Raw genomic sequence first — 72,089 nt, 5'->3', positions numbered from 1 at the left:
TCGTGAGGTCAATTCAAACCGATGTGATAAGAAATCCACCTTTCTTTTATAATTTTTTGTAGATTTTTTTTAAAATTTGAGGTTGGTTTTGGCAAGAATCATAGCACAAAAATATGCAATATATTCAATATCAAGTACTCAATACTCACGATTTCTAGAAGTTTTCCAATAGTTTGGTAATTTCGAATGCCGATATTTTTTTTTTATCAAGGGCTTATTTTAACTATAAAAGTAACAAAATCGTCAATATTCATAATCATGTAAAATTCTTCAATTATTTTTACCTGGTGAAATTTGAAGCGCATTTAAAATTATTAACTTATGGTTCAGTGTAAATTAATATAGGTATTCTGAAGTTTCTTCTATAAAGTTTGAGTTTCATTTTGAGTAGAAAAGATAAATTCTAATATATCTAAATTTTAAACGTAAAAGTATTTATTTGAAGCAATGTTTATTTTTAAAAACAATTATCTCGTGTAATTATGATAAAATGAAATTTATTAATACATTCTTACAGCACATTAAAAAAGTTATGATTGCTATTTATCATAATTAAAATTTATTGATGTTTATCATTATAAGTGCAGTATTAATTATAATTCAACAATTATAAATAATACTGCTGAAAATATTAAGATTTAATACAGCCAAGAAGACGTTTGTCTTTTGAAAGTGTTGTCCAGTTTGCTCATGAAGTGATAATTACGAAAGTTTTCATTAAAATTTTTTATAAAGTTAAAAGATTTATTATAAAATTTTCACTGATTAAAATTATTAATTCTATGAAAATTTCCAGTTTTGATATAAATAATAGTTAATAATCTTTTTTTATTAAATACTTTCTATCGAAATAAAATATTTTTTTATATTGTTTAAATGGTAATTATGTAATGAAATTATATTTTTCTCTTAAAATTATTTGCTCCTTTATTATGTATTGCACCAAATAGTTATTATTGTTTTAATCCATTAGTTGACAAATCCCCATTTGGGGATTTTGAAAATAAACACAGCTCAGTGTCAAAAATATATTTAGTACATTTGACGTCTTAATTTTATTCTATGTATACAGTATATGTCTGCATTGTATCTAGCAGAAAGAGTATGTTTTGTTTCGTTTTTTATTGCTTCTATGTTTATATGAAAATTAACAAAATTTAAGGAAAAATATTTTTTTAATTTCCTTTTTTGTATTTTTCCTTAATTTCTTTTTTTGTATTTTTTTAATGTTTCATGTTCCTTAAGTTTATGGAATTTTATGTTCGTTAATTAACATATTGACTACCGTGTTGAATTTCTTACAATGTAATTTATATTGGACCACTGGTCACCAGTGAACCCCATGGCAGTTAAAGTGTTAAATAATTTAATAATGTGTGTTGTTAGAATGACTGAGACTCCAAAAATAACGTTTGGAAAGGAAATTAAACTTTATTTTTTGCACCAATGTATTTAGTATTTCTGTGAAGTTTCTGAAGTATTATTTTGTTAAAATAGAAACAATTATCAAAACTTAAACTGTTAAATGAGCTTTATAAAGCATCAATTAGTTTAAGCTTTTGTTATAAAATGTGATAAATTGTTTATTTTTATCTTGTTTTGCAGAAAAACTTTATATTCGTGTTGTCAAATTTTCTCTCCATTGGAAATTGGGGGAAAAAAAAAAAAAAAAAGCTTTCATAATTTTAATCAATATTCAGATTTTTTTAATGAACTTTTGTGATCAAATTTATGTTCAATGAAATAATTAAATGTGATTCATGTTTGTTCCTGAAGCCTATTCCTATTCATGTGCAGATGATAGAAGACATTCGAACATTTTCTTTTAGTAAAATTAAACAGTATTCAGATAATAATTTACTAAAATAATATTCTATATCAAATACTGTTAATTTAGCATAACTTTCAGAAAAAATTTTAAAGATATATAATTTAGAGCAGATATTTAGGGATAAATATTTTTTTAAAGAATCAAACAGCATATCTTTCAATGCATTTTTCCAAATTTTAATTTCCTGTATTTGATATATAAAGTACTCCTTAAAATTTGCAACATCATAATTGTTTCTGTTTCTCAAATGTTTCATTGAAATGGAAATATTAAGTTTTGTTCTGTAATAATTTATAACCTGTAATTTCTGAGCAGTCATACAGTCGTTATAAGAAAACTCCCAGTACTGCAAAATACTGCTGTGGCTGCACGAGTGTACCTTTCAAGGACGAGAAGAAATAAAAAAAAAAAAATTCTCTTGCGAAAAACAAAAAAAAAAAAAAAAAAAGAAAAAAAAAAAACCCCTCTCTTGCGAGAAGAAATAAAAAAATAAACTCTCTTGCGAGAAGAAATAAAAAAATAAACTCTCTTGCGAGAAGAAATAAAAAAATAAACTCTCTTGCGAGAAGAAATAAAAAAATAAACTCTCTTGCGAGAAGAAATAAAAAAATAAACTCTCTTGCGAGAAGAAATAAAAAAATAAACTCTCTTGCGAGAAGAAATAAAAAAATAAACTCTCTTGCGAGAAGAAATAAAAAAATAACTCTCTTGCGAGAAGAAATAAAAATAACTCTCTTGCGAGAAGAAATAAAAAAAAAAAACTCTCTTGCGAGAAGAAATAAAAAAAAACCTCTCTTGCGAGAAGAAATAAAAAAAAACCTCTCTTGCGAGAAGAAATAAAAAAAAAACCTCTCTTGCGAGAAGAAATAAAAAAAAAACTCTCTTGCGAGAAGAAATAAAAAAAAATCTCTCTTGCGAGAAGAAATAAAAAAAAAAAAAAAACTCTCTTGCGAGAAGAAATAAAAAAAAAAACCCTCTTGCGAGAAGAAATAAAAAAAAAAAAACCCTCTTGCGAGAAGAAATAAAAAAAAAACTCTCTTGCGAGAAGAAATAAAAAAATAAACTCTCTTGCGAGAAGAAATAAAAAAATAAACTCTCTTGCGAGAAGAAATAAAAAAATAAACTCTCTTGCGAGAAGAAATAAAAAAATAAACTCTCTTGCGAGAAGAAATAAAAAAATAAACTCTCTTGCGAGAAGAAATAAAAAAATAAACTCTCTTGCGAGAAGAAATAAAAAAATAAACTCTCTTGCGAGAAGAAATAAAAAAATAAACTCTCTTGCGAGAAGAAATAAAAAAATAAACTCTCTTGCGAGAAGAAATAAAAAAATAAACTCTCTTGCGAGAAGAAATAAAAATAACTCTCTTGCGAGAAGAAATAAAAATAACTCTCTTGCGAGAAGAAATAAAAATAACTCTCTTGCGAGAAGAAATAAAAAAAAAAAACTCTCTTGCGAGAAGAAATAAAAAAAAAAACTCTCTTGCGAGAAGAAATAAAAAAAAACCTCTCTTGTGAGAAGAAATAAAAAAAAACCTCTCTTGCGAGAAGAAATAAAAAAAAAACTCTCTTGCGAGAAGAAATAAAAAAAAAACCTCTCTTGCGAGAAGAAATAAAAAAAAAAAACTCTCTTGCGAGAAGAAATAAAAAAAAAAAAAAACCCTCTTGCGAGAAGAAATAAAAAAAAAAAAACCCTCTTGCGAGAAGAAATAAAAAAAAAAAAACCCTCTTGCGAGAAGAAATAAAAAAAAAACCTCTTGCGAGAAGAAATAAAAAAAAAAAAAACCTCTTGCAAGAAGAAATTTTAAAAAAAAAAAAAAAAAAAAAACTCTTGCGAGAAAGGGGGGAAAAAAACCCTCTTGCGAGAAGAAATTAAAAAAAAAAAAAAAAAAAAAACCTCTTGCGAGAAGAAATTTAAAAAAAAAATCTCTTGCGAGAAGGATAAAAAAAAAAAACCCTCCTGCAAGAAGAAATATAAAAGGAGAAAAACTCAAAGCCAAGTTACTTTACATCAACTTCTTGCCATTTACAGGAGATAGCTTCTGTTCGAAGCGGGCTCTCCTTAACCACCACCACCTCCATTTAGGAGATGTGGGGGAAAAATAGAAAAAAAAAGGGGAAAACCTCTTGCAACAGAAATAAAAAAAATAACTTGTTGTAGCAGAAGTGGAAGAAAAAGAAGGCAGGAGAAGAAATAAATAGTTGTACGAAATGGGAAGCCTGGAAGAAGGAATAAGCTCTAACTTTTAAGGAACTAATTTTTACAGAGTTGATTTTAACTTTGAGTTAAATGAAAAAGAATATACCGAAAATAATCTGAGAAAAAGTCGTTACTATAATTATCTTTTGAAAGAAAAGAGAAGTGTTGTACCCAACTGTCTTACGAATATAGCCTCTTCGACCATACGTTGAGCAGTGTACTGTGACAGGCACCACTGTACTCTTATGGACTCTGAACTGACTTTAAAACATCAAATGTTCTGTATTCAGTATGTTTCTTGAGCTGTTTGCCGATAAACTGAAAGGAAACATTAGTCTCATTTTTATATTCCTTCCATTCGGCGCACAAGCAGCCTTGTAATAAAGCAATTATTCCTTTTGAATTTTTCCACTGAATGTGACTGTTTTCTGCTAATGATGTTGCAATTTTCAAAATATGTGTTTTTGAAAAATCAACGTTGCATCATTTTTCATTTTTTGTGATCGAATTTCTGATTTATGCGTAAAATGAATTTCATGTTAATCATACCATATGTTCGGGATGTTGAAATTTTAATTTGATGTTAATTATACCATATGTTCATGATGTTGCAATTTTAAGTGTAGTACTACGTTTGCAGAAGTTTATTGTAAATTATTAAATTATTATTATTGTAATGGATTATTTTATGTAATAATTCTAAAAAATTGTAAATATCTCATGCACCTTTTGTTTAAATTCATTTTACAGTTCAACTATTACTACTTGATTTACTTTTTGGTATTTATTTAATATATAGTTCATTATTTAATATTCAGCTTTTTTCCAAAGTCTGTGTCATGTCTGAGAAATTGAGTATGAATTTAAAAACAAAAAAGACAATGTTTGTTAAATACCTAATTTGAAAGAAGAAATGCATTGGTGCAAAGAGTGTTTTTGCTTAAATGATAGCTTCGATAGGAGCACATCAACTTTATATAGTAAAACTTCTCCAGACTTTGCTTCTCAAGTTGATAAAAAGAGTGTGTTATTTTAACAAACTTTTTCTATTATTTTAACAAAGATTTTTCTTTGTTTTTAATAAATAATTTTAGAAAAAATGATTTGCGAATATTGTATCCATTGACTTAATAATAAGTATTTTTTGATGAAATTCACAAACTCCAAATCTTGCTTATCAAGATTGATTAAAAATTACGAAATTTGATTTTAATCATTTGAGGAAAGAATAAGTTGTAAGCAGTCGGAATTATCAATATGTTAAAATATGTATAGAAATACAGTTATTTCCTTTTTTGGCGTCTCAGTCGGCAAGCAAACATTTTAATTTCAATCATTGTGAAAGTGTCATAAATGTCTTTGAAGTTATCATGCAATTACAATTTGGGATTTGCCAAATTTGGGACTTGCCAAATTGTAAAATTCATTACTTTTCTATAAGGTTTGGCAGAATTAATCAAATCAGAAAATATCATTTTTCGGCTTTGATTATAATATTTTATCTTAAATTTAATTTTATATTGTGTGTTTCATGCATATGCTAGGTTAGCTCCAGTTAAAACCAAAGCCCATGCAGGGCAAATTATCTAAAAGAATTCATGATCTCTAGAAATTAGATTGAGATTATTTTCCTTTTAATAGTAAATGATAATAGTTTATGTGGAAGCAAATTAATGCAATATTGGCTAATATCAAAAATTTGATATTAACACTATATTGCGCAATAATTCTTAAATTTTATTTTCATTTAAATTATGAATATAATGATAAAATAATTTAATACATTTTTTATTTTATAATAGGATAATTTGGTTTATAGTTCCATTATAAACCAAATTTAGAAAAAAAAGTAATGATTTAGAGTTCGTAATGATTTATTAAAGTTTAGCTTTTAAAAATTAAGCTGGAAAATTAATATTCTATTTCTCTACTTCTATTACATCGATTTACAGAAATGTGGTTGAAAAAAAAGGCGCCATGTAGGGTTAAATTGTATTAACTTTTTGTATTAATCTAGTGATAATGTATGAAATATGCCGTATGTTATTCTGTATAGCTTATCTGTATTAATATTGTTAAAGGGGAAAATGCAAATAAGTATAAAAAGAAAAGAAATGAAAAGAAAAAATTATAATATAAAATAAGAAAAAAAATTGAAAAAAGAAAAAAAAATAAAGGAAAAAAAATAAAAAAAAATAAAAAAAAAATTGAAAAAAGAAAAAAATAATAATAATAAAAGGAAAAAAAATGAAAAAAAAGAAGGGAAAAAAAAGAAAAAAATTAAGGAAAAAAAAATGAAAAGAAAAAAAAAAACAAATAAAAAGGAAATTAAAAAATAAAAAATGAAAAGAAGAAAAAAAAAAAAAAAAAAAAAAAAGTGATGAAAATGAAAGTAATAATTTCCAATTCTAAAAATGCTTTTACTTGTAATCTGTGTATATTTTGATATTTTATGTTACCAATTTCTGATGCAGAACTTTTGTGTATAATGCATATATATTACGTTGATGTTCTTTTTTTGGAAATTATGGGTTTATGAGACTTGTAGCACATTGACTGTCTCAAAATTGTAATTGAATGTAATATTAAAAAGTATTGTCTTAATTTAGCAATTTATTAAATCTGATTGGTGCAATTTAAATTATCTAAATGGAGCTTGAGAAAAAAAATATATGCAATTGCAATTTTTTAATGTCTTGTTCTATTAATGAATTATGATTCTTACACTTAATATTATATGTCTTTTTAAATAAATTTTTATATAAGTAAATCTTAAGATGAGTAAATAAAAATTTAAATATTTATTCTTTGATTTTTCTTAAATTAAAATTATTTTATTAATTTAAATTTTACGTTTATTAATATCAATTTTGGAATGCTAGTCAATTTTACTTAACACATTTTATTTTTATTTCGTAATCGTTAAGTAAGGAAATATTAAGACTTTTTGAGCAAACTGGAATTTTTGTAAATTAGCAATACTTATTAAATAATTATAAGTAAATCAAATCTATTCAGCATTGTGTTGTAAGTTATGACGAAACATTCCCTTCGATCTAATCTGCCAGAGAAAAACAAGCGCCATTTAATTGTATTATATAATTTTCTTATAGCATATTTGCATTATATAGTTCTATCTTATCTTTAAAGTCAAGTAGACGGAGTGCCCTAAATTATTGGAAATTTATCAGTTATAATTTAAAAAATATCTCGCCAAGATAAGAATAAAATTCTTCGAAGCCCTTTCATGAATCTACTTGCCAACAAAAAAGTTTAAAAGTTTTTAAGCATCAAATAATTTATTATAATGATTAATTCCTCAGGGATTTTATGTGTTCCATTGGTTAGAAATTCAGTTCACCGCAAAATGTTATTTTGGGTCTTAATTTTCTGAAACTATTAATGATCATAATTGAAATGTGTTTTTTTTAAATTCAATTATACGAAAATTTGACATAAAAATAACTTGATCCTTGTAGAATTGAAGGTTGTAGAATCATTTATAAATAGTTACTTCCTAGTATTTTTGAGTACTTCATGTATGTCCTTAAAAAGATCTTTCCTTATGAATACGGAAAATTATACAAAAGCGTCCATTTATTTTTTTGATAAAATAAATCAATCTAATGCAGTGAATTATAAATTTCATCAATACTGTATTTTAAATGTCAGTGGTTATCAGGATTTTAAAAAACAGCGAGAAGATTGATTCAAATACATTTTTAAATATTAAATTCTTTCATGCAGTTATTTTTACAATCAATTAGTGATATGAATTTCGTAATCGAATTTGACAAAGGATCTTTTTATCATATGTGAATAGTCAAAGCTCAGTCGTTAGATTATCAAAATAGTGTTGTCTAATTTAGGCTTATGTCATAGCTTTCCTGAGTAACTTATGGATTAATTTCAAAACTGGATATTCGTTTAGGGATTTAATCCAATTTTTATTGCACATCATATTTATGACTGAAAGTACTTTTTCTGATATAAAAAGAAATCAATTAAATTTGTCCTTTTTGTACTATTATTGTATCTTTTATATTGCAAAGCGGATATCAAATTTAAGATTTTTGTTCTGATTTGAATAATGTTATTGAGATATATCGAAACAAAAAATATTTGAAAAAAAATCTGCTAAGTTGTCGTTAATTTTTAAAATTAGAATCATAAATTGAATTGCTATTAAAGGTTTAATAATTCATTGGCAAACGATTTTGTTTCAGTTGGACATCATTGTACTAAATGAATGACAGATTCGCACTTAATTTTGAGAAAGATGACTTAAACGTTATTTAGTTAATAACGTTAGTAATAACAATATTTCTCCATAAAAAAAAATTGTAGCTGCTTAAATCATTTCCTTATCATTTGAGACTCAATTATTATATGAATTTGTTAAATTAGATTGGAAAACGCTTAAATCATGCAATTGCTACCTAATTTTATGGTACAAAAATAAAGCTGTGGAAAAAAAATATATTTAAAATTCAGTAAAATCAATGAGTAGCATATATTTTAGGATATTCTAGCGAAGAAATAATTAATATCTAGCTTTGTATTTTTACTTATATGAAGAAGAGAAAGTATTGTAATCACAAAATATTTGAACTTGAAATTTTGCGGAATCTCCATGTTTTAGACCTCTCAGATTTTAAAAACAGATTTTCGGCGTTATGCTTATTTCTGACAAAGAAACCTCAAACACTTTAAGCTAGACGGATGAAATTTAGTATACGTTCTTCATGCCATATTTCTAGATTTCAATCAAATTTTAAGGAAAACAATTCAATCGCAGTTTGTCAGTTCACTGGATGATTATAAATTATCGTGATAATTACAAAACGAAAAGATCTAGATAGATTTAATATATGTCAATTTTGAGTTTGACCCAACAAGGGATTGACTGTCTGTCGATTTATATAATCTTAAACGAATCAAATTTGTTATGTTTTTTTTTGGTATATGCAGTTTTATGTTAAATTTTTCTTTCAATCCATTGGGAAAAAACACGTCGAAAACCTAAATTCGATTTTCATATACTTACTATTAACCTTATGCTAGGGATCAATTTTTAAAACCTCTCCAAGGATCCCACAATAGATTCGACCAAAAATGCTGAAATTCCACGCCAAAGGTTAATATCTTTATACCAATGCCACAGAGGGCGTTCTCTGGAATAACACCTTTATTAATGAGTATGGGAGAAACTTTTAAGGAGACCATTTCTGCTGATTTGTTTTCTAAATATAATTAAATATACCCAGTTTTGTTGGAAATTTCGAAGACAGCGTTTCATTTTGGAAAGAGGTGCTCAATGTATTTATTTTATTGCTTCTTTGCGATAATTAATGACTGCTTATATTATCTTTTTACCTGAAAATCAATGCTCAACAATTCAAAATTTAATAATAGGTAAATTTAACAAAATGATTCATGTAAATTTTTTAACCAAGATTTTTGTGTTCTTTGAATAGTGAATATTTTAGATTCAAAATGTATTCGAAATTGCAAACCGGTTCCTCTTTCTAAAAACGTTGTGAATTTCACAGTTTTTAAATATAGAGTAAAACCTTTTCAAATATTTGCTATAATCACATATATTAATAAAATTGATAATATAACAATTTATATCCCATGCATTACTTATGAAATAGCTTTGTACTGATGAAATCACGTATTCGTTTATGCAACAAAATTGCAATGATAAGCAACTGCGATAAGGAGTATCGTTTGAAGGTGCGAATGTCAATTTTCAATCAAACTAGGTTGTCTCTAAGTTTTCTGTCATTAACGCAATTGAACTGCAGCATTCCCGCTGTATATTACTTCAATTATTAATTTATTTATCTTCATAATATTTAAATGTGGCAATACTCTTACATTTTTGAGCTAAACAAAAAGCATTTTTCCTTTCATATAAAGAAAAAAAATAGTTCGAAAAATTTCATTTTGCTCTATCTCCAGTTTTCATATATTTTGCGTGTTAACAATACGTGGAATCCTCACCCCCCCCCCCCTACATTGCTTGAAATTGTTTCAGAAAATTCATTTCCATATATTTTATAAATGGGTCGTGTAACGTTTTTTTCCACTTCAGAGTCAGCTATATTATATCAAAAATTTGAAAATAAGGATTAAGTAAATTCCTTGTTACTAAATATTAAAATAATTTTCCAAAATATGAGTTTTAACTTCACGCATTGTTACTTTATTTTCAAGACCCAATTCTGCAGATGCAAATGAACAAAAGCAAGGAGTGGAGTTCATTAAGGCAAGGAGTTCATTAAGATGCATTTCCAGTAGTTAAAAACAATTTTTATTTAATATGAGGTTTAATATTTATATAAAGCAGAATCCGATTAACATGAATAAAACGATTATTCCGTTATTAACGTTCTCCAATTACAATTATTTTTAGAAAATTAATGACTGAGTGTTTTCATACTTTAATTCTTTTATTAACTTAAGAAGGTTTCCTTTTTTGATAAATACCAGTAAAATGTTATAAATGAAAATTAACGATTCAACTTGTGACATTATAAAATGTCATTGCAAAGATAGCCAACGCTGAAAGCCGAGAAATAATTGCAATATTTAAGAAATCGTTTCCCTTTCATATTCTGTGAGTAATTATTTAATTTTAACATGTATAGGGAATTTTCACTTGTTAGTTAATTATTAAAACACACTAATAAGATCAGAAGAGATTTAAAATTTTCTGAAGACTGCCATCTATTGACAGTATGATTAACATTTTGTCAAAAACAACACAATCAGATTCTACAATTTTTTATATGTCTGGTCGGATTCTGAAATTTCATCATATATGAATTTTCGAAATCAACGTTTATTCATCCGTTTGTTTTAAATAATCTCGAGAAAATCCTTTCTAAATATCCTTTTAAAACGCGATTTTTTTTTTCCAAAAACAGTGAAATGCTTCGCCGTTTTTTGAAAGATGATTATGGTCGAGAGATTTTAAATTTAATATTTCCTATCCTCGTCTTTCTCAGGGTGTGCAACAAGAATGGAAAATAATTTTTTTGATAAATTCAACAGAAGCAACAACATCGCAATTAAAGAAATTAAACCATATGACCTCATACTTCTGAAAAACGCCAAGCGACCTCGGCATCTCATATGTGTTTGATAAAAATTTTTGTTTTATCACGCCGAAAAATACCTTACTCTGGATAGGGGACTGTTTTTGCCGAAAAATACCTTAGATAAAATTATCTTTCCTTATTATATGAATATATAAATATATTTTCTTTTCTCTCTTTCGAAATATTATCAATAATTATCTAACTTCTCCATCTGGCGACCCTTCAAAATGTGCAACCACTTCATAAGTAATCTCAATGTCTTATCAATATTCATATCATCTGTTATGTCCCGAGTTAGGAACTTCGGTTTTAAGAACCTCGTGGGCCATCCTTCAAATAGGCAAAACAAAGGAATAGTATCCGCATACAATCTGCTGGTAAAAGTTAACTTGTTTGCAATCGATATAGACTCAACTCTACTTAAAATTTCTAAGGGATCGTTCAATGCACACTACTTTCTATTTCTAGAAACTATTTTGTAATTTTACAGTAATAGTTCGGTTTTAGCTTTTTGAATAATTGACTATCATTTGTCTGATGATATTAAACATTGATTTTATTTGTTTAACAAGTATTCAACTGTATGTGCATATCGGCAATTGAAAATGTCTTTTAATTCTTGTTTTTATTATTCTCGAGTGCGGCATATCTTAAGAAAAGTAAACGAGGTTTCCTTCTTGTCTCTATTAATGTGAATGAAAACTCTTGACTTTTTTTTCTAAAGCTTTTTTCCACAAGCATGTATAGGCAGATAAATAATCGTAAAATAAAAGTATCGTTTGATTTGTAGTGGACTCGTATATATCGACGAGAAACACGCCTTCCATCAAGCAAAATATTTATAAATGGGTATACCATTTCATTCAAAGCCGCTGCGTTTTGGTTCGTAACAAAGCTGCACTCGAAGAAACATTGGAAGGTTTTAGCTATAAGATGTAATAAACCTAAGTTAGATGCAGTTAAGCTAGTTTTATGCTATTAAAATGACTATCCCTTGTAACGTAGTTGCAAAGTTAATCATGATTCGTAACTGAGAATTTTAAAAGAGCTTGGACAAAAATTTGTCTTTCTGAATATTTATTTGCAGCTAACCATATTTAAATACAAAAACGCATTGTAAAAATAATTAGAAGTCTTGAATATTTGACTTATTTAAAAATGTTAAGCTAAGGAGGTATCGCCAGAGAAGATAAAATATTTGCAGGTTTCAAAAATTTATGCTTCACAGAACGGAATGAAGACTTTCAAAACTTTACCAAAATTCCTTTTACTTACCTACATCGGTGAATATTTCTTGTAGATCAATGGTCACTGACTGATCTTTCTCTGGTGAAAGAGAGAAACGCAATTTTCAAAAACCATTGATTGGTCTTGCTTCCCTGGCGGTAATCAAACTGTAAATACGTCTCCATTCTTACTCAAAAGAATATATTTGAACAAGCCACTGACTAGCTTTGGTGTGAATCAATAACATAGATTAAACCAATTTACTCCACTGAAGCTGGAACGACGAATGAGTGTTTCAAAAACATATCCGTTTCTTCTGGCGTACCTTAAAAGAAAAAAAAAAGAAAGAAAGAAAAAAAAAAGACAGGAAGAATAATAATTCCGAATGAGACCAAACAGCATTCCTTTCTTATCTTTTTTATTTCGCAGAATTCTATTTTGCTGCCAAAACTTGGGAAAAAAAAAATTGTTTCACCAATGTGAATGAGTCTAAACAATCGAACATCGAGCGGCGAGAAGTTAATAGCTGACTACACCTAGTCTTTTTGAGAGAAATAAAAGGGATTCTTCCGTCTTTGAAAGGGAGGCCGTTGGTTTCGTAAAATAATTGCGGTTTGAATTTTTTTTTTTTTAAGTTTGTTATTCTAGTTTTAAGGCAACAGGTTCATCACACCCTATTTACACCTTGTAACACATTTCTTCCTCGTCCCATTTTAAATACTGAAATCTTGTATTACAATCACTGGCATAGTCTGATAGTTTCAATACTGGACGAAGCGTAAGCGAGTTCCCTGCAACAATTTCAAATGAATAAACATATTATTTTGGTACAAAGCTAAAGCAGCTTCTGTTGGAACTAAATTACGGTGCCATATGACATTCCATATCATGTAATATTTTCCTTGAATTCAAAGCAGAGAACTTATTCAAGCACTAAAACAAGTTATAGTTATCTATTAAATAATTTCAAACGTATATTTTTCTGTAATAGTTTATGGCGTAGAGGAGGGTAAATGGCGCCTTGGACATAATCATTTATTTGTCCTCGTCTGCCTTGTCTCATTAGATTTCCGAGTCACGATGACTTGCCTACAGGTAAGATATCGACTTCGAGGTCGAAGAGTTCTTATCACGAAATCGTTTACACCATTAACGCCCTCCCCTCCCCTCCCTTGAAAAAAAGGAAAAAAAAAAAAAAAAAGAAATTGTAACGTTAGGTTTGTACTCTAGTTGTTGCAAATCTTGGCGACATTTTTTTGGCTCAGGTCTAAATTATTTGGTGACTTTTCGCTCGCAGCCGCCAAAAAGCTCCAAATATGCTGTTGTGGTAATTTTCTACCGGAGCAATATATTCCATGTGTATTTTATGGAAAATAGGAGATTTAGAGGTTAGGAGGCTATTATATTAAATAGATAATGTGAACTATTTTATTATTTAAGCAAAAGAAAAAAGTATACATGAAATTAATATAAGTTAATTTATAAAATAATTAACAGAGAATGAAAAAATGCCGTGTGCAGCGCTGCCCGGTGATATGTCAGTTGCTTGCTTAGTGAACCTCTTTGTGGAATAAGGCTAGCAGCATATTTTGAAATGTGACTCAGGTGGTTTAAGAAAGTAAATAAAGCATATTATAAGTCAGTGATAATTCAAGTTCATAGTGCTGTGATGACACATTATTGCCTTACTCAGTACGCTGCCTTAAATGGGTTTGTGTATAATCGTTATCTTAGTTTGACGAAAAAGAAATCTATGTATATTTCTTTTAGGAAGTTAAATGTTTTCAAAAATCGCTGAAATAAACACAATCCGTAAATTTAGAGAAGATATCTGTATCCCATATAAGCCTCCATTGTCGATTTCGAAACTTCCGTTATCGCTATTAACTCTGTCACTTCCATCTTAAAAAAGAAAGGGAAGTGAGCACGATGATTTCTTAAAAAAACATCGATTTTGGAATTAAAGTTCCAGTTCAGGGTTTGAAGCCATCAAAGATCCATTGTGCATGCGATCCTGATGTTCAGCATGTACGATCCACTGGCGTGAAGAGGAAGTTTAAAAAATAATTCTAGTAAAGTTGATATCCTTGTTATCTAATCATGATTCAGAATTGCAAAGTCCATTTCAAGATAGGCACTGTGATTCTTCAAAATTATGATCTTCATGCAGGTAATTGTTATTAAACAATATAAAAAATGCCACCGCTCAATCTCGTTGATTTACAAAATAAAGAAACAGAATGTGCCAAATGAATAAACTGCCGTATTAGCGGAAGTACATAAAAACGATTTCTTCCATTAGCAAAACCTAAGTTCATTGAGTGGAAGTGGAATGGAATTTGAAACCATGCAATATCATTCAGAAAGATATTCTGTTTGTAATAAGTATAAGTCATGAGTGGTAGCTTATTGTTGATCTCGTCTAAACGTCACTGACGCTGGCATGGAAAATTGTCTGATACTTGCACGATTAACGCATGAGACAAATGTCCATATAAGAGTATTGCTAGTTTCACACTACTAACGTGAAAAACATTGTTTGAATTTGGGATCATTTACAACTTTTACTCTTCAGTTCTTATCACCGACTATATTTTACCATCAAGGAGCTTTACAGTCTGACAATGGGGATGGATGTAGTCGTTAACCCTCCTCTCTATGCCACTGACTATTACTATAGAATATATCACTCAAATCCAATTTATTGTACACAATAAATATATTCATCACATTTCTTTGACAAGCGAAGATGTAAGAGCAGAAGCTGTGGTCTGCCGAACACTGCGAGATTCGTTTCCTGTCACAGGAATGTCGCGTCGACTGAATCCCACGAAACGCTCAAAGAACGACAGTGATGAAGCGGAGGCAGACGTCGAATCTAGGCGTTGATCGGAAGGATGGAATCACTCAGTATTGTGCATGTACAGTTCGGTAAATGCGTTAAAAATTCACTTTTGCATATGTATAGTTAGAATATGATTTTATTATAAATGCTTGAAATGGAATTGCTAAGATTTTTGTAACACTTTTTAATGAAAGAATTTTTTTTCAATGTTTTAAAATAGAATTTCCTATAACGAGTATAATATATCGAGCTTAAAATGCTTACAATTATAGGACATGGGGAAATTTATCTACATTGTAGTCTGTTGCAAATAAATTTACCGCTTAACAGTCTTTTTTAGGGAGCATTCGTATAAAGCCGGCCTTTTTAACTGCGTTGTAAAAAAGTTTGCATGCAGTTTTGCAGTGAAAGAGACAACAACGATATTGCCGATTTTGGCTGGACTATTGAAAACTTATTTTTATTACATTTTCATGATAAATAAACTGCGATATTTTATGCATTAATTTAACTGCAACTCTACATTTTTCGATATAGTTTAGGTCATTAGATCTTTAAGAGCTTAATTTTAAATAATGTAATTTGAAGTTGGCTCCTTATTGAAAAACTGCCTTAGGTGAAATTTTTAACAATGCCGTGGTGAAAGAATGTTAGAATCTGATGTTGGTAAGTTCTATGAGGGCTTCTTAAATTTTGTCGTGAGCCAACCTGTTAGGTATTACAATTTTTATAATGCGCCCTTTTTGATATCATTTACATTCGCAAACATAATCAATTACGAAAATTGTTTTGCCTTCACATGTTTTAAACTAAAACTTATCAGTTAATATTAATGATTTCAATTTCTTTTAATTCCTAACTAATCTCTAAAATTTCCAATTTTTCATATTTGTAATATACCTATAATTTTTTTGTATAAAAATAGAACTATTACGATAAGCTTAAGAAGCCATAATTTCTAAACAATGAACATTTACATTAAATAATTTCTCAAATATCAATATTGGGGAATAATTCCAATGGTAAGTAAAATTGTAATTTATAGATTTTTATTGTCATTTATAAATTTAGAATTTTATTAACATATATTTTTGTTGAAGCAATTGTTTTGTAAATGATTCACAGTTTTCAGGAGTGACCCATGTACAGAATTCTGCATTTTTAAAATTAAACGTTTTATTTATAATTAATAAATGATTATTGTTTTAAATGAAAATATCCATAATTTTCTACAAACATTATTTATTAAATAAGGATATTTTTGCATACCGGACTGTTAAGCAAGATAGAGTTAATTTTCAGAAATATTATTTTGAGTATTCAGTTTTAATTTCCAAATTGAATTTCAAGTTATGCTAAATGGCTCATTTCATCACTTGTTGACATCATTCTTTACTTAAAAATAGGATAACGGTTAAGAACAAGATAAAGAATGCCCGAGTGGCTCCTACTTAGCTCCTAAATAATGCCTTTGAGCAAGCACATGGTTGATTGATCCATTTTTATTGTTAGAGGGGATAATTCTTTGGTACAGAAAATATGTTAAAAATCGGCATGTCTAATGTAAAAACTATGTACTTAATTTTATTCACCTAGCACATTGCAGTTTTGAAATCTGTGTTTAGATGCGTATGGATACAGCCCTTTCATCAACGGTTTTTGACTAAAATTTGACACATCTATCCACAGAATGTATTTTTTATGCATTTATTAATAAAGTAAAAAAAATACAGCAGTATAATAAAATACAAATCATGTTTATATATCCTTACAAAATAAACTTGAAAATAAAAAAGCCATATTTCAATCAATTTATATAAAATTCTACATCGATCAATGTGTTAAAAGCTCTTCAAGCTTTCTTTTATAAGTAAACTTCTTAAAATTAAAAACATCAAGCCAGTTTAACCTAATCGTGTAGGCATTTCTCTGATACATTGGAATCGCCATTAGAAAACCGTTATTTGACCACTCGTGGTAGATTTAGTGTTACTTTCCTGCGAGTAATACAACTTGCTCTTCTTAAATGTGCATATTTTTAATGTCTACTCTTGCTAATGGTAGGTAAGGCGATGTACAAGCTTTGCATAGATTGATGCTTACCAATGATGTAACATAAATTTAAAACACACTTGATAATTTGTTTTAGCGCAGCTCCGTGGTTTGAACTACAGTTTAGTTGGTTTGTAACAAATCTTTCACATCTACATTTTTTACATTGATTAAAATTTATCTTGATCTTATATTAGTTATATAAATGGAGATATGCAATGGTCAATTTTATTAACTTTTTGTTTTTTACATTTCAAAATGCAAACTTCGGGAGCCGAGATGCTGCAAGTTACAGAGGTTCTCTGGAAACTCTGAAATTAGTCAAAACCTCTGAATAAAAAGTGTTGTCACAGGAGTCTAATGATGATGGATGATCTTTGGCAACGGATGATCCTTCTAAAACATTTATTGATATCAAATCAACTCTGGAGTTTTACCTTACTAGATCAATGGATGAATTTTTTTCAGCTGCAAAGAGAATGAAAATAGTTGGAAGGTAAATTCATTTTCATTCATTAATTTAAAATTATTTTCTTTTGCAATTACTGTTTTTTTTCTCTTATACAATGGACTCTCCTATGACACAGCTCTATATAAACTAGATCACATAAAGCATTAAATGAATTTTGACTAGGTTTCATAAATCTCGGGAAAAAAAAAGTTATATATTAATCTTAGCACTTAATTTTTGTCCTTGTTCAGTAAAGAAAATTTATGCAGATATATATTAATATGAACATTAAAACTGATGCTTTAACATCCCCCTAGCAATAAGCGCACATAAAAGTTCGAGACCTGTTTGAACTTGATATTGGAGTTATAATTAACTGGTATTCATTTCACCCCATACTGACATAATTTGTCATTTAGAAATCAGATGCCTGTTCAGAAAAAGGTAAAGATGCATGAATATTTCCTGGTTAATTCCTGAAAATGTCCGTTGAATGCTCCATTTGATATAATTATGATCACTCTTCGTTGTTGGAGAGTCTATTTCATTTATGTTAATTATATAATAATTGTATATATCAAATTATTTGTAAACATGCCATTTTATTTTTACAAAGTATATTGAGAACCGCAATTCTCGCATTGATTTAGTATATTAATTTATTCATTAATTCATTTGATTTTGTTTATAATATTTACATTTATCTAAAGATTTAACGCAAAGGGCCGTTTGACACTTTCAGTATCCTGGGGAAAACGCAGAGGAAAGTTGTGCTTGCCTCTCTTAATATATAATAATTTTAACTGCACCTCCCCCACAAAAAAATTATAATTCCATATTAGCATAAATAGTTTTTCATGGAAATATGATGTGTTGCTCATGTTCTTTTATAACTCTTATAGGTATCGGCATTTGTATAAATCTGCGAAAAGACTGATAATTTGAAAACATTCCAGTCCTATAACTTAATGGTATGTATAAAATATCACTTTTTTCCCGAATATTTATCTTAAAAATGGCAATGTCTTTCCTAAAAATAAACAAATAAGAGTCCATCGTTCGAAACGAATCGGCATTGTGGACAGGAACAATTGGTGAAACTGCTTTTACATGCAATAAAATATCGATTTTGGAATGCTTAAGTTTTCTTTTTCTTTACCATTTCCCGTTATGTCAATAACTTAAAAAAAGTCATGCATGCTTTTAACTTTTCGGTAAAAAAAAACAAAAAAAAAAAAACCCCTTTTCTTACTTGTCAAAATTTGCATTGCTTGTATTTGCTACGTATTGCTAAAATATCAGAAAAATACATCATTATGTACAGTTAAAGATCTGTATGATATTTTAAACTTTGAACACTTTCCTTCAAAGGAATGACCGCCAGTCGATTTGTAAATTTACGACTATGTGAATGGAATAATTCGAAAACCCAATTTCTTTAAACAAAGTGAATTTGGAATGGGATCTCATCACCATTACTTTTGATCTGTTTGAACTTTAAATCTAATCAATGGGAAGGAAATGTTTCAAAATAAGTATTCGATTTTCTTCTCTGTGCTATGAAGCTCAAAATTTGCCATCTTCTGTTAATATAAGAGAGGAAGGTGAAGGTAGAACACCACCTCTGGCTCATCACTGCTGTCCCCAAGCTTTCAGCCAATCTTGTACTTGTATTACAATAATATTGAACCCTTGCATTCGTACATAAATTCCGATTGTTATTGTGCAAGAAGCATCGTTTTCAAATTCTTGTTGGGTAATGATTATTATATAGCCCGTACAAGAGAAAAAAAACTAACATTAATTTTTAGGAATTGTAACAAACTTGCAATTAGTTTTGAGATCTATGCACTAAAAGGAAACTTTATATCCACATATATATAATAATGCACCTCATTAATTTTAGATCTGAAAGAGTTAAATAAATTGGTGTTTTTGTGAGCCTGCACTGTTTTGTCTTGAAGGAAATTAAGACGCATATGTTATGGCATGTGCTTTAAAGAGCTCTATAATGAAAACAGCCGTAACAAAAAACTTAACAGTAAATAAAAAGTGAAGTATTTGAAATGAATTCTCCGAGTTTTGTTCAAAAGAGACTTTTTTACTCAACTACTAGAATTCAGTAATATATAATATAAGGTAGAATTTTGTTGTTGAAACTTCATTTCTTTATGTGCTAAAGTTAGAATTTTTCCTTTCTCGTTTACGAAGCGCTGAGGAAGTATTACAGTAGGCAAAAAATTCAAATTGAGAGACTGAATCTCCACGTTTCAGATCGTCCCGAGTTCGGAAAATACATTTTTAAAAACACTTTAATTATATCAAGAGGATCAGCGTTTTGAAGCAGTTGTAGAAGAATTTTGATGCAGATTCTATCTATGTAGAACCAAATTTTCATATCGGATTTTTAACTTAGTGTTTTTACTTTCTCGTGTACAAAGCATATATACAAAGGAAAAGTATTGTATTGAATTCGACTTTTTGACGAATCGCCACGTTCTGAGAGCGAAAAACACATTTTTGGAATTGTTTCATGAACTTAATATCGCAAAAACATTTCTAGCTAGACGAATGAAATTTGATATGTAGTGTTTACACAAAATTAATGGTTTCTGTCTGATTTTGAACGGAGTCTATTCGTAGAAAGTCTGTCTGTGCACGAACCTACAACTCTATTAAAGATGAATGCGTATGTTAATTGAACTTCTCAGTATCAGACCGTTTGACCTACAGTTACTAAATTTGGGTCATACATACCTTGGAGGCTAAGAAAGTGCATTTCAGATAGATTTTTAAAATTTTAATTAAAAATTAAGTTGAATTTTGTCGTTTTTTCTTCATAAATTCCGAAGAATGAAAAAACCACAAATATTTTATCATTCCAATATGTATAAAAATACCTATTTAATAAGCGTGCAAAATTTTAAATTTTTGGAATTATTATTATTTTTTTTAATTTTTAATAGATTACATCTGTTACACTGAAGTTCAAACTATTTTCCTTATTTCTTCACCTATCTAATTACTTGAATTTTTTTCTGTAGTTGAAAGAAGAAAGGTTCTGTTTAATATTGTTACGAAATTTTTTTTCTACAAAAATACAACTAATCAATCGTAAAGACGCAGCACATTTAATTGCTAGTTCAGCAGCTTTCTTGCTGTTTAATCCTCCAGTTTCTCTACGTGTCGGCGACTCCGACTTCTCTCACACACCATTTCTGACGATATACACGACTTGCCACCAGAATAGTAGTTTTTGATGGAGAGCCTGGGCTATCAGCCTATAATCTCCGCTCCCTAATCGTGCTATTGGAAGATAACTGTGCAAACATAGTATAACATAATAATGTAGTGCATAGTAATTTAGAAGTTTTTGAAAAGAAAGAAAAAAAAAAGAGAGAGAAGGAAGAAAAGGATAAAAATAAGAAGATTACAAGAATAAAATAATTCCATAGTAAATAAGAAAGAAGGGATGAAACTGATAAGAATACGTCTAAGTTAAAGTACTTAATGGGTTGGGAAGGGTTAGTAAGGGCGTTGGCTGGTCAGCAATTCGATCTTCATTCTCGTCCGTCTGGCAGAAAAGGAGATAAGAACCGGTTCGAACAGGGTTCTTAGTTGTTTATGAAGTTCCCCAAGGTCGACGCGTGCCTGGCACATGGCTTCTTAATAGTCGTCGTCTTTCTTCTTTGCGGTTTTGCGGTTGGTCATGCCTTTGACTCCTTTTTAATGGATTTTCCCCCCAATTCATGCGGTCTTTTCTTGTACAATGGATCGTAAGGGTTGTATGTGAAAATTTGATGATGTGAAAGGTTGATATGAAAATCTTTTCTCATGTTGTTATTTCTAACAAACCAGGGCATGTTGGAGATTTGCCTGAGGATTTTATTTTGCAGGATTTCTAGCTTGGTGATGTGGGTCTGCGCTGCAACCCCCCAAATCGGGGCTGAATAGGTGAGAATTTGTCTAAGAATAGATTTGTAAATGAGGATTTTATTTTTTATGGAGAGTTTGGAGTTGTGGTTGATAAGTGAGTATAGGGTGGCTTTTGCTGTTAGGTATTTCTTCCTGATGGAACTAATGTGTGGCCCAAACGTGAGTTTTTGATCAAGGATTACGCCTAGGTATTTAGTTTCTTTTTGCCAGGGGATTGTAATTTTGTTGAGGGTAGGAGGAGTTGGTTTATTTTTCTTGCTTGAGAAGTAGATTGCCTGACTTTTTTCTGCGTTTACTTTAATCTTCCATTTAATGAGCCATTTTTCCAATTGGTTAAGGTGAAGTTGGAGGTCATCTGCTATTTTATTTCTGTTTTCATTAGTGCTGAGAATTGCCGTATCATCGGCGAAAAGATATAGTTGTGTTCTTGTGGTTCTAGTGATGTCATTGATATAAATGTTGAAACAGATTGGTGCAAGAATGGAGCCCTGGGCTATGCCAGCTTGGAGTGGTTTGGGTGAGGATAATTCCTCTTCAACACGAACTTTGAATTTTCGGAATGTTAAGTAAGATGCTAGGAGCTTGATTAGGCCGTCCGGGATATTTAGTTGGATTATTTTGTAGATGAGTCCCTTGATCCAAACCTTGTCGAAAGCTTTCGCAATATCCAAGAAGACTGCACCAGTGTCTTTTTGATTAAGCCATCCGTGTTTGATAATTTCAGTCATTCTAAATAACTGGGCTACTGTGGAATATTCATTACGGAAACCAAATTGATACGGAATAATTTTGTCTTCGATTTCTGGTTTTAACCTATTGTAAATAATTTTTTCGATAATTTTGCTGATGGTGGGGAGGAGGCAAATAGGTCGATAACTTGTTGGGTTGTGGGCTTGTTTTCCTGGTTTGTTAATTGGGATGACTTTGAGGTTTTCCAAGCATATGGGAAGTCATAATATTTCATTATTGCATTGGTGAGTTTAGTGATTCTAAATATGGTTTTAGTTGGTAGGCTTTTGAGCATTTCATTTGTCATGCAGTCTTCACCCGGAGTTTTTTTTTTCTTTTTTGTATTTTTAATAGCTTCTATGATTTCGTCAGGTTTACAAGGTTGAATTGGGTTTTGAGTTTGCTTATTTCAAAATTTTCTTATTGCGGAGTTGACTATTTTTTCTGTGGTAGGGTCTGCAATGGGATTTAATTTAAATTGGTCTTCAAGATTGTGAGCAAGTTCTTCTGCCTTTTCCTTGTTGCTGTAGGCTATTGTATTTATTTCTCTGAGGAGGGGGGATGCGAAACTTGTTGCCTGTGAATTTTTTGATAAGTTTCCAGATCGAGTTATCTTCGACGTTAGCGTTTTCGATTTTATACTCCCAGCTATAGCTTCTATGCTCTTTCCACATCCTGGTTAATATTTCTTTAGCACGATTGTAATTTTTCTTGTCTACGGGGTGTCTTGTTTTTGCCAAGTTTTCCTAAGTCTATTTCTGATGGTTGTTTGTGCTTTTATTTCTGAAGGGGTTACAAGGGAGCTAGCTTTATGAAGTTCGGCAGTTTGATAGAAGGCATTATAGATTTCGGTGGTTATATTTTTTGTTTCTTTTTCTATTGCTTACTGGAGAGTTGAGTTTATTATTTAGTTGCGTGTTTTCGTTGAGGTATTTCCTGAATTGATACTAGTTTGGCTTGATTTTGTAGTATTTTTTTTTTTTTTTTTTTTTTTTTTTTTGTTGATTTCTGCGATATTGATGTAAAGGGGGATTGGTAGGTGATCACTGGAGAGTTCTGTAACTGTTTTAATTTCGTGGAGGTAATTAATATTTCTGGTTATTGCAAAGTCAATTATTGTTTCTATGATTTTGGTAAATCATGTTGGATAGTCAGGTGCTATAATTTTCATTTTAAGTTTTCTGGTGAATTAATTTAATCTCATACCGAGAGGGTTGGCTTTTTCACAGTTCCAATTTTTATGTTTTGCGTTAAAATCGCCAATGAGGATGGTTTCAAAGTTGGTCTGGATTAGCGTTTCGATATCTATTACAAAGGCGTTATCAGAGCATGGGGGAAGGTAGGTGGAGATGATATTTATATTTTTGTTGTGGATGGTAGTATGGATTGAGACTATAGTTGCTTCCAGGTATCTGAGCGTTGGGTTCGGATAGTAAGAGTGTTTAATATTATTTTTAATGAATATGCCAGTTCCTCTGATACTACGTCCTGTTCTGGTGGGGTTTGAATAGAAGGTATAATTTGCTATTGCAGTTTTATTATTAGTGCGGAGGTGGCTTTCTTGAACTGCCATTATGTCTGGGTTGTATTTTGTTGTGAAATCGTGGAGTTCGTTGATTTTATTAATGAGTCCATTTGCGTTCCAAGAGCAGATAAGGAGACCAGATTTGCTATTGTTCATATTAGGGTGTTGAAGAGGGAGTTATCAAAGGCTTCTGCCAGGATGAATAGTTTGTTTTGTGGGTTATTGTCGTTGTCTAATTTATTTAGTAAATCTTTCATATTTGGTATTGCTTGCATAATGGACTTCAGATGTTTCACTAGCTTGAATATGTCGGAAAAATCTTGATTGCTGTCTGGGTTGCTTGGTATTTGGGTGGAATTTCTACTTATGGTTGGTGCGGTGTGACTTTTTTCCTGTTGTGGGGTTTCCTGAGTAGGTGGGACTTTAAATAGGGATGCAAATGATTTTCCTTTTTGAATTGCGCTGGTGTTCTGTAATTTTGGGAATTTATATACACGACTTCTTCCCAGCTTCAGAGTGCTCGTCTTTTATAGTTCCGGGAGGCGGGGCTATAATCTTCAGACCAATCAGAGCGTACCTGGCTGTATCACGGGTCTTAGTGGATGCATCGTTAAAGTTCTCGAACTTTCCAGTATTATCCATTTAGTCGCCAAACTCGTCAAATTCGTCGCCAAGTCGTCTAATGATCGCCAAGCTCTCAGGTTATTGACGCACAGGACAGATCTTACAAAGGGTTTGAATGGTTTTTCCCAGGATGACACTATTCGTGCCGGGTAGCAAAATTACCAATTTGTAACAATATCTTTGTAGTTCATAACATGAGTTATAAAGTGAAGTTACAATACCGCAAACTTTCGAAGATAGATTAATAGACAATCGACATTTACATTTTTAGTAGCGTCATGATGTCACGTTACTGGCCCCCATTCGGAAGGTTCATATTCACAATCGAAACAACTTAAGACAATAATGTAGGACGACTTTATCACCCAGAAATTTGGTGGAGTCACATTTATATATAAATTATTTGACTGAAATTTGAAATATGTACTCAATCGCACTGGCTGGTTACCTGAGGCGATAAGTAAATAATAATTGCAAAAAGAAAAGGCTTTGATCAAATTTTGAACCAAATTCATTTATTGGTTGGCTGTTGGTTTCCTGCATTTTCAATTCCAATAAATTCAACTCTGAAACGCAGCATTTTTAGATAAATAGAATTTAGTACTCAATTTTAACATCTAAAATATAGAACTTTTCAATAAAATTGAATCGAATTTGACAAAGAGTTGATATCTGTCTAAATTATCTGTCTATATCTATTTGAATTATCGGAAACACGATAATTCAAATATAAATGATTTAAGTAAATAAGATTTCGTTATGTAGTTATGTTGCTAAAATTGTAATTCTGCGTCAAATTTTGTTTGATTTAATTGAAAAACAATGTGCCCAAAATGTATAAATATTGCTTTAAACTATACTATGAAGCACAAATTTTTCCTGTACAGGTCTCTGAAAATAAAATTCTGAATACTCGTGGCAATCAAAGCTTTTCCGAGTTCCACAATTTTATGCAGGCAGGGTCAAAATAACATACCTATTCCAGAATAGGCCAGAAAGTTTCGAGAAGACCAACCTCAGGTTTTAATTTTTAAACCAGATTTAGTGGCTTAGTGAGACACTTTTCATTGATAACTAAGAATATAATTAATTTTTTAAGTGGAGTGGGATACTTTCGGCAATGTTAATAGTCAAAAATTCAGTTCTAAAATGGAGTTTTTCGCCAGTAATTTTTGTATCTAATTGGTAATTTAGATCATATAAAACGAATGATTTATTTTAATTATAAAAAAATTAGAAAAATATTTGTCTTTTAAAGTATTTTTTAATGGCAAATTGATTATACGTTGTGATGCGATAATGTTCAAGTTCATAACCACAGATCTGTATCCTTCAAAAAAAAAAAAATAATTCAGAATAAATGACTCCAAAATTAGCATAATATGAGTATAGGTTTAACAATTGCAGTGAATTTATTTTCAGTAAAAGATGCTAATTATAAAAATTTCAAAAAATGAATATCGTGTAACTTGAAAATCTAAAAAAATATATCATGTATTATAAATCAAATATATAAAAATCTCGTGTCACGGTGTTTGTTCGTACTGCCCCGAAACGGCTCGACCGGTTTTTGTGAAATTTTTTATGTGTATTTGGTAGGTATGAGAATAGGTCCTAAAGTATATTTCATTATGCTAGGTAATTAGGGTGCCCCTATCCAAATGTTTTTCTATTTTTTTTATCTGACATCAAAAAATACCTCTAACCACAAAATCTCATTCTCCTACCCCCCCCCCCAATTTTTAAATCGAGATTTTAGTATTTTTGTGTGAACTATATCCAAAGAATTAAGCCGTCGTTAATAAAGCTCAATATGTATGTGTGTGTGTGTTGGTGCTCTACCAACCATACCGTTTTACCTACAGCTGCCAAATTCGGCATGTTTATACCTTGGAGGCGGATATGTGCACCTCGGAGCAATTTTTTAAAGTTTTTAATTAGAATTTTAATTAAAAATCAATCGAAATTTCGGCGTTTTTCTGCCATGAGTTCCGAAAGTATTACTGCACAAAATTGATTTTTTGCATCAAATTAAAGTTTAAAAAATTATCTTTTTAATGATATCAATTCTTTAATCTATAAATTAAGTTCTTATTTTTACGAATTTTTAAAGATGTATTTCAACCATATTTTTCAACACTATATTTCTCACAAAATAAAAATAAAATTTAATTTGCACGAGCACGTTACGAGTGCATAGGAAAAATTATCTAATTATTAGCTTTCATCAAAATGTTGTCGTCATATTGACAAAAGCTTATATTTAAAATAAATAAATTGAAAATTAAACATACAAAAATGTAATTTCCACCATGTATCTATATGAAATTAAATAGGATATTTTATAAAAAGTAAATGCAAAGTAAATATTTCTATGATCTTTTAAAATACCAACATTATTAATTCCATAAATCAGTTATACTTAAGGTAAATATGGTTTAATATATATCCATTCAATTCAATGCCCAACGGTTAATTTGTAAACCTTTAATAATAGAAATGCATGTAGTAAAATTGTCTAAATGAAGTAAACAATTATATTTTATACTAGCCGCCTTTGGCGACCAGCCGGTTCGCCAATCTTAATGTTCGTTTAAATTTTAATAATTAAATAGGTTGAACCGGAGTTTAACCCCCTTCTTCGCCAAGTTGCGATAACGCGCCAAAGCTGGCAATCTATAATTGAAGATCTGCTCCTTTGCTTTTGAACATTTCGCAAGACCGTTGCTTTCGATTTTTAAAAATTGGCCAAGCAGGGGGTTAAACTCCGGTCGTACCATTAAATATTTTACGCAATTCCAACTTTAATCGATTCTTCATCACAATATTTTAAAAATTCAAATTTTGAGAGTCATATAATTTACTCATAATATTATAAAGGCCTTCAGTCATAACGTAATATGTATCTCTCTAATTTTCTGTTACCTCCCATAGAATTTATGCTTTAAATTAAAGTGTAAATGATTAATCTGCAATTAATATACTAATATTTTTTACTGACACAAAGCATTTTATTTTAATAATATGATTACTGATAACAGAGTCACTGAGCGTTTAAACTTTATGGGCACCAAAGAATATCTTTCTTAATTTATGTAATATCTCAAGAATTTGTCAACAAAATTTTCTCAGATTCATCATGAACAGATCGATTAATTAACAATTTATAATTTTAAATGCATCAAACACTAAGAAAATAAAATGAATCGTTTAAAATAATCGGTCGGAAACAGGTTTAAAAAAACTACTTAAAAAACGATGTACTTAAAACTATAAGCATATACAAAAAATATATAACTAACGTAAATACAATTTACTTACAAAAGCATGCAACTAACCTAAAAATAATTTAAATCATCCGTTGAAATGGTTGTCATGTCAACAATCAGAACACATTGCGCATGCGTGAATTTTCTTCGCCAGTTACGGTAACGCAAATGTGTGAATTTTTCTACGCCAGTTGGGGTAACGCTATGCAGATTAGACATTTTTAATTTAATTTATTCTGTGTTATTTTAATTCAAAAGTACTTCAGAATGAATCTGAAACATGTATTAATTAACAATGTTTAATTTTAAATGTATAAAATATTAAGAAAATAAACAGTATCGTTTGAAATAATCGGCCGGAAAATGTTAACCCTAGCCTCATTACTGTTGGGAGAAAAAAAAAAACCCTGAAGCCTTACTCATTTGGCGGTGGGGAAAATGGAAATTTTTTTTGGCGGGAAAGTTAGTTTTTAATTAATAATTAAAATTCTAATTAAAAATTCAAAAAAAGGGACCCAAGGTGCACATTCCTGACCTCTAAGGTATACATGTGCCAAATTTGGTATCTGTATGTCAAATGACCTGGCCTGTAGAGAGCCAACACACACACACACACACACACACACACACACACACACACACACACACACACACACACACACACACACATTCAGCTTTATTTACAAGTATAGATAACTTGAATCTATAAATTCTCTAAGAAATGACGAATGTTTATCTAGATCCTCTCTTCTTTGATTCTCAAGAATATTTAGCAAAATATTCTTGAGATACAAATATTTAAAATAAAAACAGTTGCTTTTCAATCAACTAAATTAGTCTTTAAAACTGATTTATTTATGAATATTTAAATATCATTATTTAATAAAAATGGGTGATTTTAGACCACTTTATCTCAAAGATATCTCAATCAGCGCCCGGAGTTTCTCAAGACTTATTGGCCTAGGATTATGAAAATGTTGATTTTTCTTAACTATTCTATTGAAATCTTCATAAATCGATCATATCTGACAACAAAAGATAGATCATTTCCTTATTTAAAAGTAGCGGTGTCAAGAATATTTCGAGAACATAATCTCTTAGGACCAAAAGACTGTATAAAATAAAATAATAAAATTTAGATAAAGATTAATTTTGATAATTTAGATTTTATAACTTTTTAAAGTATATTTATAGACAGAAAAAAAGTATATATTTAAGTCCTTTTGAAAATAATACCAAAAACTGAATTTTATGATAAATCTTTGTAGAATAATTCTTAAGATACTGCATAAATTATGAAAATTATTCTGTAGTGCACGTATAACTTAAATTCTAAACAATTCTGTTTCCAGTACTCATATTAAAAAAAAAAAAAAAAAAAAATCGTTGTTTCAGTAAAAAATGTTTTTTTACATTGATTGCAGTTTAATCATTGCCACTTTAATTTTATTAAAGCGGCACGGATTGAAAATTAGAGAGAGTGAGATAGTACATTATGGCTTTAGGTCGTTTTAAAAGTATGAGTGAATTATACGACTCTCAAAATTTGAAGCTTAAAATATTTTGATGAAGAAGCAATTGAAAACACATAAAATATTTGTGTGTAACGTGGAATTTTAAGGAGCATTAAGATCGGCGAACTAGCTGGTAGCCAAAGGCGGATAGTAACCTCTAAAATAATTACTATTCCATAAAAAAATAAAAATATAATTAATAGATGTATTATGTTTGTAAATATTGTTGTATACATCTTCATAAGATTCCCTCTAGGCGTACCGAAATTTGTAGAAAACATGCTTCGAGAAAGAGGCAAAAATGTCTTTTTTCTCAATAAATTTCTGTTGGATTCATTGTTAAAGCCTAATTTATAAACTTTTCATTTTTAATATCTACATAAATTATGCATATTTTGTAATCAGTGAAATGTCCCCTAACTTATTAGATTATAATTGAAAAATCAATTTTTTGAAGGCTCAGATGTTCCCAGTATCCTTTAATTGGTGTTGAGACTTAATATTAAATACTTCAGTTCATTGTATCTTTTCATTCATTTTTTATTGCTCCAGTAGATCTAAAAGCAGAATTAATCAAAATCAAGAAATCGTAATTTGATTATTACAATTCTTTTTCTTAATTGCAGTGCTTAATTTAAAAATTAAAAAGCTGGAGATGGATGAGCAACTGCTGCGAGAGTTGCTTCTAGATATACTAAAAAGGCTTTAACTCGTTCTTTTTCACTCTTAAAGACTGATATTCTTGCCAAAATAACTCCATGTTAAAAAAATTTCAGAAAATGCTATAAAAATTAATGGCGATATACAGATTACCTCTTATTATGCTCCAGTAACTGGTTTCTAAACTGGTAAAGACAGAGTTTGTAAATATATATTTTTTAAAGTTACGAAATTAAACTTTTTATATTTTTACCCCTCCTGTCATTCATATTTAATTAACAAGTAATATATATGTAAACTTAAGTCAATTCCTTCTTAGGCCAATAAATTTGTTTTATTGTAAATACTTTTTATTAAATAATTACAATTAATATAAATATCTACATACATATGATAGAATTACAATATTAATTGGCAATATAGAGCTTGGCGATCATTTGGCGACATAATAGAAAATACTGGATAAATTTAATTATATTTGAAAAAAAAAACTGTATAAACATCAAGTGTCTTTCAATACAGGTTTAAAGAATGTATTTGAACTTGAGTGGCTGAATAAAAAGTATTTTTATTAACGATTGAAAATTTGAACAAGATATTGTGTGTTATAATATAATATAGAGAGATAGAGATTAGTAGGAATTGAAAAAGGCACTTGATACTATAAAATTTTAAAGAATACATTCATTCCTCTATGACTGGCTACTACTGTTGAAATAATGATGTTAAAGACCACTGTTTGAGAAAAGGTTTGCTATCAAATTAGCTGACTCGAGAAAAAGTGTAAGATATCGTTTCCAAATTTAAATTATGCATTTTATGCTATTTCAAAATGTTCCTTAAAATAAATTTGGAGGAAATCCCTACTGAAGGATAATAAAATAATTGTATAATTGGAAGGATAATTAAAATAATTGTAATTCTATCATATGTATGTAGATATTTATATAAACGCCTGAAACTCAATCAATCTTAATCAGGAAACAGTGAAATTTTCTTTAGCGTATGTTTTAGTGCATCAACGTTTATTTAAATGCGACTGATGGTATCTTATAAACAGTTAGGAGTCTGTAACTTTATCAGAAAAGCCAGCATGATAAAAATAACAAAATATAATTTTTTCCATCATTTAAAGCATTTTTCCCAACTGCAACTTTCTGTCAATATCCAACGACAAAACTAATAAATTTTGAGCCATTCTAAGAGAAGGCAATCTGTGTATTCATTTGAAAACTTATGCCGATGGATTTGTTGAAAAAGTAAAAAGTTGAAACTTGCGTAAGAAATAACTGACGTTTCTTTTTATATGTTTCTTTTTATTAATTGATTAGAACTCGGTTAAGTATTTTAGTGTAAATTCACAGCAAAATGATGAAAATTATAATATATGAATATGGATAAAGCTCGGTTGTTCCAAGAAATAGTTTACTTAAAACAACCGGTGGGAATGTTCTTGTAACTTTCTCTCAATATAACCTACGTCGTGTTTAGTTTCATCCATTAGTGACAAGAATTAAGTATATATTTTGGGATAAACCCTTCTTCCGTATTCCGATGAGGTCCAAAGTTTGACATAAATCATTATTTTTGTTATGGAGGTTGCATCCTAAATGACATGTATTTAGTATATTTCATTTATAAGTTGCCACTTAATTATAATGTAGTAGCCATTTTATGAACTGCTTAAACATTTTTAATGTGTAGAAACGAAGAAGTGGTTCTAACAAAACCCCTGCTTTTTTATATTTTTCTCTTTAAAATAATATAATTTTTAAGAGCTAAACTTTAATGTCGTGAAACGGGAGTGGTCTCCGAAAAACGTTCTTTCGTTCTCTTTAATAAAAGTGAATTTCTTTTACGCATTTCCCCCAATCGATTGATATGAAAATTTGACACACAACACAACTACAGTCAGAAAATAACACACCAGATTTGAAATATATAAATCATTGCATTTACATGTTTCTGAAAATACATACTGACCGATAATGAAGCCTTCGTTGGATTTCACATAAAAGTTGTCTACTGCAGTTTGCAGTAGAATAGAAAATGCAATTATTATATGTTTTACAATTGAGTTTACATGTTTTTGAAAGTAATAAATGATAGATGGTCAATCTCTTGTTGGATTTGGATCTAACTTTGAAAAATATCTATACTATAGATGTTCTGTGTATCGAATTTTATTTATCTTGCTTTCTTCGTTTCGTAATTATCGTGCTAATTTATATTCAAAAAGACTTGCTCTGAAACGAATTTTACTCAAAATTTGATGGAAATCTGCGAATTAGTGTGAAACATATACCAAATTTCATCGGTCTAATACAAAGTATTTTTGAGTTATCTTTCACAGATGGACAGATAGACAGACATTTTCCAAAAATGTGTTCATTGAACTTACCCAGACGTGGAAATTTCTCAGTCTCGAATTCGAGTTTATTGTCGATTAAAATATATTTTTCTATACTTCATATACGAGAAAGTAAAACAATTCTTGTATACTTTGTGATTAGAGTATCCAGTCGTTTTCCGATTTATTAAAACATTTTTTTCAAATTTCTGTCAAGCTGAACTAACTACTTTTGCACATCAATTCTATAAGAAATTTATCGACTTTACGTTTATTGTAAAGATTCGAACAAGAACGGTGTTAGGGGACCGGCTAGAATTCCATGAAACTGAATCTTTTGAACACAGAAAGCAGATAATGAATTGGTAAATTTCAAAAGTTATATTGCTTCTTATTCCTAGTGCTAACAATAAAGGTGAACATGTGTATATATTAAATTTGATATATAATATAGGAAGATGGAAATGTGTAGCGCGTAGCGATTTGTTTGATATTTTAATTTAGTAGAAATGAAGCTGAATTTTGGAATTTTTTTGACTATAAATTTTTGGAAATATTATTGTACAAAAACGAATTGCATGCCATTTTAATGTTATAACATCAATTTAATAATAGATCAGTTTTTTCCTGAATTTTGGGAATTTTTTCTAAACATTTTAAACATATTTTCAATTTATTGCCTTTCTGCCTTTTAATTACATTTTCATTGCTCCATCAAGTATTTAATAACGTATTATTATTATTTTTTCATCTTCAAACCCTAAAGAAGAACCTCGTCTTCGAAACAGGATACGGTTTATTATCCATGTGGCTTCCGAGATGAATAAGAGTAGTTACACTTCATCACTCTTTTACGTTTCTAATAAGACGTTGATATCATGGGATTAGTCTCTATTAGAAAGATTCATGCAGGCTACAAATAGAAGATACGTCAAATAATTAAAACGGTAGGGCTTTAATGACTCACAAATTAAAGGAATAACGCAGCTAAACAACTGGACCGAAATCCTATATAATCACTACTTTCGGTGAACTTGCCTTTGCTCTCCCGAAAACTTTCTCGTGTGCTCTTTAATAAATTGGCATTGGCGTACAATAGTTACGAAATATTAACTTTTGGCGTGAATTTAGTATTTTTACTGAATCTCGTGTTGTCCTTGATGAATTATTTTGCGATAAATCCCTGGCATGCGTGAATAGTGTCCACAAATCGATTTTTTCTTTTCAGACAAGTATTTCTCTACCGATTAGAACAAAAGTTTGACGCGAAGCTGCACTTGTAATCGCAAAATCAATTACAAGATTTAATATATTTAAGTCACTGCGTTTATGAATGATGGAATTTGTTTCTGAAAGTACAGACCGACAGTCAACCTGTTGTTGGATTTCGCACAAACCTTTATAAGTGCAAACACTATAGATGTTAAATCTCTATACCAAATTTTGTTTATCTTGCTCTCTTTGTTTTGTAATACTCGTTGGTACTTATATTAAAACAGCCGGACTTCCTCTGAGCAGATTAAAAATTTGATAGAAAACTGCAAATTCTGTATAATCAGCATATACCAAATTTCATTCGTTTAGGTCAAATCGATTTTAAATTTGTCACAGATATATGGAAGTCGGGAAGGTCTAAAATATCGAGATTCGTCAAAATCTCCAATTCGAATTTTTTTGGCGATTATTATACTTTCTCTATACGTATTCGAGAAAGTAAAAAAGCCGGTTAGTGATGAATAGACACTTGGAATTTCGTAAAAACAGCCTATTTGTTCTGAAAGATATAAAGGTAATTTTTTAATCTCGCATTTTTTTCAAGTGTTTTTTTTAATAAAATGCAGAATTTTCAATGAAATTTCATAAAAATTTGCAGAATGTTTGAAAAAAATTGAATTATTATATTCACATGTAAAATGAATGCTGTACATGTTCAATGACTAATTATTTTTTGTAAATACGTTTTAATTGTACATGCGTTAAACCCAGTATATTTGCCCTCCCAAAAACCAAATATGGGCAACTGCATAAAAACTGCAACTGAATACATTCGCCATTCTGAAAAGATATCGCTGCTGCAGTGATCTAAATTTCATCATCTCTCTGAAGTTAAAAGATGGACTTTTAAAATATTTACACTTGAATCTTCGAATAAATCTTCAAATTCCATAAGAGGTTAGATATAAATTAAATATGTCTCCATATTTGCAAGAAACAGACTTAAGATAACATTTAAATTTGACTTAATATATGCATTTAAATTTGTGCAAAAAGTGAACTTCTAACATTATGTAACTTAATTTAACATATAATTAAAAGCATACGGACTACTTGAAGGCTTAACTTGTGCGCTAATCATGAAAGGGTATCGACAATATTCTTTAGTGTATGAGGAAGTTTGTCCATTAATTTTGGGGATGATTCTGCCGGGATTGAATGCCGTTCGTCTAAAAGAAAATTGGAAACCCTGACATGCCTATAGGCCGTTAGAGTCTAAATCCAATTTGAAATTTTAGTTATTTTTCTCCTGTTTTTTAGGAATTTGACTGCATTGCACAGGATTTTGATCTCATTTCCATAAAATACTTGTGTTGTTAAGCAGAATGTCGTATTCGAGCTAGATCATAAGGACAAACATCAAGGACATTGGTTCTTAGTTATCTTTTGCAAGAATAACATGCAATTTTTGTTTTCAATCTCATTATAATTGAAGTCACTTAATCGGAAATCTGCTATTTCTGCAAGTACTAATGGATTACATAATTAATTTTTTTGTTATTTGAGAACTTAAATTACTGCACTTTTTATTATGTATTTACAAATTAAGTATGAGGAAGCTTGTGTGATATATTTTTAATCTTAATTACAATTCGGGAATTACTGTTCCAAATTGAAAGAATAACTGTGTGTATTAAAGCCCATCTTTTAGCTGCTCTTTAGAGAACGATTTATTATTTTTTTTACTGCATTACGAGAATTTTAATGGCATTCATATGGAATTTTTTATACGGTGTCCTATATATTTGCCTTTGGAATTATAAAAGGTAAATATGCTATAATTCATTCATGCGTAGTTAATTTTTTTTTTCTAAAATACTTATATCTTTGAATATTCATTGAGGAGATTTGAGCACAATTTAGCATTTCACGAAATTAAATTTTGAACATTCTAAAAATAGTAGAAATGAAATTTAATTAATCCCTTCTGGTAAGGCTTATAAAAGTGAATACATTTCAATATGAGATACTTAGGTGTATTATGAGCCACTGAAATTATTTTTTATTTCCTTCCATGTAGTTGAAAATATCCAAATATTTATGAAATAAATATCAGTTGCAATTCCATGCTTGACCTTCTCTACGTCGATCAAGCAGTCTTATTGGCGAAATCTTTGACGTAATCCCAGATGATAAACCTAAATGGGATAAAATATAGTAATCGAGGAGGTCACAGAAATGGATCTTAAAATGGATGGATGGGTGAACCAATCCATCTTCGGGAAACGTTGGTTGAGGCAATCGCTCTCAAATTTTGACGTGCAATATGGTAGTACTAATAACTTCCTTTTTAGATAGGGCGTACCAAATATTAAACTTTGGAAAATCGCATTAATGCTCGGCGGCTGCTTGAGACGTTTCACTGCCCCACATTCGACAGTTGTGATGATTCACACCGCTTGATATTCGAAAAATTGATGAAAAAAAGAACAAAAATTCTGACATCACATTCTTGCTTATATTTAATTTTAATTAATTTTTTAAAAGGTCCAATATGTTCGGGACATTTTATGTAATTCACTTTAGATTATAATACGTTTTGATACATATTTTGTAAGTTTCATTTGATTTGGTTGAAAATTCTGCGTTTTATAATCCTAAAAGCTTGTGAAAAATTTGGGATTTGAAAAAAACAAACAAATTATATTCCTCAATGTTTACGCTGTTTGCACGGAAATGCGTATAATCGTGCCTCACAGCATCTACCATTACTGAATGATCCGCATCATTATCTGCTTTCTGTTAAACGGCGGGAACAAAATAATTTTCATTTACTGGTTGTTTCTCTAAATGCCACATGGCGGAATCTTCCAGGTAAAATGTGGGAATAGTTGTATATTTTTTATATAATAGTAATTTTAAGAGAGTTCGTCCATCATTTATGGTGAAATTCGAAACAGTGTGTAAATTCGAAAGTAACCAGATAGTTTTGATCATGTATTTACAATAAATGACATTAATCTAGTGATTACTTATAATTACCGATGATTGTTCATAAACACCAATTTATTATATTAACCTATTATTTAGTAAATATTAGGGAAAGCAACCGATGTGTTAAAATTCTGTCTTTGTTGATTATTCGAAGATTACAGATAAGTTGAATATTCGGATTTTTAAGAACATTATGTTACCCATGTGGCACATTGGTAATTAAGATTACAGTCCTGAGCTGCACATGCTCTGCATAAATCGAGTATTCCTCCAATAAATGTTAGCTCTTGTTTTCATCCATGGAGGGAAAGGATGGAGTTGGTTGAAAATTCTGCGTTTTATAATCCTAAAAGCTTGTGAAAAATTTGGGATTTGAAAAAAACAAACAAATTATATTCCTCAATGTTTACGCTGTTTGCACGGAAATGCGTATAATCGTGCCTCACAGCATCTACCATTACTGAATGATCCGCTGATTGATTAGACATTGATTAGATATTGGCGCTAATGAATAATTATTTGCAATACTTTGGTCCGTGCATCTTCGACTAGCTTGAATTATTAGCAAATTTAAAGATTCTTTCGTAACTAAACTTAAAAAACAGAAAACATTTTTTGTCCTATTACACCATGACAAATCAGTATTATAAGCATTTAATTACGACTACATCAACAATGGTTTTGTTAAGCATCGCATTAACATAGTATTAAAATTTCAAAATGGTGGGGTCATAATTTTAGTTCATAATTTCGAAAAGAATAGACTTAAACAAATGAAATTTAGTTTCCAGGAGTTTTTGATGTCGTTTTGAAATGTATTGAATAAAATGGTTGTTACCATTGGAAGTTTTGAAATGTGTTCTTATTTCAGAATATCGAAGGAACCTTGTGAAATTTTTAATTCAAAAATATTTACATTAATTCCTTTCGAATGGTTCCTTTTTTAATAATTGTACTATGAATGAGAGTAGAATAAATATAGGCGGGTTCTTTATTTTTTCCGAGACTCTATGTTGGCACCAATTTGAACACTTTAGTTTGATCTTCATGAGATGACGTCGACAGAACAGTTATTAAATTCCGCTGCATTTCGTTCAATCTGTTCATTTCTTGTGAAGAATCCAATGACAATTTATGGATAAGCATTTTTTTTGTGTATGTGTGTGTGTGAAGTGCAATAAGTTCCGAATTCTTTAGCAGTTAAGGCAAATCTCTGTTGGTAGTTATACTGGTTGGATTTCTGAATACCATTTGTAAGAAATCTAACTTGCCAAGTTCTTCTTTTGCCGATGAAGATTTTACAGAATAGAATTAAACAAATGTTGAAAATGCGTTTACGAAAGTTAAAAAATGATGGTATCGCTTCATTTTTGAGGGAAGGGGTCATATCAGATCTGTATGAGTATGGGGAAGTATCAATAAGAATGCGCATCATTTTGAAAACTAAAATAAAAGATGGAGAGCGGTTCGCTTCAAAACTTTCTTGCATACTCTAATAAAATTATCCCCACGCATGCAATAAAAATTGTGGATCTTAGGTAAGACAGAGAGTATCTTGTATGGCATTGGCGTACAATAGACACGAAATGCCAACTTTTCACGTGAATTTAGCATTTTTTCTGAATTTGAGATCTTTGGTGAGTTTTTTGGCGATTTATCCCCGGCATAGGGTTAATAACATTCGAAAATTGAATTTGTGGTTTAGACAATATTTTCCCAACCGACTGGACAGAGAACAGCACTTGTATTCAGAAAAAAACGAACCAAATTTATATGTTTGAGTTATTGCAAACATGTTTCAAAAACTATTGACTAACAGACGAGCAATCTTTAGTTGGAGTAGGCTCAAAATTTGATAGATACCTACTATATTGATGTTAAATCCATCTATCTCTCTTCGTTTTGTAACTATTTTGTTAATTTATATTCGAACATATGGATTGACAGACTTCTTCTGAAAGGAATTTGCTGAAAATTTGACAGAAATCGACACATTTGCTGCAAAGACTGTATACCAAATGTCATTCCTCTGGCCCAAAGCGTTTTTCGAGTCATCATTGTTACAGACACACATAATGTCAAAAATGTGTTTTCGAGGCCTAAAACGAGGAAATTCTTCCAAATCTCGAGTTTGAATATTTTGATTACAATACTTTTTCTATTTCATTTACGAGAACGTAAAATGAGTAGTATGAAATTATTTCCATTTTACTACCTTTTTGGCATAACTACCATTTTTGTTGAGTCATTTCACTTTATAGCTTGAAAATCCAGATCTCATAAAAGTCCATCGTCTGTAAGCAGAGCCGCTCTTACAAAGCTTGTTTGAGGTCACCATCATAAAACTTAATTTTGATCATCGGAAAACCTTTTTATGGGTTCAAATAGACGGAAAATCGAGTTTTAATTCCCTTGCTGTTTGAAAGGAACTCCAAAATTTCTTAATTGAATATTTACAATGTTGAACGAATGGGAGGTAAATCTTCTCAGAACTTGCCGAAAAACAGCATTAAGTATTTGTTGATTACAGATAGCATATATGGATATATGTTTCCTGATGGGGATGTTGTTTAGGGTTTCAAAGAATTTAAAAGCATAGTAATTCCCATTTGGTGCTCTGGTTATTAAGAGCACAATCCTGAACGCGATACGTTTATCATCTGCAAGGGGTAGATGACTTTTTTTTTTCCTTTACAGACAGGGAATGGATGAAAATTCTACTTAATTTGGAATACTGGTCGAGTCATACTTTCACATATTTGAGATAAAAATAAAAGATTGTTTTTACCGGTATTGGGAATATTTTCATGTAGATGCTTTGAAGTATATATTTACGCATAAGCATGTGCTTCTATATAGAATATTATAACTTATAAAATCCTCTTTTGGCCTGCAGCATTATTTTGAATTGAAAATATCAATCGCTCGAATGAGTTTTCAAAATTGCCGCTGCGAATATTTTCATAAAAATACTAATTCAGAAAAACTCTTTAAATTTATATAAGCATTTCTCACTATGCTCAATCAAATCAAAATAAAACAAAGCTAGAAACATAATTAAAAAATTATCACTAATCTAAAATAAGTTTAATTTAAAATCAAATCAATGCAGAATTTTTTTTATTTGTAAAATGGAGGGTATCTGCAAAGAATTTGTTCTAATTGATCGAACAATGACTATCAAATATAATTTAAATAGTCGAATGAAGTTTAGAATGGGTCGCATTTACCAAAATTGTATTGATGAAAACAATCTTTCTTTCATGGTAATATACTCAGACATGCAAGTTGCTCGTAGACTTTTGGCAAAAAAATACCCCAATGTTTTTGTATTACATATTGTATTTATCTGATTTAGTACAATGAGTAAACTTAAAAGGAAATTAAAAAGTGATATTTTGATGTTATTTTAAGCATACAAATTTTCCCCTTTCTTTTTTCGAGGACCATTTAGAAAGTGATCTGGAACAGACATTGAATAATTATTAACTGCAACAAATGTGTTGAAACCAAAATGGAATATTTTGAATAGAAAGTGAAAGCAAACAATTTTTCTATTTTTTTTTACAGGTCCAATCTTAAAATTCTTCGACACGTGGTACAGGACTAGCAAAGTGTGAGAGTGAAAGGTAAGTAATCACCATTTTCAAGAAGTATTCCTTCATTCAATGACTCTTTTGTATTCCTCTATTTTTCTCCTGCCGTCCTTTAATCCTTTTCATCTTTTAAGAATAAAATGATACAAAAGATTATGTAACAAAATAAGACTGTTTTAAAGTTCCGAATTTTAAAAAAGCATTAATCATAAAAAAATCTTTTTCATTTACATTTATGTATGCAAGTACGTCCTGCTTATTATTTGGAACCTTAAAATATTAGATTTAAAGTTGTAATTAAAAAACAAATATAGAGCAGACAGTACAACACTGTCAGTCGGACAAATTAAACAGTGCTTTTTGCTTTCTCATATACAAGTAAAGAGAAAATATTGTAATAGTCAAAACATTTGAATTCGAGATTTTGAGAATCCCGGTATATATCGATACTGTGCCCTCCAAAGTACGAGGGAAAAAAAGTACTATGCTGTAGCTCCTGCCACTCTTTGTAAATTTTTAAAAACGTATGTTTATTGTGTTATCATTGCACATGTAGAGAATGTTCAATTGCAAATATACTTGATCTCTTTGAATGTTCAATTCTTATTGAATTATAACCATAAACCAAGATTCACCCTCTGTTAACAGCATTTTCAAAGAGTTTTCACCATTTTCATTGAAGAAGTGAAATGGAAGTCTTTTTTACCCTCTTTTGGTCAAAAATCAAAGCTTAGTTTAACTAACACACGTCTCATCTTTAAATCTTCGGTTAGAATGAAGCATAAGGATTGAATCGAATCCTAGTGATTGCTTCACTCTTCAGGTAACTAAATGATATCGCAACTCCAGTGATATTGGTGATTTTGACTTATAACAGAAACTTAAAATCGTCAACAACAAAAAAAAATGGACACCTCTGTGACATTGTTATTTAGTATCGCTTGTTTACGAAAACGGTGCTGATTTAAATGATGTGCGTTGATAAGTTTCTTCCCGTTGAGAAATTAATTTACTAAGTTAATAACTTGAATATCAAAATGTTTCCATTACATGAATCGAAATATTTCAATAAATCGACCCACCAGGCTATATATATGTACATCAAATTTTTTTCGAAAAATGTAGTAGTTCCCTTTATATATATTTGAAAAATCCGCCTAAAAAAAGTCAACCCGCCGGGGGCCGGGCGTTAAGTTATTTGAACACGTTAATTAGCAAAGAAAAAAAATCGTTTGCATTTTAAGAAATTTGAGAAATATAATCATCACGAATCAATTATATTCTTAATATCAGCATGCGTTTTCGATTCAGAAATATTTCCTTTTTACATATATCCTTTTTATAGATTGAGGCACTCCAATTAATTTTCAGATCTATACGTCATTCATCCTTATCAGTCCTGCCAATTTAAGGATTTAATAACAATCATAACGATTAAAATATCTTGTATCGCAAATTTAAATAAGATGCTGATTTGTGAGATGCGAATACCATAAAATCATTTCAAGCCAATGAAATTATCGGAGTTCATTCAAAGGAGAGAATTTTATTTTCAGAGAGAAATGATTGGAGATTAAAGTACATAAGGTTAATTTATAATAATAATAATGATACTCATTGGTTTTTTTTACATAAAATTCAATTATATTTTATCAATTGCTCTCAACACTGAAATATTGCTTAAATATTTCTATAACATTTCACTTAATTTTTTTAACATATTTCACTTGTCCGTATGCGAATTATATTGAGCAAAGAACTGTAGGTTTCGAATAACGTGAATACTAGATTTCCGCGGATCATCACGTTTCAGGCCGCTTTGAGTTGAGAAAAAAGTTTTTAAAATTGCACCATTCTGTCCGGGAATACATTAATCTTAAAAATATGTGGGTTTTAGAATCTTGAATTGGTTGAAAATTCTTCGTGGGGCTCTATGGTACTTTTAAATTTATTTTTAACCTTCTAATATTTGTAGACTAGCATTCTGTCTGTCAATTGCACAATGAGTTGCGTTGAATTAATTGAAAAAAAATTAGTACTATAAAGAGTAAAAATAACAAAGTGATGGATATTCTTTTTGTTATGTAACGGCTGATGTATTCTGAATGAAAAATGACAAGCGAATCCAGTTTTATATACTATCATGCTATGAGTCTTTGAGCTCCTGGTTTAAAATTATTTTTTACGTTAATACAGCTGTAAAAGAGGAAACTACTTTATAATTAGAGGGTTGATTATTTTAATATGTTGATATTATCCCTCATCTAATCAAAGAAATTTGCGAATGAGTGCTTAGTACTAACTTATTACATATATAAATAATAGGCGTCGGTTCATTTCTTCATTTTAATATTAGTTCACTTACTGAAGGGTAAGAAATGGTCCTGATTTTCTTAATTTTTTTTTAAAAAAATCATTTATTTCAAAACGATAACTGCTGGTAAAGAATAACAATCGATTTGATATTTCTACATTTAATCTGCCCTCAAATCCATATTTCTATCCTGTGAGCGGAATAAAAAAGTCCTTTTTTTAAAATAAAAGATTTTTATTATTAAAATCGTATGATTAGAAAATAAATTTGAGATTTATATAACGGTGACAATATTTTCTTCGTGAAACATGAAATTTATCGGAAATTTATAAATTCAAATTACTTTAGTATATGATCCCTCAAAAGAGGAGCATCTATTCCCTGTGTGGATTTTAGAAATTTCACAAACACAGGATGCGTCACAAATTCTTGCAAACTTTAAAAAAAAATAATTGAATAAAAATAATGCTTGAAAGGAGTTGCAGTTTCCGTAAATACGTTCAGAGAGTTTTGCATTTTTTTTTTCCCCACTAAAAATAATTAAAGAAAAAAATGGACGATATTTGGTGTTCACACGTTAAACTGAGATTGTTTATGCATATCAGGGAAAGAAAGCACAGTAACTTAGAATCTTTTATTTTAAAGCAAAAAGATGTTTAATAAGACCGCCACCACAAGGTATTGAGCAAGTAATGCGCGTAACTAGCAGTTGAATTTAGCATGTCGGCATCGATCTCACCGAAGACCCGTTGAACAGTACCTTATATTTCCGCCGAAGTGGCTTTAGAGAACCAGTAGACACCAGACTTTAGTTATTTCCATAACCATAGTCCGTCTGGCGATCTTGGGGGTCACTTAACCCTTAACTGGGGACGTGCAGTCTGTGAGACCGCTGGCGATGGATTTTCGGTCACCCCTATTCTATTTTTAGCTCAATTGAATGGATTGACCCTGTAGCTTCCTGTTTTGTGACATTCAATACACGTGCACTTTTTCAACCGATTTCAGCGGATGCTTTTTAAAATAAGTCAGTTATTTCTTTGAGTGTGGTCTCTAAGACCGCAGCTCCCTGTTAGTGTCCCAGTGATAAACAAGGCTTAGCAGATGGCACTAAAACTGGAGGGCCAAAATATCATCCAATTTACTGATCATATTATAAAGCATTGCTCCAGACAATTTTAAATGAAGCAAAAAGTGATTTTAGTGATGACGATAATTGTACAGAAGAGGTTTTCGATAAAACTTCGTATTCAACTGATTTTGATATTTATGTTCAAACATAATTAATTTTTCCAGTGATAATGTATTTCGAAAACTTTATCAAATTTATTAATATACCAAGAGATATAAGTACAGAATTTATAGGTTGATTTTTATACTAGTTCTTAACATGTATGTTTAAAATGCTTTAGAAAACCGTGCTATGAAAGCACGATAAAAAAAAGGCCAATTTTACCCTTTTGCATTTTTTTCAATTTATCAAATAATTGCTGAATTTTATATTGTCTTCTATATACCTTCATATACTGTAAAAATAATTGATTTAAAAAGTAAAAAAAAAATAACATGTTTTTTTTTTTTTTTTTCAAGATTATTATTTATTGTTATGTGTAATTTGAGGAGAAAATGTATTCCAACGCATTTACTTTTTTCAAGGATAATATATTCTGAAAAATTTCTAAAATATATCTATCTCGAGAAAAAAATATCTGCGAAATGTATTGGCAATTTTTCATACTAATACATTCATTAGAAAATTTAATTTGAGTGTAAATGAAATGCGGTCTCGTAGTGAAACGGTATCCCCAGTTAAGTTCTACAATTTCACCTCCCCAGTTAAGGTGTAATCTTACATCCTCGACTTATTATTAGGTTCTCAGGGAATGTATCGAGGATGAACATTCTGACGGAACGAACAACGCGAGACGGAACATCATACTGCGCATGAAGATGATGGCAGGTAACACACATCTTTGCTGCAATGCAGACGTACCGTGGTGTCACAAAAGCACAAGATTCTGTAAAGGCAGAACAGGTTTTCCAACCGGAGATGGAACAATGTTCTTCAAAATAAAAAAGTCCAGAATGAGGGAAGTGGTGATCGAACAGTCACACGCAAAGAATTTGGTGATTTGGACTTGTAGCCGGTACAATAAAAAATGGGCTTCATCTATCCACATGATGTACTGCAACTATTGTGGGTCAGATTCCATTTGTGCAAGCGCTCATCCTGCACAGGCTTATCTTTCATCGGAATCGACTGTAATTATGTGGTGAAGTGCCTCTGTTTGGTACGTGTGCAGTTTCAAAATGCTGCGCTAATTGCGGCGGATCTACATTTCCGGAATCCTCATTAATCTCTCAACTTAACGTGCACTTCTACTTCCTATTGATGTCTCGGCTGTCAAATTTCTCATGGCTATCCAACAGGGATGTGGCCAACATAGTATCCTATTAAAAAAGAAACGGCTTTTGCTCGTCTTGATTCCTTTCACCGAGCGGAAATTTCACAATGATTTAGTTATTATTCACCGGTATTATGCAAAAGTTGAATCACTAATGCTCAAGAACGAAATCATTCTGCTGGCATCAAATGACGGATCTGTTTCTAACCTTGTGTTAATTAGTTATCTTCTTTTGTAGATAACATCTGGATTTGACATTTGAGTCCATTTGTCAGTCATATTTTGAATCATTTTTAATGGGGGAAAATACAAAAACTTTCAACATATTCCGAAACCGAGTTTTTTTCGAGCATTGCGTTTCTTTATTATTTAGGTTTTTTTGAAGTTTTTACGAGTTTCTGGCGCATCTTTTATACCTTTCCCTGTGTTTTCTCTGTGAAGTGTATGAAAGAGCCGTGAAAGCGAGTATGTGAGTTCATCTTCACAGGAGCTAGAAGTCAGAGTTCTGCCCTCGGGTGCTCAGGGGCCTTTAGCCTCAGAATCTACTGCACATACTCGGCTTAAATTGCTGACTTCGGGCTTGTCTAGATGCCATAAATAACAACAACAATATTTGAAATATGGGAACATCTGTTAATTTTATTGTGTAAATTTCGATCTCATGCAAACCTTTTTCTTATGTTAAATTCACTTTTTCCGCATTAATAATTAAAAATTCATAAAAATATTTAATTTGTATAATTCATGCGTTTCCTGCGCGTTTTAATGAAAAAAAAATGTAGTAAGAGATTGTTATAAATTTTTTTAAAACAATCTAATATCTGCGCGAGTTCATAACTCATTTAACATTGAAAGGCTCATTTTTCAAAACACTGTAACTCTTGAATCTACATTTGAAATTCATAAACTTCAATCGTTATTGATATGTCATGCCAAACTTCTATGTTAATGTCATCGCAATAAATCTATTCAGGAAAAAAAAGCCATAATGGAAAAAATTCGGAATTGTTAATTAATTCCGAAATCGGTTTGTTGATTGGAACAAACGAATCTCTTTAAGTCAATTCCATCGACATCAGTTTTATGAAGATGACATAATAAATAACAAGTTACGGAGGTGTACCATATTTTTGTTCACTGCTGTACATTTGGGACGCTTTGATGTATATCAATGCTTAGTGAGTCAACTTTTGATTTTTTTTTTTTTCAAATTTTTTTAAGTTTACATAACCTTTCAAAAATTTTCTTCGTATAAATTATTCCTCAGTAACACGAAACTTATAGTAAAATATGAAATAGCTTCTCCACTATAACAAATACAGTAATTTCACGATTCATATTTTTTTTCAAAAATCTGCGGAAGTTAACAGCATTTCTTAATTTTGAATCTGGCTTTTGGCAGGTTTCGAGATTCAGATGCTTTTTCTATTTTGATGTTAGATTTCCCAAACGCATTTGCTTGGGACTCTACCACTTGACTTCTTTTTCTGAATGATCCGTCTTATTGTTGAAACTTAGATTAAAAACTTAATTAAAGGTATTTTATTATATAATTGTATCAGTTGCATAAAATTATAGAGCTTCACATATTTGTAGAAAAAGCAAAAACAAATTTTGTCTAGGTCATCAATATCGAAATATATATTAATTGTAGAAAAACTTTTATATTTGTCTATAAATCTTTCTCTTAAATTCTCTAAGAAGCTATTATCAGTAGTGTGATATCATAGATTAAAATAAGAGGTGCACTCCGTCTAAAAAGTGTCCTAACACAACTAATTACCAAAGAACTAATTATATTCCAGTAAATTTCAAATTATTTTCTTAAAAAAGAAATCTAAAACGGTCTTCTCAAAACTTCCTTGCAACCTTCCTAATAAAGATATTCCCTCTCCCTCCATGAATACAGAACATCTTGGGCAATACTGAGATTTTTAGTTTAGGATTCCCACGTATTAAAGCTTTGTACTTTTTAGTATAGTGATATAAATAATATGCATTTTCTACGCTTACGCTTTATACTTTCCCGCTTGAAATCAAAACTTAGCAATTCTATTTACAATACTGCATACCAAAGTTCATTTGTATACATCTTTGAAGTTTTGTTATTGCATTTCCATGCATGAGAATACACAGATCAATAAATGGTCTACTCCTCTATGAATTGTATTTGAATGTTGATGCATTTCTGCATTTTAAATGGTAAAATCGCATACTAAATGTCTTTGCCTAAATTGAATTTTTGAGTTATCGTTCATATGCATGCGAAAATACAGAAACGGAGACGGTCAGTATATCAAGAAATTTTGTTCCAAAAGTTCCATGAAATCACGCTTTAGATGCTAGAACTAAATTTTATTCATCCATTTATTTACATTTTGTAGTTATCGAATGCATTTGTTTTCAAACGAAGGGAAACGTCGTGGGATTGGCTTTTGCTAAAAAATTTCATAGAAATCGAAAATTTGGTTTAAAGATCACACAAAAGTTTGATCCGTCTGAAGCAAAGCATTTTTGAGTTACCTTCCGGCAATGGCAGTTAAAACAAACCAACTAAAAAATTGGATTTGAAATGGAGTAATCTCTAGTTCGAATTTCTTAATGATTACAATACTTGCTTTTTGTACAATACACATTCCAGAATGCAATAAATATCTATTTTTATGGTTAAAATCATCAACGTCGTATTGAAATTCACGCAGTCACCCCTTGAAAACATAAATTTTTAAGATTAAATTAGCTTAAGTACTTATTATTTTTCACAAAACCATGTGATGAATCATCAGCAGTTGCAATAGTAGCGCACTCCTATAGAATGTCTCTGTTTAGATATATATCGAAAAAAAAATCTATTTCAATAATATTTGATTTAAAATAAATAATTACATAACACACACCTAAACTGTGCATTTTTGAAATTTGCAGATAAGTAAATGTTGTGTAACAAAACACTTAGATACAACAATTTTAGTATAATTGATTCCATTCCGTAGTGAACCAAATAACACTGTATTCAAAGTAAAACAAATTTGCGATAGAGCTTTGGAATTTTTTTTTTACTAATGGTATCAACAAATATTTATAATGATAAATTGCATTGATGTTGATACAACACCCAGCGGACGTTCTAGGTATATTTAGTTGTAAATTCTCTCCTAATTAACCTGGAACCCCAAAAACGTTTTCTATGTAATCACCATGAAAAATGATTAAAAATGACGAAAATTTTCAAATTCCTTGCTAAAATGTGGAAAGGAGAACCAAGTATCTGCTGCTATACTATTTATTCGACACCGAATAACGTTATGGTGTTATAAAATAAAGATGTTTTCGAAAATTCATTCAATAAAGTTTGACTCTTTGAAATTGTAAAATCATCATTAATTAAATAGTAATTTGTTGCTGACAATCTGAGAGAGAAACTCCTGCTAATTAAAAACTAGTATATTAATCTTTAATTAAAACGGAGCACAATATTTTAATGGATACCTTAAAATGGAGTTATTAGCTATGTCTATATATAATTTTGGTTTTAAATGTAATGCAATACCGACTTCCAGAAGAAAATGGAAACGTCAAAATTCAAAATTATTCAACTTCCTTAATCTATCTAGTTAAAATACTATTGTGTAGTGAACACAAAATTATAAATTGTGGAATTTATCAAACTCGAGGCTTTATGTTGTAGTAAAAACTATTTTAGATGAAATATTTTATTAAATGATAAACTGAAATATTTTTATTTTTTGTATAAATAACTTTCAGAGTCGTATTCAAATGATTGATTTTCAGACTTTCTATATCTGGTTTTAAATATTTACTATTAGATAGGTGTAAGGTACACTTTGTGTATCGATGAAAGAATTGTAATCGCTTAGCTTATGTTAACTTGTGAAAACGAATTTTGGTAACAGATGTTTGGTTGTCGATGCTCGCCACGGTTGTAATCTACGCAGATGCTTTACCACAATAATAGATTTTTATTTTTCTAATTAAGAACTCTTTCTTAACATTTAAATTTCAAGACCCTGATTGTAAATCAGCCTTATATGGAGCAGCCGGAATCTAATGGACTTACAAAGGGAATTTCAAATAATATTCTATAAAAAAACATCGCACTCGTTAAGCATTCTTTGGAGCTTTCAGAATCCTCGCCAAGGAATGATAATCTCGCCAAGATTGTTTCTGCCTGAACGTATTCCAAAAAACGCCCACGCATAGTAAGTGAAGTTTATGAGATACTTTATATACTTTCATTTTACTTGTGATAAAACCTTGTACAAATCAGTGCGAGTATTCTAACGAATGTTGAATATTCATTTCGCATTACCTTCAAAAATATTATTCTCTTTGCAAAATGTATTGTTTGCATTTTAAACAAGAACGTCGCCAAGCAATCATCGCTTTTTAAACAAGAACGTAGCCAAGCAATCTTCGCTAATTTATTTCGTTCGTCAAGAACAGTGAACAGAAATTTAAAAAAAAAAAATGTCAACAAAAGATGATATCATTTTTAATTCTTTAGACTCGCAACCGCTGCAAACTTTAACGATAGTTCAACTGAAAAAAGAATTACGTTTCAGAAATCTTTCGCTAACTGGAAATAAGAATGAATTAATTTTGCGTATTGTAGAGGATAATAATAAAAGAAATAGTGAAGGAACTTTGGAAGAATTAAATGTTCTTCGAGTGCAGAATCTTAATAACGCTGAGGGGGCAATTTCTGATAATGCACATTTATTGACAGAGATTGAATCTCTGCTAAAACAAGTAGAACTTTTAAGTAATTCTTCTACACAATCGCCACTTCCTATGCCTCCGCCCTCTCAAATAGATCCGAATATCGCAGCTATTCTTTCTACATTAATGGAATCGCAAAAACAATTTTTAGAAAGACAAGTAAATCCTAATGTGATTCAAATCACATCTACAAATGACACTGCAAATTCAATCCAAATATTTAAAGGTGATATAATTGAAAATGCACTTGAATGGTTAAAGGAAGTTGAAAGAATTTCAACTTTAGCTAACTGGTCCGACGAATTAAAATTAACTAATGCTATTTCTCGCCTCTCAGGATCTACAAAAAATTGGCAATTAACAACAGAAAAAAATTTTAATGATTGGATTACTTGGAAAAATGCTCTCGCCTCAAGATTTAAAAGGCGTATTACAATGCAAGATTTTTTGGCTCACCAAAATGAACGGAATTTGAGGCATAATGAAAGTTTAGTAGATTATATTTATTCAAAAGACGCTCTTTTGGAAAAAGCTCCCTTCACCATTCCCCAACCTGACCGTATTTCTTTGATCATAGGTGATATTACCGAGGAAAAATGGCAACTTGCATTAGCTACTCAAAATATGAATACTGTTGAAGAATTGACAGGGCAACTGCACTTGATGCTATTCGCAGTGCAAAACAAGAGCATAAGAAACATTCTCCGAAATCTCAAATTCGATCTTCTTATACACATGATGAACAACGTCGTAAATACAATCCAGTAACTGACGATGTTATTGATATTACTTGTTGGAGATGTGGAAACAAAGGCCATGCATCTTTTATGTGCAGTTTACCACCTCCTCCACGTGGTTCAACCATAGCTCAACCAAGAAACGCGTCACGACAAAATCAATATACCAACAGTCAAACTAATGCCCAAATCCCATCTTCTAGCAGTACTACTAGTTCTGATAATAACACAGTAGTCAAAACTATAAGTTTGAACTCTTCAAATTCCCGCCGCAACAACAACAATCGCAACTCGACATATGGAAGATCTACAACCGCAAATAGTGCAAATAATAATTCCATAAATTGTATTAGAACTGAAACTAACATACGTGCCTTAATACCTGTTATTATCAACAATGATACAGAAATTCAAGCCCTCTGTGATCCATGTGCAGATATCACAGTCATTCAACAATCTTGTGTTCCAAATGATATTGTTATTAACCCGTGGACTGATGGGCAGTTCCAAGTTGTTGACCATGAAATAAAGCCAATAGGTTGGATTTCTTTAAACATAATTGTTGGTAATTTGGAACATATGATGCCTAAAATTGGAGTGTGCACCCAGCTTCCATTTTAGCTTATTTTATGATTCGATTGGCAACAACAAGTTCAAGCTAGATGCACTTACGACCCTAATGGCTCATTATGTATTTCTACTCCAACTTCATTTCATTTGTACGAATGTATTCATGCTTCGAAACCCAGCATCAACTGTGTCGCTCTTCATCCACCCTCACTACCATCATTAGATGACGTTACTTTGCCAGAAGCAACACCCAATATAATTTCATCCGAAACAAACCTTATCCCTAAATCCGCAGGACTGTCTACAACTCAACAAGCTCAACTTGATGCAGTAATTGGTAAATTTACTGATGTTTTTTATTCGAATGATGATAACATTGGACTATGTCCATATGTGGAATTCAAAATCGAATTGCAACATGAAAATCCTATTAGAAGTAGACCTTATAGACTTTCAGAGCCTGATCGCCAGTTTCTAAAAACGCAAATTGAAAAATGGTTAAAACAAGGTATTTGCCGTCATTCCAACTCGCCGTACGCAGCACCAGCTTTCATTGTGGAGCAGCCCTTTCATGAAAGTACTCTTAGGCGAGTTGCGGTAGATTTCTCTCGCACTATTAATCTTATCACAAATATTGATCCGTATCCAATCGACCAAATGGAAGACGTTATTCAACGCATGGCAGCCAAGAGCTAAAATTCTAAAATGGATGTAAAATCTGCATTTCACTGCATTCCCATAAGAGACATTGACACCTAAAAAACTGGATTTGTCACTCCTGACGGACATTATGAATTTCTTCGAATGCCTTTTGGTGTCACAAATGGCCCATATACAATGACAAGAACGATTAAATTATCCGACAATCATCTGGTACACCACAATGTTAACACATACATTGATGATATATCAACTTCTCATGATGACTTCAATTATCATCTCAAAGTGATATATAAAATCTTTGAAGCAACTCAAAAAGTTCTCTTCAAGCTGACACGAGAAAAAACGCAATTTGCAGTATCAGAAATCACTCTTTTTGGTCGAATTATTTCTCAAGATGGTGTTCGTCCTGATCTGGAACGCATAGCAGCAATTGAACGTTACCTAACTCTCAAATAAATTCATGAAGTTCGTAGTTTCCTTGGATTTGCTAATCAGTTTCGAAAGTATATTCGTAACTATGCTGTTATTGCTAAACCTTTAACAAGCGTTTTAAAAGGTTTAGAAAAGAAGACCAACAATGCTCCCATAGTTTTAACAGATGACCAACAGCGTACATTTGAATCTTTAAAAACTGCAATTACTACTGCTCCAATTCTTTCGTATTTCAAACAAGGATTACCAACCTTTGTAGAAACTGATGCATCTCATTCTGGACTAGGAGCAGTTTTATCTCAAGAACAGAATGGAAAGCGTCGTGTCATTGAAGATGCTTCACGTACCTTAAAAGATGCTGAAACACGCTACCACAGTAACTAACTGAAAAATTTCGACTCTATCTCCTAGGTCACAAGTTTCAACTCAACGCAGACAACTATACAACCGCTTATGTAGTTGCAAAATCTGCAATTAATCGAAAATTTGCACGATATTTAGTGGATTTGGCTCAAGTTGATTTCACAACTGAGCAACGACCCGGAAAGCAAAATGTCATCGCTGATCACCTTTCACGTATCCCAACACCACCTGTTTGTTTAAAAGTTACTGCATGTTATGAATCAGACATTTGAGTGAAACAGAAAAGTGATGACTTTGGTCAGTATATTTTTCGCTTACTCAGAGAAAAAAATCCAAACAAAAGGACAATGTCAATCATATGCAATTACAATATCGATAACAACACTCTTGTGCGAGTTAATAATTCGAAATCTGTAGTAGTGATTCCTAAGACAATGAGAGAGAAAACTCTGATCGCTTGTCACGATGATGTTGGACATATGGACGCAAAAAAACTCTTTACAATTTGGAATTACGTTATTGGTGGCCAAATATGCGCAAGGACTGTAAAGCATATGTTCGAAGCTGTCATAAATGCCAAATTGTCAACCGACGTACTGCTAATGCCTATGGTCTTTTGCAGCAATTGCCGATTCCATCCACACCTTGGGAAATTGTATCTGCTGACCACATAATCTGTTTGCCAGAAACAAGAAATGGAAATACAAATATGCTTGTCCAAATTGACCACGCCACACGCTATGTAATTGCAACACCTTCTGCATCTCTCGCCGCTCATACAGTGACTGATGCTCTGTATCATAATATAATACTTAAATACATATTTGGCTGTCCATATCTATCAGATGGAGGAACAGCATTTACCGCACGTCACACTCAGCGGTTTCTTCAAAAATATGGAATCACACAATCAACGACACCACCTTATTCACCACAAGCTAACAGTAACGTTGAACGAGCCAACGGCATCAGTGTGTCCTCTTTGAAAAAAATGACTGACAAAAACATGAAAAAATGGGACGAATTACTTCCAAATGCCTTACTTGCAATTAACACCACGAAACAAAATTCTAGTAAGAAATCACCATTTTATTTACTTCATGGATATGAGCCACGCCTTCCACGTGAACTTCACATTGGTAGCTTCATAGATGACACGCCACGTGAAGACCAATTAGACCTTTTAACTTTGGCCAGGGCCGAAGCAGCAAATAATATGTATGAAACACATTTGGAGAACAAGAAACGATTTGATCTCCATCGCAGATCCCATTCCTTCAAGGCAGGAGATCTCGTATTATACGACTGGCCGAAAAACGGAGATCACAAACTTTCTCCTATTTTCAAAGGACCATTTGTGATTATACGTCCAGTCGGGGCCGTGTGCTACGAGATCAAGTCTACAACACAGCAGAACAAATTTATCAAGGTTGTCCACGTACAACATCTTTGCTATTACTTTAAACGAAATTCACCAACCATCGAGGAAAAAAGCACAGACGAAGAGAATGAGAGCCACTGAGCCATCATCAAAACGATATTAAATGGTCTGTGTTCCCCAGAGAATTGAACGAAAACTTTGTTTCTTTTATTTTTATGCTTCAATTTAAAATTTCTTCTGTCTGTCTAAATTTTATATTGAGCGGGGCCGAATGTAAGGTACACTTTGTGTATCGATGAAAGAATTGTAATCGCTTAGCTTATGTTAACTTGTGAAAACGAATGTTGGCAACAGATGTTTGGTTGTCGATGTTCGCCACGGTTGTAATCTACGCAGATGCTTTACCACAATAATAGATTTTTATTTTTCTAATTAAGAACTCTTTCTTAACATTTAAATTTCAAGACCCTGATTGTAAATCAGCCTTATATAGGGTAGTGCATATTAGTGTATTGATGAGATGACATTTGAAATCTTTAATTTGTAATTTTTTTAATTATAAAAAATGCAATTTTGGATTCATATAATATGAAGTTATGACTTCCTTCCATGTTTCGGTCAACATAAAAGATCCAGTTTTGACATTGAAAGGAATGAAATGTCAAAAGAAGTATTTATATGTCTAAGAATAGAGATTTTTCTGTAAACAGACAATTCATAAGATCATTCTTCTTGCATGGATTACATATAAATAGTTTTGAATTGAAACAGAAGGAATTGCATATTCTAAAACTTTTGTATTCAAAATCGCTTAAAATGATAATTAAATCGCTTAAAATGATAGTTTTTACAGAAATATTTGTAATTGCTTCTTAAAGAAAATACGATTTACGTGTGTTTTTAGAGGGTACATTATAAATTTAATGACGTATTTCGCTTTAATGTAATGGTTATAGTTTGTAAGTTTAGAGAAGTGTTAATATAATTTTTTGACAGATCTGTGCTTGTTATTGTCGGGTATTAAATGTTTTTGATATTTTTTTTAAACCTTTTATTTCAAGGTTTACACATCCAGTGAACTGCTATATTATTGTTTTAAATTCACCTTACTTGTTATCTAACAAATATTAATACTGCAGTTTTTAGGTATTGAACATAAAAAACTTGTTTTGTAAATATTTAAAGTGAATCTGAAAACCTTTCACCAGCGTATAAGCATTATGTTTTAAATCCTCATTAAGTGGCACAAACAAAATTAATAAGTTTGCTGCCTTGATTTTGGCCATATTTAATAAGAAGCATACTTCTTTGTCGTCTCCTATTAACGGCCGTGAATATCTAATTAGATAATAAGTATGAACAAGGCGATTCACTTGAACAACAAATTAAACGAAGGAGATATAAAATAAACACCGAAGTTTTCACTCGCATCGAAATTTTCTCTGAACTAGAAATTTTGTTGTCAGCGTGTTAAAAGTAGTTATCAAAATTTCTTACTCATTTGGGTATTAAATTTCCAATTCAAGTTTTTCTGCTGTGCTGTTGTTTGAGCCCAAGATGTTCCATATCCTTTGTATGCTATTTTAAATTTGTTTTAAAAGTTTTATCTTTGCGTTGCATGCTTAATAAATTTCTTTGATAATATTTTTTCTTTGTTTCCTCCTTTAGAAATCTTTTTGCATCGTACTGATGGTCGAATGGAGGGTAATATCTAATTTTCAGCTAGAAACTCAAGCCTTCAGAAAGAAAAGAAGCATCTTGAGACAGTTATCCATACTTTACTACCAAATCATTCTAATCCAGCATCCTGGAGAGGGGTCTGTGGTGGTTGTCATCTGACGATTCTCTGGAAACACCAAATGGCAGAGGTTTTGCTTTTAGCAGAAATATATTAATCTGTCATTCGTAAAAAAAATTTAGGCAAACTATACCCTTATTAAATTTTTGCTGCAGCTTCAAAGAGTGGTGGACCGATACCGTGGATATAATATGTAATCAGAAGAAGAAGAAGAAAACAAAAAATCTTAATCTGAAAGAAATATATTATTACTTCACCAGAGGAATTTTGTTATGGTAACCATTCTGGTTGTCTGTTTTTTCAAAACATACAAATATATTCTCTAACATCAATTCAAGCTCATCTTAATTTGCACCCTAAATATGAGTTGGTTTTCTCCTTGCAAACAAAGTTTGTATAAAGAAGTTGTCAAAAAGAATAACATTGTAAAGAAAAAAAGTGAAAACCGAAAAGAAAAATAATGTCATCTGATAAAGGTTGAAAATTATATCTCCAATAACCGGGTATTTCCTACCTTCAACTGTTTGTGCAACTATTTCAAAGATGCGAATAATATATTTTAAATTCACATGTTTCATATTCTTGTATGCAAATTAACTGATGTTTTGAAAAGCATTTATTAATCCTTTCATTATTGCATTATCAAATCGACGATCACTTCCAATTCCGAAATGTGAGAACACAACAACGAATTCTCAGGAAGCATTTAGGTTTTCTGCTAAATAGTAACTTTTTCTGATTCTGCTAATTGATTTTACTTTCTTTCCATTGCTTTATGGACATTATGAACGATTCAGGACTCGATTTATGACTAAAATGACAATTATTACAAAGTCCAAAGAAGTAATAGTAGAGCATTGTAACTTTCAACTCTTGCGCCTTTATATTTTAGTTATGTAACTTGTGACTTTTTTTTTTCTCTTCGACTAAAAATATCGTATTCAGTGCTTTTTTGAATAATAATACAGCTCTCCCACAAAAGGGAGATTTCGTGGAAGCCAAAAAGGCTTACTAGAGATCCCTCATCACTTGCATCCAGACGCTTGCCTATTTTATGAGCTGGTATGCTAGTGCTTTGTGGTCAAGCATCAAAAGTGCGTCGGTGTTTTTTTCTCTTTAAGTCGCACAGATCAACTACTTTAGAATACTCGAAATGTTAGATAAATTGATATTTAAAATTTTAATCATGTTTCATAATATTCGATTTAAATATTTTTCCGCCATTAAATAGTGAATGTTTAGGGATTATTTAGTTTCAAGTCGAATGTCACTTCTTTGTCAACTTTGGATGTATTGTATGCATAATAATTTTGTAGTCCAGAACCTAAAATGATTATGAAAGAATCAATGTCAGAGTTTTGAGAAGGAAGGTAAATCTTCCTGCATTCGGCACTAAAGAGCATGAAATATTTAAGAAGTTAGCTAGTTAGATTAATTTTCATAATAATTTGCAAAAACAATTTTTTTAAAATTTAATCCATTGTTAGTCAATAAAATTTAATTCGTAATAAATTAGTTAATGTTAGTAACGAAATTATCATAATTTCTTTAGGTTAAAATAAAAACTAAAGAGAAAATTTTTATTTGAATATTATTAGACATTTTGCTATGAAAAGCTGAGCTTCTTTAATTCTCTTTATGGAGAAAGAAATGTCCCATGAAATAAAGAAGAGATGTGAGAAATTTAATTTTAGAAAGCTAGTCCTTTTATGATTAGAATGAACGCGTGCACTTGAAATTTTCTATTTTGTAAATATGACCATTAAATGCGGGTTGCAAAATATTGCTATAGGCTGTTAATTAAAAGCCATAGATAAAATGACACAATACGTATGTAATGTTGTGTTGTGTTGAGTTTTGAATAAGGTATTTCGTATTGTATACTAATTTATGTATAAAATATAGATGAGGGTAAATTTTTAAGCCTTACAATTGATAAATTTAAATTTACTAAATAATTGTATAAAGGAGAATGTAGCATAAACTGAAGGTTTTTTATGGCAGAAGTTGAAAACATTTCAAAGTCTCTATTATTAAATAAGTTCTAAAATTAATGATGAAATCAATTTAAAAATACTGAATGTTGAGAAAGCATTCTTTTATGAGAATAAATATTTAATTTAATCACCAGAAATTTCGGTATAATGGAAGAATTAGTGATTAGGTTAAATAAGAATGCGCTGAATGTTTGATATGTATAGCCGATATTGAAAGGCGTACGGGGGTTTCTGGTACTCTCTTGCAATTCTACATTTGGTGTTTGTCGAATTTGATACCAAAAAGTAAATGTAATAAAATATTAGAGGATAAAAATTTGTAAAAGTCGAATTGTTGGAACGTTAGAAGAAATTCCTATTTTAATTGTAAAATTATTTGGTTTAGAGTTGGATTGCAATGGTATTTTGTGGACCTTTAAAAATTCCATCAAGAATTCTTGTGGTAGGTTTGACAGTTTGAATTTGTGATTGCATTAAGTAATTATAATGAGATGAGCTATTCATGAGACAAAAGTTAGGAGATCTTACTAAGAGTAATAATATGTTATTGTGTTTAGAGATCATAAGTAATATTTAAAAGTGTTTAATGAATGGTTAAAATTGAATCGTAGCAAGTCCAGTGTCAATGTGAAGCATCTAAATTTAATTTTGCAATAGATATGCATTCTGAACTTCAACAATGTAGATGCTAAAGCAATAAACAGCTTTTCATTACGTTTGAGGTGAGCCATACTACGGTGAAAAATAAATTTTTCCTTTGCTTCGTCCTTGGAACATTGTGTTTTTATGTAATCGGGTGATGTTGAAATCGTTTCTTATGATAGTCTAATAATAAAATGATAGGGCGTAATAAATTCAAATCTCCCATATGCGTTGGGTGAGAGAAGTTCATAAATTGCGCGGATTCTAGCATAAAACTTAAAATGGGGGAACACACATAATTTTAAAAATTGATCATATTCATTAAAAATTGATTGACAGTATATCATATTCGAAGCAATGTTCCCAATGCTATTTTATTTTATTGTCTACAAAGAGACAATATTCATCTTTGGCATCGGTCTGTCTACCCGTAAACACGAAAGCAGACATACTTTGAGTAGTTAGTTCTCTATAATTTGATGCATGAACTCCATACCAAATTTGCATCAAATATTTGAATGGAATATCTTAAGCAGTAGTCTATTTGTTCAGGTCCAAATAAAATAACTAGATAAAAAGATATCGGGTAATGTTATCAAATTTTTAACTATCTGTCAGTCCTTAATAATTCAAAAATTCGATATTTCAAGTAAATGGAAATGGGTAGTTCATTCTCTGATTACAATTACAGTTCCATGTTAAATTTTGGCTTTAATCAAATCGGAAAAGAATGTAAAATATAAATTTCATTTTTGACTACCTTTTTCCTACCAAATGCTAATTATTATTAGTAGCAGATTACACGATATATTCAGTAAAATTGTCAGATTAAAGTCTAGCCAAAAGTCGACAGTTTTATATGGAATGAGAAAACCTGCATGCGAGAAAATTTTGGGGAAATCACTTCCAGTGGTCTACATTACAGAAAGCATACAACACAGTTTTATTTTTTCAATACAAAGACGTAAATTTTAATTGTGTGTAAAGGGGGAGGGCAGCTTATTTGGTCTTTATCATGCAATTGTTGGATAACGAGACTGGACTGGATTTTTTGGTTGAAATTATGTATGTAGACATCAGAATAATGGATCCTGTATGCATCTAAATTCTTATTTAATTCGCAATGAACGAACGTGCTTTTTATTAAATCAATCATTTGCAAGTGCTGGCACAGGTATTGGTGATAACGCTCTTAATCTAAATACGTATTAATTGTGTATACAAATATTGTTGAATTATGTGTGAAATGAATTCGATAGTGTGTTGGGTGAAGAATACGCGCATGTTGATTATGTGCATAAATATTTAAAGTTTCTGCTAATAACGCTCTTTGCTTGAAACAGAAAGGCTCCGAGTTTCATGCAGTATTGAATATTTTTAGTTATTTAGGGAAACATTTTATTTTCCATCGATATGTTTAGTTTTAATATTTGATCCTGCCTTTAATGCAATTACTGAGCAAAGTTTCTCCCATCTGTGTGAAATATTAGAGACTAGTTATCATTTGCATGCAATGATTTACTTTGGCTTACAAGTGAATCATTCCTGAAACTCCAGTTCTGCTTTAAAGGCAGAATGTTAAACTCTCGTTGCCTGACTTCCAGCCGTTTTGGAATGAGTCCGATTCTTGCCTTAAAAATTGACAAGTAGTCGATCATTAACTCAAATACAAAATTATAAATTAATAATTTCAAAAATCTTTGAGCCAATAATACCAAATTTCATCCATCTCGATCACTGCTATTTTTTAAGTTATTGAGTGACGTAAGCTAATGGATATTGGAATAAAAAATTTATTTTGGGGTTTTTGAAATCTCGAATATAAAGATTTATGTGAAATTGGTTTAAGGGTGGTAATTTTTATACAAAATAATTAACTTGATCTTAAGCTTGTTTCTGCACGAGGGAAGAAATGGATTGGAAACCGTTTCTGTAGTTTTAATTTTCGAAGATTGAGCATTGTAATGAGTCCAAAAATATGGTCATTAGATCCAAGCTCGGAAAAAAAAAAATAGATGAAAGCTGTGCATTGTAAATAAATTAAGCATTATAAAACAAACAAGTGAATTGATATATGAAGCTCATGAACTTTGTTGGCTGAAGTCAAAATTTTGAAAGGCTACTAATTTATTTTCGTTTGCATACTACTGACGCGTCATAACCATGTTTGGCTTTTGTGCCATTAAAATTCACTCCAAACTATCGTTTGCTTACTATTGCTTTCACCTACTTTTAAATTATTTTTAGTACTTTAATGATGCCGTAAAGTTAGATTTGCTAAATTTCTTCCAACAAACTTCTAATTATTTTGGAGTTCGGAAGTTTCTTGCATACGAATGGATAGCCAATCATTACCACAAATTGTTCTAAATTTAATAACCGTTTTTTGTAAGTACTTAAAATTTAATCTCTCTCGCTCACTGCATTTATTGAGTTATTGTATGGCTACTCTGGATCCTATAATTCAGTTTAAAATTCTATTTTTAGGATAGCTAAGAGTATGGAAGATGAGTCGAAATTGAATTTCTATGTGAAAAAATAAATTATATTTTGTTTTTGCACAAGAGTGTAGCAATGAATTGGAAATAATGTCCAGTTTAAATTGTTTGATATGTCGTATCGTATTTCTTTTAAAAATATATTTTGACGTATGTTAGATAATTATAAACAAAAATTGTAGATAAATAAGCTATTATAAATCAAGTGAGTTTATACCACTGTTCCTCAACTGGCTCAACTTGAATTCATGAAATACACTACGAGTTTGAATTATTAAGGGAAAAAAAAATGTGAAAACTTATTCGCATTTCGACGATTAAGGGAAAGTATTAGGATCAAAGTTTTAATCATTTATTATTCAGATCATTTATTTTTCAGCGAGAAATTCATAGGATTTATGATCGAAAACTAGTTCGAATTTTCTTTGGAGTTTCACTTTCTTTGATGGGGGAATACAATTCATGAAATTAATATCAAAAATGCGCTTAAAAATCGTAATATTTTATGAGTATTTGTTCTTTAGTTAATATGTGTAAAATTGTCCAATAATTTTCTATGCATTAAATCAATAATATTGATTTCGATTTTTCCTTGCTAATTGATGAAATTACATTAATTAATTAAAAAATTAATGAATTGAAATGAAATATTCCAAGTATTCCAATTTGTATCGAAACTGATATGTGAAATAAGAGATATTAAATTTAAAATCTTTGTTATTGAAAAGAAATGGGAGTGCGAAGATTCAGGAGAAATCACAGTACTAAATCTGTAGTGCATTTAATTGATGTTAGCTTACAGTGATTAAAATACTGCACTTCTTGAAAATGTGAGATGTGACGAAAAGTTCTTTGATGGTGGAGGGTGAATGTTTTCTAGTTGCGTTGGTTATTTTCCGATTTGCATTGTAGAACATAACAAAATCCGCTTTGGAAACATTGATTTTCATTTTTAAATTGAGTAAATTTTCAAATGTGTATTGAGGCCTACCTGGATGCATTTCGAAATTATTTCTGATTAACTTTGCTATAGTACTTCAATGCGTGCGTCAGCATAATATTCAATTTTTACTTTCTCGTATATGAAATATAGAGAAAATATTGGAATCGTAATAAAAAAAAAAAAATGGAAATTGAGGTTTTACGATTATTTACGTTTTAGATTCTCCTGGGTTCTCTAAACACATTTTTCGAAAACATTCGTCTGTGACAAATTTACCTCAAAAACGGCTTGGAGCTAAACGGAAGAAATTTTGTATAGTGTTTTCGCGCCAAAATTTGTGGGAATTCCGTTCAGATAAAGTCTGCCTTGCTCTTCGAATATAATTTAACACGATAGTTACAAACCAAAGAGAGCTACATGATTGAAATTAAGCTTATATATTTAACGTCTTAATGTAGACATTTATCCAATATTGAATCAAACTCAACAAAGGGTTGGACGTCTGTTGGTCTGCAGTTGCAGACAGATGTAAAAGTGTTAACTCAAAAACGCAATGGCAACTATACAAAATTTGGTATGTGAGTTCGTGACTACAGATGTAATTGTGTACCAAATTTTGGCTTATATCGATTTGGAAACTACTCGTTTAAAATGCAAATTAATTAACATTTTTAGGGAGTATGCGATAAAGTATTGGCGAAACCACTGCCGCTGGTTTGGATATATCGAGGACAAGGCTGAATAACGATTCTCAACAAAGTTATTGATTATTGGGCTTCTCCTCTGTTTATTTAATCAATGGAAATATTGCGAATATAGTTTTAATTAAATATTAGGCTTCCTTGTAAGGAATTACGAGTAATTTAAGAATTACATTATCGATTTGAATTGTTGGGAGCTTTTGTATATTTTTTCAAATCTCTTATGGACACTCCTGTGCTCATTGCTCAAACTAATAGAATAGTCTTAGATTGTCATACTCATACTTATTAAGAACAAACACAATGAATGTATATTCTGTTAAATGTACTGATGAAGTTCGATTTATCTGTGATGATTGTGTGATACTATAGCAGTTTTGGCTCTGTTGTGAAGATTACGAGTTTGATAATTTATACCATAGAAGATCCACCGTATATGTGAACTTTGTGCGTATCAAATTTGAATTAGAAATTCCAATATCCTGTTGATGGTTTGATGTTGAAGCTTGGAAATTCCCGATGAAAGTATCATCTTTTTACGATTTAGAAAGAGAAAAAAAAGCTGTTTCAAAACGGTTCCAATCTACCTTCAAAGCGGTACATGAAGTACGATTTGGTGCCTGTTTCAGCATGTGCACAGTTAAATTAACGAGGGATGTTAAACTCTTGCTGCTAAACTATCTTCTGCAACGAATTTTTTGGAATTAGTTCGTTATAATTCAATTACATAAGATAACTTTCATAAATTACTAGTTTTGTTTACTAAATACTCCATTCCTATTTTTTGTTAAGAATCCTCAATCTTACTTTATTATTCTAAATCTGAGATATTCAATATTTTGATTTAGAGATCCTAAAAAAAATGTTATGACTTTTAATCAGTTAAATATTTTTATTCTTAAATTCAGAAATGTGATATACAAGAAATTAAACAGCTAATGCGTTCAAGACGGGTCAATCAAGCGATATGTACGACTCGAATTAGACGCTCGAATTTATTTCGCACACGAAATCACACACTTTCATTCAAAAATGCTATGATTTGAGGATGATTTTAAAATTACAATTTAACATCATATTTTTGTTACAACTTCGGATATTTTAGCTGTTTCTGACGCTAAGAGTAATCTGTTTCAGAGCTAAGTGTAATCTGTTTCTGTCTTCTCTTCAACTAAAATCCTAATCTTTTAGAGAAATTATTGAACGATAATATCTTCATTGGAATGAACTAGTCAGTCACTATTTTGTTTGACGCGTGAAATTCAATTTACATTTTTACACGCAGTTTCAATGCATTTCTTTTTCATTCAATTAAATAGGACTTTCACTAACTGAGTCGGCTTACGGAATGCTCGTCCATATTATATTCGCAAAATCCTCCACCCTCCATCTCGATTCGTTTTTAGATAGGCATAATCTAATGTGTGGCACAAATGTGATATACTGAATTCCCTATTTTCTTAAATCGAGGAGGAGAAAAAATAAATATTCATATCATTTTACCGAGGTTATTTATTAGAAATAAATCCTATGTCATTATTTTTTGACTGCGTGGAAGTTTATTTCGAACAAAATTCGTTTTTAAACTCCTTTTATAGAGATGGTTATTGTTAGAAGGATTATTCATATAACCTAAACTGAAATATTTATCTGCTTTCTCTTTTTCTGCTAGTAGTGATTTGTTACATAACTAACATATGCTCTTTTTTCAATTCCTACTATTAGTTCACACACACACACACACACACACACACACACACACACACACACACACACACACACACACACACACACACACACACACACACACATATATATATAATTATATATCTCGTTCAAACTTTCAGTCGTTAATAAAATACTTTTTAATTATCCACTCAAGTTCAAATATCCTTTTTTTAAACTTGTTGTGGATGACACATGATGTTAATACAGTTTTTTTTAATATTAATTAATTAATTAAATTTGTCCAGTAGTTTTTATTTGGACGCCAAATCCGTCACCATGTCACCAAATGGTCGCCAGGCTCTGAGACTCCTGAGGCGACAACCAATCAAAAATAATATAAGATATATATAAATAATAAAAAGTAACTAAACTAATTTTTTTGTTGAACTTAGTAGGAATTGACTTATATATATTACTTGTTTACAAGATGCTCAACTAGTTACCAAAATTAAATTTTTTCGTCCAACATTTGACGATGCGGCATACATTCGCTCGTCGAATGTATAGATTTTCTTTTCCACTATCCGCCTTTGGCGATAAGTTAGTTCGCATGGATTAATAGTTGCTAAAATTTTTAATTAAATATTTTGTGTAACTATACCTTCCCAGTTTCTGCAACAAACATTTTACACATAATTACGTTATCCGAACGTTGTCATATACACTGACATCTTGCGTGACTTATCTGACATATGCATCGTTATTGAATTTTTAGTACTTAATATGGAATTAAGTGAAGCTCTTATGCCATTTACACTCATGTCCAAAATTAAGGTCACAAACTTAAAATCTGCGAAAAATGAAAAACTATACTCTGTTTTGCCACGAAATTTGGCACAGAGGTACACCACAATGGAAGAAAGAACATAGACACATAACAACATGGAAAAGATTTTAATTGGGAATTAAGAAACAGGGTATATCAAAAAAGTGTTACATTATGAATCAGAGATAAAGCATTTATCTCCGAAAAAACCTGTCTAATATGAAATGTAACCACCGTGCACTGCTATACAGGCTACACAACAAGCTTTCATACTGTTTATGAGGGTGTGAATAATGCTTGGGGCAGCAAAGCCCATTCTTCCAAAAGAGCGGCTTTTAACTTTTGGACGGTATTAGGAGGGGGGTTATGCTGTGCAATGGCTCTTCCGAGACCATCTTAAACATGTTCAATAGGATTAAGAACCGGAGACCTAGAGGGGCAGTCCATACGTCGAATATCCTCTTCCTCAAGAAAATCATCAACGATCTGAGCTCTGTGTGGAAGCACGTTTTCATCCATAAACATGAAGTCTGGATCAACCCCCCCCCGCCCGGAGCAACCTCATATAGGCTTCAAGGATCTCATCCCTACAGCGATGTACATTCACAATACCAGCATCGAAGACGGGTATTGAAGACATCATTATGCCACCTGAGACAAGGATTCCTCTGCTACCAAATCTGTCGATTTCTTTTACGTAAGAAGGATGATAGCGAGCTCCTCACTCTCTCCAGATGAAGATTCGACGAGTGTCCCTCTATGTGGTAAATCTCGACTCATCACTAAAACGCATATGTCCCCATTCTTGCTGTGCCCAGGACTGATGTGTTCGGCACCACAACAATCGGGCTTTTCTGTTGGATGCAGTCAAATGGACGCGCTCAACTGATTGCCGGGCATAAAGGGTCTAAACGATTATGGGAACTCATTCTCACTGGAAACAGTTTAAATTTTTTGTTTTAATGCAATATTCATAAAATTGCAGGCAAAACTCCCAGATGCCTAAACGGTCTAATTTCAGTAGTTCCTCAAAAACTAATGCTAAACAACATTATTTTCCACAACAAAGGTTAATGTCGTGTTACCACTCTTTCACAATATATAAAATATAATTTGTTTAAATTTTACTGGTATCTATTTAGAAATACTTTGAAAAACATTTTTGTGACCTAAATTTTGGGCATGAGTGTCAATACCAAACCAAATCTCTGGGTAAAGCCATAATTTCTCAAGTACGAGGTTAAATAAATTCTTAGATGAAGGGGCTAATAGAATTAAATTTTGTAGCTAGCCGTATGATCCTGGTGTTATTAAAAATTTTTTTTGTAGGTTTTTCAGCCTGGATATCATAAATATATATATATATATATATATATATATATATATATATATATATATATATATATATATATATATATATATATATATATATATATATATATATATATATAAATATGACAAAGTATAAGCCGGCGTTCTGGCATAGGGGTAGAGAGTCCTCCCCGTGATCTGGGCGACCCGGTTCGGGCATGGTTGTTTTTGTTCTATCTGTGAGGTATGTGAATGTCCCCCCCCCCGCCTGAAAAAAGGGGTTGTGCAAGCAAATGTGACGCATGAAGTAGCTAACTCTTACTCTAGGCCCTAGTTCGCTCTACTAAAAAAAACTATGGCTTGTGAAGTGCCATATGCCACAACAACAACAAAGTATAATCTCTGTTTTGTTAGATGCAATATGTAAATTTAAATTTTCAAAAATTAAATTTTATGCACATTTTTTTTTTCCTTTTTACTTTTTACTTTCCCGAATACGAAACTTTTAAAGAAAAAATGTGGGACTCCAAAAGAATCAAACTTGAAATTTTCACGAATATCCATATTTCAAATAACCTCGAACTCGATTTGAATTAAGGGAAAACATAATTCCGAAGTTGGAGGATTGGACAGACATAATTCAAAGAAATAATTTTCAAACTGCATGTCTGTGAACTCGATAATTCAAAAGCATGAAATTAGGTAAAGTTAGGTGAATGAAATTTCTTATATAGTAATTACACCAACTTTGTTGATTCGTAGCAATTTTGAACGAAATCCATTCCCGACTGTTCGAATACAAGGGAACATGGCGAATTCAAAGTATAAAGTGGAAGTTGAATAAAATTCAGTTCACAGATTTACATAATAAATAGATTATTTTCATCTATATTGCAGACCTGCATCAAGTGGTGAACCTATAAGGCATTGCTAGCATGTATTATGGCATGGCTTATAAACTCTGGAAACGCTAAGACGTGGATAAAAGAAATTTGCTTCATACTTTTAGCATCTAATGTGTAAATCTTGAATTAAATCTCTGTAAGAGCTGATTTAAGATTACAAATAATAACTTAAACAAATCAAAATTTGCATTTTCTCTTGTATCTACAACTACCCGTTTCAATCGATCGGAAGAATTTTCATAATTCGATTTTTTTAATTATATTATGTAACACAAATATGTTGATTTCTGGAAATGAAAATTTGTGGACCAATATCGTTTACGATCTTGTCTAAGTGTCACAATTTTGTTTGAGGGGGATTAAGCCTCTTTTTACTAATATTTATATATAAAATGTTAAGTTAGGTAATTAAGTTATATTAACGCCCCGTTTTAAAGCAACACTAGGGTTATTTTGGGACGGACCTCGTAATTTTGAATCGCGGTCAGATGACGAGGATGACACCTGAGCTGGCCCTCCCACCCCTTCCGCACCACACAACACCAGCGGGAGCGCGTATGGCCGCATAGTTTAATGTGCACCAGACCCGCTTACATGACGGTACTTCTGTGGAATCGGATTACGAATATGAAACCCTCCGGTTCTGAAACCGAAACCTGACAAATAGGCCACCGCGGCGTTATATAAAACTTTCAAGCACTTGGCACAGAAATCATACTTATTACTTATTTTAGAATGACAAAAATCAAACAAATCATTGTGCGAAATCCAGACTGGTTTATTGCACGTTTTTTACAGCTGTATTGAATCTAGCCCTTTGCATAGTTAATTAATAAATCTGAAAAATATTATTAGAAATATTCCAAAGAGAGTTCGCTGCATTGCCATGAAGTTCATTCTGGGAGAGAAAAGAAGATTTTAAAGAAATCAAGAAATAGGCTTCAGGACAGGAAGTGTAATCGAGATTAAAAAGGGGCCTTAACCATCACCAGATGGGTAATTGCAATGACTTGCTTATAGAAATTGATCTCAATATCTTCTAAAATAATTATTTAGTAAATATTACCTTTTCAATGATATCAATTCAATTTCCTTACATTTCCCCCCCCCCCTTAATAATATGTTTTTATGCAATTGGATGTACAAACGTAACAATATTTTTAAATGCTATGATGGAATTCAAACTCATCCATCAAAATATTCAATTGCCTGCTTTGAATTCCATTATAGGATTTTCACTTCATCTTTTATTTCATAGTATATGCACTCTTTTATAGTTGCAATACATTCACTCAATTGAGTTTTTTATGTCATATGAAATGACAAGATGATAAAATTCAAAAAAATACATCCATCATAATTATTTATCAGCTTAGAGAGTTAATAATACGGACAAGCATGTTGATCGCCAAAGGCGGCTAGTAACGAGAAAGTTTCAACTTGAGCACTTCCGTTAGTATTTCCTTCTATTTTCTTCAGACAACTAAAATGTTTATGATTGTTTTTGATGACATAATTCATGAAAGATCATTTATTAGGTAGCAACTATAAAAACAGTTCGCAACTTGCCATAGTAATGAAGCTTTATGGCGAATCATGATCAGTACTTTTAAATATTTCAAGTATAAGCATGCATAAAATATATAGGCATCAGGTATAACAAGATGTAGCGCATTAGCAGTAAAAAATATAGCGTTACTTTAAAACTAAATCTGAATTCTTTTAAAAACTAAGATTAAATTTCAGTATATGTTCAGAAATAATGGTTGATAAAAATTAAGATGGGATACCTTGCCTAAAATATGAAATTCAAATTCTTCACTTATTATATTGACAGTTTTTCTCTTTCTCGTATCCGAAGTATACACAGAGCAAGTATTGTAATCGTCCAAAAATCCGAAATCGAGAATTTTAAATCTCGAGACCACTGTAATTCCAGAAAATACAGATTTTTAAAATTATCTTATTATGATCTTTACTCCAAATATGTAGATTTTTATCAAATTTTAATAAAAACCCATTTCTAGGAATTATGTCTGTTCGAATGCTCGAGTGCGGTGAACTCTCATAATAACTCAGAAACGGTACAGTTTGTGTAAATGAGTATTGGTATATAATCATGTTACTGAAAATGTAATTCTGTATAAAATTTTGATTTCAGTATTAAGTAAAAGTTTTTGAAAATTCGAATTCGATTTTTCTTTTCTATACAAAGAATAAAAGTCTCATGTGCTAGAATTCAAGAAAAACCAATTATGGCTTACATTGAATTTGATGCCCTACTCGTAGGATTACACCTTCATTAGGCAGTATGTGAAAAATTTCAATCTACTGCCGTTGGTTTTAAAAAAATTCAATTCTTTCTAGAATTCGCCTTCTTTATTATTAAATTGAAATATAATTTCTAATATTCGCTTTGATCGTTATGAGTAATTTTCCTTTTATTTACTACACGTAGATACAATTTTGTGATGTATTCAAAATTTCGAATATCTGCAATAGCTGCTTTATATATATGAATTATTCGTTTGAGATTTATTTAATTATAGAGAAATGTCATCCCCATATACTCATCAATAATGTAATTCCATTAAAGTTGGATGAATGTTCAGAGTTCTATATTCAGGGTGAAAGTCTAAGACCTAAGCTACCGTAAAGCTGTATTTCTAGAAGAGAGATCGAAGGAAATTAATTTGAAGAATTGGTTGATGATCTGATTTTTTTAATAGAGTTGTATATAAAAGTTGTTTCACAATATTTTAATTTCCACATAATTTAAAAAAAAGAAAATATGCTAAAAAAGAAACTAATACATTCAAAAATGTTGGCCGTGGGCAAGGACGTAGATATTTATCCGTTGACGAAAAAAGAGTACGAAATATAAATATTTCGCATGAATTTAGCATTTTTATTGAATCTAGTGGGATATTTTTGACATTTTTTTTGTAAATAATAGATGACATGGGGATAATATACAAATACTTGGAAATCGAATATGTATTTGGACGCCATTTTTCAGCCGCTTAATATAAAAATTGGATATACAAATACTGCTGTATTTACAAGATAACTTACTATATCTCATTCCGTTCTGCGTTTTGAATATTACATTTACATGATTGAGATAATACAAACATACACATTATTTATATTTTGACAAATTTTATTCAAAATTACATAAATAAATGCTAAAAATGGGAACCAAATTTTATCTATATATATCTTTGCTTTTTGTAGTTATAAAGTTCATTTGTATTTAGAACGCAAAATAAGTTGAAATCTTGTGACTAGATTTCGTTAAAAATTTAACAGAAATCTACAAAGTAGTTCTTCAGAATCGTATAAAAATTTTCATCTGTCTTGCACAATGCATTTTTGAGTTATTGTATTCAAAAATAGAAACATACAGTTTAAAAATTCCATTATTCATATTTCTGGATTCTAAAACCGAATAAAATTTCGAATTCGAATTTTTCAATGTTTATAATACTTTTTTTTTTATAATGAATAAGTAAAAAATAAATTTAAGAAGATGGAACTCCCACCAGCCTACGAAGATTATTTGCTAGAAAATCATTGTCTTAGATTCTGATAGAGATGGTTACACTGGTATTCGATTGTATATGTAGGTATTCGAACTTATCTATTCGGAATGTCCTATATCTAATCGGAAACAACCAATTCACATATGAAACTGGACATTCCTATTTGTATTCTCTATCTTAATATTCATAAATTATTGTATTGTCACCGTTCGCGTTCTGTATATCAACAGAGAAAAATAGCACCATTGATGAGCATCCTTTGGGTAATCCTATTGACCTTTTATTATTAAAATTTTTATGTGATCGTGACCGATTTCTCTACCTGGGTCCTATCATCTTTAATAGTTTTTAGGTAGAATTTTGAATCAATCTGAATATCCCCAATATTTGAAAGCGTATTTTTGCAACTATCTTATCCATTCTTAAAATCCTGCATAGTAAAAACATTCGAAAATGTCCAGGTTTATTCGTTATTCTTGAAATGAAAACTGATAGTAAAAAAATAAATATATAAAGTTCCGTTAATTCTAAATTAAACATATCGCATGTTTACGATTAAAGATAATTACCATTCGCCAATACTCATCAGGCACAAGGAAAACACAATATTTTTACATTGTAAAATATTGTTTTAAAGGGGAAGAAAAACTTTGTTGAAATGCATAAATATTTCTATGAACTCATTTTTTTTATAGTTTGAAATCTGTAGGAACAGCATATCACAATGCCAGAAATCTAGTGTAAAAATTTTCGTGTCGCCATCTAGTGCATAAAGATAACTACAAATGCAAGAATTTAAATCTTTCTTTAAATAAAATACTTAATCAAATATTGAATATGTGAAACGAGTTTTATATCATAAGAAGCTACATTATAGAGTTTAAAGTTTCATTCCAAAAAACTTTTTAAAAATTCTATATTTCATTACATTTTATGAAGCAATACGTGTCTCATGTTGTCTTCAATGTGCAAAATCTGCAATATATATATATATATATATATATATATATATATATAACATTCATAAAAGTTGAAAAAAGAGACATATTGATAAGAATTATATTCCAAAAGTTGAATGAAATGCTAAGCAAACAATAAAAGTAGTTAATCTCATATGTTCACTGAACCATTTGTTGAAAGAGAAATAATGCTATCAAAGCTAACTTCCTAAACACAAATTTACAAAACATTATATGAAAGATGTTAAAAAATTTGTACATTTTATGCCTTCTATTTCAATGACAAGTGTAAGAAATTATAAAGGCAATATAATGAATAATGCAAAAAAAAGGAATGTAATAAATACATATTTTGAATACAAAACATCTTTCGTATAAAATATGTATAAAATATCGGTTGATACGAATTCATCTTCTATTCCATGAATTTCAAAATTAATTGATATTTGTAAAGTCATATACGAATATTTCAGATCTTACTTCGCTTCTGTTGCCATTTTGCTGTCCTTTTTATAAATGCTTTTAAAGGTGAAACATAACATGCAACATATCACAAGAATCCAGCAA

The 72,089-nt window shown here is 30.6% G+C and overlaps 1 long non-coding RNA gene across 1 annotated transcript; it reads left to right on the top strand.

The window, feature by feature from the left end:
- The first annotated feature begins 17,582 nt into the window (after positions 1-17,582).
- LOC129976416 (uncharacterized) lies at positions 17,583-55,878 on the top strand. Its single transcript, XR_008785144.1, has 4 exons — positions 17,583-17,757; positions 18,615-18,683; positions 40,099-40,157; positions 55,398-55,878. It is a non-coding gene; the product is annotated as an uncharacterized LOC129976416 (long non-coding RNA).
- Positions 55,879-72,089: the final 16,211 nt, after the last annotated feature.

This window comes from Argiope bruennichi, chromosome 7 (assembly GCF_947563725.1).
Source record: "Argiope bruennichi chromosome 7, qqArgBrue1.1, whole genome shotgun sequence".
In the NCBI taxonomy this organism is placed as follows: domain Eukaryota; kingdom Metazoa; phylum Arthropoda; class Arachnida; order Araneae; family Araneidae; genus Argiope; species Argiope bruennichi.
Note: the sequence above shows the minus strand (reverse complement) of the source record. Positions and strands in the feature narration are given on the sequence as shown.